Raw genomic sequence first — 67,903 nt, forward strand, 5'->3', positions numbered from 1 at the left:
CTGGGACCAAAGTAACAAAGCCTACCATCAGTAACACACTACACCGCCAGGGACTCAAATCCTGCAGTGCCAGACGTGTCCCCCTGCTTAAGCCAGTACATGTCCAGGCCCGTCTGAAGTTTGCTAGAGTGCATTTGGATGATCCAGAAGAGGACTGGGAGAATGTCATATGGTCAGATGAAACCAAAATAGAACTTTTTGGTAAAAACTCAACTCGTCGTGTTTGGAGGACAAAGAATGCTCACCATACCTACTGTGAAGCATGGGGGTGGAAACATCATGCTTTGGGGCTGTTTTTCTGCAAAGGGACCAGGACGACTGATCCGTGTAAAGGAAAGAATGAATGGGGCCATGTATCGTGAGATTTTGAGTGAAAACCTCCTTCCATCAGCAAGGGCATTGAAGATGAAACGTGGCTGGGTCTTTCAGCATGACAATGATCCCAAACACACCGCCCGGGCAACGAAGGAGTGGCTTCGGAAGAAGCATTTCAAGGTCCTGGAGTGGCCTAGCCAGTCTCCAGATCTCAACCCCATAGACAATCTTTGGAGGGAGTTGAAAGTCCGTGTTGCCCAGCGACAGCCCCAAAACATCACTGCTCTAGAGGAGATCTGCATGGAGGAATGGGCCAAAATACCAGCAACAGTGTGTGAAAACCTTGTGAAGACTTACAGAAAACGTTTGACCTGTGTCATTGCCAACAAAGGGTATATAACAAAGTATTGAGAAACTTTTGTTATTGACCAAAATAAATTCATTAAAAATCCTACAATGTGATTTTCTGGATTTTTTTTTCTCAATTTGTCTGTCATAGTTGACGTGTACCTATGATGAAAATTACAGGCCTTTCTCATCTTTTTAAGTGGGAGAACTTGCACAATTGGTGGCTGACTAAATTCTTTTTTCCCCACTGTATATTTTTGTTCAGTGTACATCTCTGCATTTAGCAAAAGAGTGCCATCTGCGCTGCTATTTAAGTTATCAGTTAATTTGACTATTCTCTCATTGATTTCAATTACTTATTTCATCAATTTGAGTTTGGGTTTTCAATATAGTTGTCTAATGTTGGTGGGGCATATTATTCTGTTTTAATGTTACTCCTGAATCACTATGATAAATATAATAGTTTTTCTTGAGTGTATTTTTAACAGAGCTCAGATTTACTTTAAAGTGTAAAGTGTAGGAATAGGCCTACAGGTGAAATCAGTTATTGATACAGCCATGGATACAGACATGGTGGTGTAGCAGGAAGATCAGAATGCCATAACTTTAGGCGACCATTCTGCGACGTCCCAGGGACGTCCTAACGACTCATTATTGTTTGTAGGGTCTAGCCTACTGTCAAAAGCAGATCTATTGGTTACATACTTATGCTATTGTTGAATTTACAATTTTAGGAGTGATGTCTTATGATAGGTATGTTGCTATATGCCATCCACTGCGGTATCACACGATCATGTCCCTGACAAAAGTAATTTACCTTACAGAACTCAGTGTTTATGTCTCTTTACTTTTTGATATTCCCTCCCATTCTTAATCCAGCAATATATGGGTTAAGTATTCAAGCCATAAGAGTGAAGCTGTTTAAACTTTGTGATGGTAAGAATAGGATACTGTCAATACAGTAGACAAGGCTGTTGATATGATTTCCAATGTACATGAATCTCAAGTTCATGTATCTCATGTATCTGCAATGTTTGTATTGTGCTGAAGTTATAGTATAGATTACACTGGTTGCACATATAATATATACTGAACAAAAATACAAATGCAACATGCAACAATTTCAATGATTTTACTGCGTTACAGTTTATATAAGGAAATCAGTTAATTGAAATTAATTAATTAGGCCCTAATCTGTGGATTTCACATGACTGGGCAGGGGCGCAGCCATGGGTTGGCCTGGGAGGGCATAGGCCCACCCACTTGGGAGCCAGGCCCACCCACTTTGTGATGGTTAGAATAGGATATTGTCAATACAGTAGACAAAGAAATGTGTGCCTAATGACATTCGGCGATTGCCATTGATTAGGCCTACATTAATTGATGCGTCTTGCTGACAAATTGACCTTTTTTGTAGCCACTCTGGTAGCCTACTCTTTCAGCCGAGGCAATTTTACACACATGAACACACACAGAACAGGTAGCTTAAGTTCGATAAAATACACGAGTTGAATCAAAATATGTTTACACCCTAGTTAATGAGTTGTCCATAATTCATAAGTTGAATCCTTGGAGTTTTCACAGATCGTGTGACATAAAACACTACCTTTCTTTCCTTACATTAATTACATTTATAACAGTGTTATTTGTAATTATTAAGCATTTAACAATTTAATTAGAACATTGAACTTAATTACTGCAGTGGGCTAAATCAGGGTCACACAGAGTGTTTCATGGTAGTCTTAAACAAATCTACTTTGAAACAAAAGTATACACCTCACACACATAGTTATGGGCTTGAAATAAAGAAGACACCTGTACCATGTCAGATATATTGTTGAAATGTATTTAAGTTTGAGTTTGCATCCCAATATTACACTTTATATACTGTACATCACAGAAGACTGAAATATATCAAAACTGTTTGGCATAGAAATACCAGATTTTTGTGGTTTGAAAAGAAATTATGTTGATTAATTATGAAATTATGAAAAATATTAATAATATTCCACCCATGAGGCCACTAAAGGGCGATTTGGTCATTTGACTGCAGGAAAGAGCTAGACCCTGTACGATTACTTGATCTTGGAGATCTCGGAAAATGCACTGTAAGTGTGTGTAACTATGTAACATTTCATTATGTTTCGCCGTGAAAATAGTTCTCATTGGCACACAAATCCAAAATAATGTAGGCCTATGCCATTGCAAAATCAAATGCTTCTAAACGAAAGAGTTACATTTACTCTCATTAATGTTGGATGGATTGGATGCGCATTGGTGTCTAGCTGTAGGCTAGTTGTTTATGTCTAGTGATATTGGTGACCATCATCAGCTGATCCAGGAAAGAAAACAAATACTTATAGACAATAATAAAGCTAAATAAATGGTCAACTTTTTCTGGCCACAGATGGCACAGAGAACAACAATACCCGTGCGCACCTGTAAAACAAAGCAATGAGCGCTCTAAACAGATGACTGACAAAAGCATTTGCTGGTAGGGAAGAGTGGGGGAAATTATTTGAATTTGGGCGCTCACTATTAGTAAGGGGACACCGGGGAAAGTAGTTTTCTTTGTCATATTTTGTCTTTTTATCTATTATAGACCCATTCGGGTTAGTGCTAATTTGTAGAGAGGCTCTCTATTTGCCCTCAGAATGCATTTTATCCCCATTCTGAATGTCTAAAGCAGCCTTTAGACATTCAGACTGGGGGGTTCTACTAAGCTATATGGAATTGTTTTAAGAAGGTCATACCAAGGATAATTTTGCTATTTGATTTGGAATTGTAAGACCCCTTGAAGTATAAAAAAATATATATAAAAAAAAGGATTTACTGAAAAATGTGTTTTGGCCTTACTGCTATTAGCCCATACAAACGCATTGTATAACATATTCACTACATGGAACAACAGATAGTCCCCCCCAAATAAAATTGTGTGTAGACCAAACTGTTCGGACGCTACAGACTGAAGTTGGCAGATCGGCTGTATTGACTTCAGACGAGTCCCAAGATGCTTGTGGGGGTCGTAGAGCAAAACCATCGTGTTCGTGAGAGTCTCATCTTTCCATAGAGGGGTCAATAGTTTGAAGTCGAAACCGTTCAGACGCTACAGATGATTTTGTGAGAAGACCGATTTTCGGGATGTCTCATGGTCTGACAAACACAGCTCTAGCTTTGTCTCCTTTAAAAGCGGATGCGGAAGTGCGACATAGGCAGATGCGGTGGATTGACACTCATGCAATGCAAAAGAACAGATATCTGTCACGGATTCAGCCGAGGCTGCCCCAGGCTGCCCCTCCTCCTTGCTCGGGCAGGCTTCGGCGTTCGTCGTCACCTAGCTACTACCGATCCATGTATCTATGTTCGGCTTGTTTTGTCTTAATTGGTCACACCTGTTTTCCATCATGTAGTTATGTCTTCCCTATTTAACCCTCTGTCTCACACTGTGTGTTGTGCGTGTTTGTTCATGTTTTGGTTGTCGTTAGTGTGCGGGTTTGTTCCCTCCCTGCGTGGAGGTTGTTGTTCATTATTTTACCAACGAGTAAAGTACGTCTTTTGATTAGCTCTGTGTCCTGCGCCTGACTTCGCCTACCGCATTGCACTGACGCCTTGACAATATCTCTAGCTTAAACTGACAGATTTATGTGGAGGCGCGGACATCGACCTTAGGTTAAAGTATGGGTTGAAGACATGTACAAATAAAATGTGGAACTCAGTCGGGGTCTCAAATTACTGTTGAGAGTTAGAATTAAGCAATAAGGCACGAGGGGGTGTGGTATATGGCAAATATACCACGGCTAAGGGCTGTTCTTATGCCTGGATACAGTCCTTAGCCATTGTATATTGGCCGTATACCACAAACCCCAGAGGTGCTTTATTGCTATTATAAACTGGTTACCAACGTAATTAGAGCAATACAAATAAATGTTTTGTCATACCCATGGTATACCGTCTGATATACCACGGCTGTCAGCCAGTCAACATTCAGGTCTCAAACCACCCAGTTTATAATATATAATTTATGCCATTTATCCAAAGCAACTTACAGTCATGCGTGCATACATTTTACATATGGGTGGTCCTGGGAATCAAACCGATTACCCTGGCGTTACAAGCACCATGCTCTACCAACTAATCTACAAAGGACCATACAGTTCATGTAGAATAGTAGAATACAATACAAGGTGCAATTACGAAATTGGGTTGTGCATCATCAGTTTTTCTCTTATGTCAGTAACTGAGTCACTCAATTAGCCAGGTCAGCTAACAATTTTTAGATTTTTAAGTTATTTTAGCCAGCAATCTAAACTTGTAGTTATCATGGACGAATACTGACTGGGAAAGCAGGACATGTGCCCAAGGGCCCTGACTTCCAGGGGGCCCACATTGATTTTGTTAGTCACTCTCACTCAGATATCATAATAACATAGCAGTCATGGCAAAATATGTAGAATTGCAGGAAATTAGCTATAAAACTGCAAATATGTATCTCCACCCCATAGCAAAATGGGTAAAATTGCAGGAAATTTGCTTTAAAACTGACATTTTCTTATCTCTGTCCCATGGTAAAATGTGTAGACCTGCAGAAAACTTGCTTTAAAACTGCAGCATTTCTCTCCCCATGGCAAAATGTGTAGAATTGCAGGAAATGTACTTTAAAACTTAAATGTTTCTATCCGCTGTCAATAAAATTGGGGGGGACCCCCAACCAAATCTCACTTAGGACCCCGAAAAGGTGGCATGTTTTCATGAGCTTGGGTCCCAGGAAAACACTGAATTTCTCATCTGGGTCCCAGGCTGAAAATATTTATGAACCCCTGGTCTAAAGAATACATATGTTCTTCTGAAATATGAACACAGAAGTACTCAACATTTTGAACCCTTATTATGGTGGCGATTTGACACAATTACAATCATGGTCTTGAATTGGACTCGCATTTTTCAGGTGTCGGTCTTGACTTGGTCTCGGACCCTTCGCCCCCCCCTCCCGGTCTTGGTCTTCACTCGGTCTCGCCCCCCCTCCGATCTTGGTCTTGAATTGGACTCGATTTGCTCTGGTCTTTAATCAGTCTCACTTTAGGTGGTCTCAAACACAACACTGCTAGTTGATATTGGCCGCTAACATTAGTGACTTTCAGCTACAAATGCAAATGTGTAAAACGCAGTTTATCTCTGTATCTTGCATTTTGAAAATGCATCGCTGTTTATGGCTGTATTGACAGGCTACATTTGCGCAGCAATTGTGCATGCGTCCATGCATGTGCGTGCGTGAGGGGTCACGAGCTTTGAACCACTGCTTTTTGGGGTCGAGGGTCAAAAAGTTTTGGAACCACTGAGCTAGAGAACAGATTGCTGATTTGCTGTACAGCTAAAGGATCGGGTGCGGTGCAAAATGTCAAATTGTAGGGAGAGCGGATTGCCATAAATAAATATCCAGCTCCAAAAATGGTTTGGTGATCAAGAATATTAACTGTTTACTTTGCATGCTCACCAGCAATGGGGCATCAAGCAACAATTCCTAGCATAGGCCTAGCTACTGGTCTTTTGGTATGTCAAAATTGCTTGAAATTGATAATTTACTTATGAGCTTGCATTTGGAATTTGTTGTTAAAATTAATTAATACAATCAAAATGTGTTACTGTCAAAATAATGAAAAGGGATGTCAGTAGTTGAACAAGTCATTGCATGTAGATTTATTTTTGACTTGACTTGAGACTTGACTTGAAAAAACTTGGGACTCGACTTTGATTCTTAGACTTGACTTGCTCTTAGAATGTACAACTTGGACTTGACTCGAGACTCGACCCGTTCTACTTGGGACTCAACTTGAGACTCAGACCTTAATTGTGACTTAAGACTTGCTTGTGACTCGAATAATAGTGACTGGGTCAACATACTGTTGTACATTGCTAGCTCCAGGCAGCATCTGGTTATTTAAAGTAGTTAAACTTACTTGCCGGTTTGCCATTCATCAATGAACAAACATAAAACACAAAGCATGCTCAAACATTGAACAGTTTTTTACATACAGGTTTTTACCTTTTTGCAGAGAACACTTCAAAACGTAACACTTTCTTATGTTGCTTTTACTTAAAATGTAAAATATTTATTAGAAACACAATGTGGATGATGGGTTCACTGTTCTTCAGATCACACACACACCTAGGAATCAGGGCCGGATTAAGACGTCACAGGCCCTGGGGCTTAGTTTTTTTATAGGCTCCCTTCCCCCACACCCCGCCCCTACAAATTGGGAGTTATTGAGAAATGTTTATTTACATTTACATTTACATCATTTAGCAGACGCTCTTATCCAGAGCGACTTACACATTTCTATTGGTTCTAAAGATAGATTAGTCTTCTCTTTTCAGCAGTAGGCATTTGCTTTCCAAACTTTACATTTTTCTCGGGATTGTATTCTGAAATCTGCAAAAGGCAAACTGACAGCTGCAATCAACCATAGAAATATAATCCATAGATGGCAGTTCCCATTCTAGTCAGGACTGGCATCCATTGCTATTGTACCCATGAATTTCACAGTCAAATTGCCAGGGTAAGAGGTTACAAAACCCTTCTATGGATTATATGTCTATGGCCACAACCACAACAAACTGTAGCCTATATCTGGCGTGCAAGCTGCCTAAACTGTGGCCTTCCCAACTGTAGGCATACCGGTAACTGCCAAAATAAAGGAAACATTTGAGTAAACGAGGGATACAAAGAATATGTTATGGTGTGGGGTACATTTTCCCGGCATGGTTTAGGTCTATGCCAAGGTGCATTGAAGCTGTTCTGGCAGCTCATGGTGGCGCAACACCCTTTTAAGACACATTATGTTGGTGTTTCCTTAATTTTGGAAGATTATTTTAAAAAAATTTATAAACTACTGATCATCTGTGCCTAAATAATGCTCTCTGGTGTATTTTGAAAATTGAGAGCAGGCTCTTGTGGTTGGATAAAACATTATTATTATAATTTTAAAAAAGTTATTCTTATTTTTTGGGCCTCTTGGGCCCCCCACGGGTCTGGGCCCAGGGGCTTCAGCCCCGGTAAGCTCCTGCTTTAATCGGGCCCTGCTCGGAATACAAAACCATTTGCAAACATTTGGATAGATAGCATGCATACAAAAATAGCCATGTGTTTCTGATCAATGATTCGCAATTTACAGTACTGGTTTATTATTGCCAGTTCTCATATGTCTGTCTGTCTGTCTCTGTGCACCAGTTTCTGTTTATTATAAGAGAGAGATTCCGCCCTGCAGCCCTTAACTACCTACACTACATTACCAAATGTATGCGGACACCTGCTCGTCAAACATCTCATTCCAAAATCATGGCCATTAATATGGAGTTGGTCCCCCTATAACAGCCTCCACTCTTCTGAGAAGGCCTCTATGGACCTCACTTTGTGCACGGGGGCATTGTCATGCTGAAACAGGAAAGGGCCTTCTCGAAACTGTTGCCACAAAGTTGGAAGCACAGAATCATCTAGAATGTCATTGTATGCTGTAGCGTTAAGATTTCCCTTCACTGGAACTAAGGGGCCTAGCCTGAACAATGAAAAACAGCCCCAGACTATTATTCCTCATCCACCAAACTTTACAGTTGGAACTATGCATTGGGGGCGGTAGCGTTCTCCTGGCATCCGCCAAACCCAGATTCGTCCGTCGGACTGCCAGATGGTGAAGCGTGATTCATCACTCCAGAGAACACATTTCCACTGCTCCAGAGTCCAGTGGCGGCAAGCTTTACACCACTCCAGCCGATACTTGGCATTGCGCATGGTGATCTTAGGCTTGTGTGCGGCTGCTCGGCCATGGAAACCCATTTCATGAAGCTCCCAACAAACAGTTATTGTGCTGACGTTGCATCCAGAGGCAGTTTGGAACTCGGTAGTGAGTGTTGCAACCGAGGACAGTGAGCTTGTTGGCCTACCACTTCGCGGCTGAGCCGTTGTTGCTCCTAGACATTTCAACTTCACAATAACAGCACTTACAGTTGACAGAGGCAGCTCTAGCAGGGCAGAAATTTCACGAATGAACTTGTTGGAAAGGTGGTATCCCATGTGAGAGAGAAAAATTACGTATTTAACTGATTTGTTTAATATTAGTAGTTAACAATTAATTTGCTTAAAGACATTTCTTTAGTGCCAATGCTGTGCTTCTGAGAAAGGATGGTTCATCTCTTCCACATTCACTCCCCGCAGCTGGTCTAGGCGTGTAGTCAAGGACATGGGATAGAGATAAACTTGAGGAACAGATAGACCTGTATTGTTTTAATTTCTCTTTGCTTCTCAGTAACCTGGTAATACGGCATAAGACAAAGAGCCTCTGAGAGTTACCACAGTTCTTCAGTCTATCCAGTTTTTTTACTATCTTCCAAGGGCACAGCTGTGGGGAGATAGAAGAGAATGGAGGCTAGCTTGGTAGAGAAAGGAGTAACAGAACTGCCGTTATCACTTGTTTGTGCCTATAACCTTATACACCCAATACACCTGGCCACAAGAAGAAAACTAGATAGATTATGATGCCCTGATCTGCCAGGGAGGGGTGGAATGCGTGACTAAACCGTTTTGGGATTCTATATAAACCCCTTGCGTCTCTATATCGTTGGGCTCTCAACAAATCACCTACGGGGGGGTTCGTTGACCAGCTTCATTATTGCAATAAATAATTGAAATCAAATAAAGATTGATTGTTTGAAAAAATGACAGTCTCTCTCACTTGATTAGAATTTCCACGACACCTATGACGTTGCCACATTGAAAGTCACTGAGCTCTTCAGTAAGGCCATTCTACTGCCAATGTTTGTCTATGGAGATTGCATGGCTGTTTGCTCGATTTTATACACCTGTCAGCAACGTGTGTGGCTAAAATAGCCAAATCCACTAAGCCAAATCCACTAATTTGTAGGGGTGTCCACATACTTTTGTATATATGGTGTATGTTCACCCTGTCTTGAAGTGTTAATACCTTCAGAATCTCTGAGGCACAACACTGAAGTTGAAATGTAATCTCCTTCCAGTTTGCGCTGACATCCCAGCTAACAACAAATGTTCCCACAACTTTAGAGAACGTTCCCTTAAGAGTCTCATTACGCCATTATCTAACGTTTTCATGTGAATGTTCCAGTGATGTGCAAGGACTGTTTCCAAGAGACCATTAAACACAACTTACCCAGAACGTGGTTACCATGTTCTCAGAATATTCAATATTAATGTTCTAGACACGTTTCATTGGAATGTTGCAAGAATATTCAAGTGTCCATTTTTCTGAGGGTTAGGAGAATATTCCTCAATGTCACACCAAACATACACAGAACATGGTTGCCATGTTCTCAGAATATAAGAATGATCTAGACACGTCCCACAGCCCGGAGCAGGTTAGTTTTGAAGGATTCTTTGCCATAGAAATGTACCTGGCTAAAAGGTGAGCCACTTTTGCGGTACCGGTTATCCCAAGTTAAACTCAGAATTGACCAAAGTAACCTCACTAACTCCTCAAACTAGATTCGTAGTATAGGGCTCTGCTCATGTAAGTTAGCAAACACGTAATGAGATGGTTATCGGCTACATTAACATTGCAGTAGTCATTGGCGGGTTGATTACCTAGAAAGCCATCGAGGCACGGTAAAATAATCACAAACAGAGCTAGATAAAGCCAGAAGAATAATATACTTGTTGAGCATAGCTATAGCCATCAGTCTTGTGTGTTTTCATGGTCATCAGTCACCCACTTCTAAGTTTGTCATGTTACAGGGCTTTTTGTTGCAAGCATGCGCGCGCATCACTCAAACATGACGTTTGCTTGTAAACAAAAAATGGCTCTCTGAACTTAGCTAAGCTGTGGGGGTCACTGGAGAATGTTTGCTCTGCTGATGCTTGTGCAGATTTTTATTCTTTTGGAAATACAGTACATTGGGTTAGCGCCAGCCTAGTGCATCAACTCCCATCAAAACAAAACAAACAGACTGAAAGTAGAGTAGTGAGAATTTTCACATTACAGCGTTCTTCAGTTAAATATGTTTATATGGTCATGTTAATATGACAGTTTTGGTTGCACAAAACAAAAAGTATTGAGACAAGAAAAAGTGGCAAGTGATCCAATACACAGTGCTGCTCGACATAATTAATCTTGGCTCAACAAACATAAGGTCGAATTGGACACATGCATGGTAACATGAGTGGGGAAAGTATTGTGTTCATGTATGTATGATTCAGTAGCTGCAGCTCCAGTAGGCCTAGCTAGGGAAGGGCTGCCTACGGGATATTCATATCATAGGGGTGGCTTTCTAAACCTTAATGAACAGAAAAAACTTTAGCATAGTTTGGTAACAATAATAAGCTCATTAAACTGTGTTGGCCGTCTCCAACGGGACTGTCTGTGTGATCTCTGAACTGTTTGTAAGTTCACCATGATCAGACATCGCTCTCCCCATTGATCTAAATAGGGAACACAAGCTACTTGTTCTGTCCGAAGCTGATTAGAATGTTACACTCAAACCAAGTGCGGCTAAAATAAATTGACCAACAAAGGTACAAATATCCAATGCATTTTTTTAAGAACTTGAACTTGACCGGCTAACTTCAAAACAAGACATCTTAGATATTAACGGAATAACTTATATGCCCTAACCCTCATGAAAACCTTAGATTTTTACAATGAGATGCAACTTCTGCCTGCTTGCTGACGTCAGCCACTAGCTTCTTCCTTGCCACTCCTTCAATGCTGAGCAGCCCCAGGGTTCTCCAGAGTGATTGGCCTGCGAAGCCCCTGCAACCGACCTCAACTGGGGGCGTATTCATTACGCCAATTCTGTTGCAAAACGTTTCTAAAACGGAAACAAACGGAACGAAGCATCAGGGACCTAAATGAATTTGTCCAATATAAACTTTCGTGTTCGTTGCAAAATGCAACTGTTTGCAACTGTTAGGACAAATTATTTCACCCCTGGTAGATTCCAGGCTCTCCATCCATTCTGCTGACTCTCAAGGATGAGGGACTGGTATTTCTTGAGCTTCCGCTCATGTGTCTCCTCTATCCTCCTCCCAGGGCACTGTAAGCTCGATGACGACCTGCACCTGCTTGGTGCTTCTAGACCAGAGAACGATATCTGGTTTGAGGCTTGTGCTGCCTATCTCCTCTGGGAATCTGAGCTGCTTCTTCATCAACCTCCTGATAGGCTGACCGCCATGTTCAAAGATAGATTTATAGAGAATGTTCTGTGCTTTTCAATAGTGTATCAACATAGGGGTTTACCAGTAAGAATAACGTATTAATGCTTACTGCTGATACAGTATAAAGAAACATCCAACATCGAGGGAGAAACTTTTAGAGGAAAATAGTTGTATCTACAATCTGTGTTCCACTCATCAGGAATAGAGCACCAAAGAAAATACTTGAAATGGGGGAATCATCATTCAGGGAGAGTTCATGGGATGGACAAGCCATCGTTTATTATTGAATAAAAAAGTAAATTAGCCACGATACGCCAAACATGTGCGACTTTCATAGATTTCAAATGGCATGATATTCTGTTTAAGTTATACAAAGCATGCTCAAACATTGAACAGTTTATAAATACAGTTATTTACCTTTTTGCAGAGAACACTTCAAAAACTAACACTTTCTTCTGTTGCTTTTACTTAAAATGTTAAATATTTCTTAGAAACACAATGTGGATGATGGGTTCACACCAGCAGTCTCCAGATCTCACACACACATCGGAATACAAAACCATTTACAAACATTTGGATAGATAGCATGCATACAAAAATAGACACGTGTTTCTGATCAATGCTTCACAATTTACAGTACTGGTTTATTATTGCCAGTCCTTGTCTGTCTGTCTGTCTCTGTGCACCAGTTTCTGTTTATTATAAGAGAGAGATTCTGCCCTGCAGCCATTAACTATCTATGTTCACCCAGTTTTGGAGTGTTAATACCTTCAGAAATCTCTGAGGCACAACACTGAAGTTGAAATGGTATCTCCTTACATTTTGTTCTGACATACCAGTTTTACGATATCCAGTTTATGAAATAAATATATATGCTTAACATACTGTACACTCTCCTAACACACATACATACATACAGTGGGGGAAAAAAGTATTTAGTCAGCTACCAATTGTGCAAGTTCTCCCACTTAAAAAGATGAGAGAGGCCTGTCATTTTCATCATAGGTACACGTCAACTATGACAGACAAAATGAGAATTTTTTTCTCCAGAAAATCACATTGTAGGTTTCTTTAGGAATTTATTTGCAAATTATGGTGGAAAATAAGTATTTGGTCAATAACAAAAGTTTCTCAATACTTTGTTATATACCCTTTGTTGGCAATGACACAGGTCAAACGTTTTCTGTAAGTCTTCACAAGGTTTTCACACACTGTTGCTGGTATTTTGGCCCATTCCTCCATGCAGATCTCCTCTAGAGCAGTGATGTTTTGGGGCTGTCGCTGGGCAACACAGACTTTCAACTCCCTCCAAAGATTTTCTATGGGGTTGAGATCTGGAGACTGGCTAGGCCACTCCAGGACCTTGAAATGCTTCTTACGAAGCCACTCCTTCGTTACCCGGGCGGTGTGTTTGGGATCATTGTCAAGCTGAAAGACCCAGCCACGTTTCATCTTCAATGCCCTTGCTGATGGAAGGAGGTTTTCACTCAAAATCTCACGATACATGGCCCCATTCATTCTTTCCTTTACACGGATCAGTCGTCCTGGTCCCTTTGCAGAAAAACAGCCCCAAAGCATGATGTTTCCACCCCCATGCTTCACAGTAGGTATGGTGTTCTTTGGATGCAACTCAGCATTCTTTGTCCTCCAAACACGACGAGTTGAGTTTTTACCAAAAAGTTATATTTTGGTTTCATCTGACCATATGACATTCTCCCAATCCTCTTCTGGATCATCCAAATGCACTCTAGCAAACTTCAGACGGGCCTGGACATGTACTGGCTTAAGCAGGGGGACACGTCTGGCACTGCAGGATTTGAGTCCCTGGCGGTGTAGTGTGTTACTGATGGTAGGCTTTGTTACTTTGGTCCCAGCTCTCTGCAGGTCATTCACTAGGTCCCCCCGTGTGGTTCTGGGATTTTTGCTCACCGTTCTTGTGATCATTTTGACCCCACAGGGTGAGATCTTGCGTGGAGCCCCAGATCGAGGGAGATTATCAGTGGTCTTGTATGTCTTGTATGTATGAAGAAGTTACAGGTCTGTGAGAGCCAGAAATCTTGCTTGTTTGTAGGTGACCAAATACTTATTTTCCACCATAATTTGCAAATAAATTCATAAAAAATCCTACAATGTGATTTTCTGGATTTTTATGATGAAAATTACAGGCCTCTCTCATCTTTGTAAGTGGGAGAACTTGCACAATTGGTGGCTGACTAAATACTTTTTTTCCCCACTGTACTCATTTACCATTCACACATGCATAACATAAACATTGTAGACATCAAAAATACAATTGCTTATTATAGTTCATTTAAGATCAAGACTCATTGTAGTGTTACTGTATACAACCCTGGCATAGTCTTCAGAAAAGACAGTCCTGTAGAGAAGCAGAGGGTTCTAACATGGCCATGCAGGTGAGCAGTGAGTTAAAGGGCGCCCCACTAATTCAGTCTTTCAGATGGGTGGAAATATCCAATATCATCAAACCAGAAATGGCTGTGGATGTCATATGTGCCTTCTAGAAGATTACTCTTAATAAGTCAAACAATACTGTCCTTCACAGACAATGTTCTGAGAAAGAGAGAGATGGAGTGGACAGAAACCCAGAATGAGATGAATGTGCATCCAAGAGCTGCTAAAATAGGTGGAGGGAGATGGGTATAAAGACACATAGTGCAACATTTTCCTCACGCAAAACAGCAATGAACTGTGCAAAAAATACCATAAAACTCAGGCCAGGGTTCAATCAGATCAGCACTAACCGACAAACGCATAGCTTAATATTGCTTTTGTTTAGGCGTGTCGGAGGTGTAACTGCGTTAGACGAAATCCCATGCAGCCGTGTTACAAGTTCGAACACTGGAATGTGTGATATAATCTACACCTCGATTAGGCTGATAGAAATCCTTATTATTTAGTTAAATGATTTTCAATTTGAGTGTCATTATTTCTGTATAGCCTACACTTTCTCCTTCTGAACTTCTAATGCAGGTGGGACATAAGGACGGGTGTGGTTTTCGTGACAATTACCATAAGAGCAGTAATGATTGATGCCAGGTGCGTGTAATAATGGTTGCCAGGACCGGTGGTTAGTAAACCGGCGACATCGAATGCCGGAGAGGGGGACCAGGAGTAGACGTGACACACCGCCTAAACAAAGGCAATATTAAGCTATGCTTTTGTCGGTTAACGCGGGTTAATGCTGATCTGATTGAATCCTGGCCTCACTATATTCTCCAGTGCAATTTATGTTGTAACTTTCCTTTAAAAATGTCATTGAGAAAAACACTATTATTGAACCAGAGTTTAAGTACTGTAATTACACGATGTAACTTGGATAATGTGTCATCCCATCTATTTAATATTTTATGGTTATTTTGCTCATTGAACAAACTATTTTGCATGAGGAAAGGTCCTTAGAGGTAGATGTGGGTGTGCAGAGAGAGAGAGTGAGATTGAGTGAAAGAGAGAGAGGGGGGGGGGGTAACCCTGGTTGTTGTGGCTGTCTTCCAGGGATGACGGAATGGCTGGGGTAGGGCAGTAAGGGCACGTCCCTTGGCAGGATGAATGGGGTGACTATGATGTCCATGGTCTGTTCCACACAGGCTATCCTAAAAAACCCAACGACGGGTCAGAGTCCTGAAGAGGGACATTCTGTCAGGGGGAAAGAAGAGTATGATTTAAGATGTGATACACTGTATACACTACATAAACAGTTCACACACTGTACACACACTATATTCTATAGTCCCTGTAATCTATCAATCAAATGTATTTTATAAACAGGGGTGCACATAACTGGTACGCAGGTACGCAAGCGCGACAAAAATCAGGAATGCGTAATGCCACTTGTGTTACTACGCGCCTTTGCGTACTTGACCGATCTTCTCATCTAACCTTACACATGACATGTTGCTTGTCAACTACTGTCAGGGATGTCCAAAAAGCAACAGACATTAAGCAGCTTCTTTTCGCCACCTACAAAGAAACGCCAACTGGAGCCAGAGCCGAAGAAAATACTTTTTTCGGAAAAGTGGCTCCAAGATTTGCAGTGGCTTGAAGCTAACGATGAGCGCACTGAAATGTGGTGCAAGATTTTCCTCTCAAATCCACATCTAGCAGACAAAACAGGAGCATTTTATAAAGGCTCAAAGAATTTCAACCATCCTTTATTTGACAAACATGAAAAGAGCAAGGAGCACACGAATGTGGCGCAAGCCATTGCTAAACAAGCTAGCCGAGAAGAAATGTCCAGTCGCCCACTTGCCAGATGGCGAGACAAGCTAAATGAAGAACAGCGGCAAGCTCTGTTTAATATTTTTCTCCTCGCCTTCCATAAAGCTAAACACGCACGTCCCATGTCTTCCTATTCTGAGGATGTTCCTTTACTGAAGCGGTTAGGAGTAAATGTCGGAGGTGCATATCATTCACGTGAAGGGGGCACACGGATCATGCAGAGCATCGCTCACACCATCAGCGGGGAGTTACGAGCCCCGTTGCAGTCTGCTGAATTTTGGGGGCTGCTTTTTGATGGATCTGAGGACATCACAAAAACTGAGCAGGAAATCGTTTACATTGTGTCCGTGTCCAGCAACGGAGAATTTACTTCAGACTTTATTGGACTGATTGAATTGGGTGCTGACCGAACCGCGCAGGCCATAACAGACAGACTTGTGAGACTTTCCCAGGACACAGGCTTGGATGACTGGACAACAAAGTTGGTCGCTGTGTGCACAGACGGGGCTGCTGTCAACGTAGGTATCTACAACGGCGTTGTGCCAAAACTCCGGCAACTTGCTGCGGTTGGAGACTCCCTTGTGCACATCCTGTGCACCTCACACACACTGGAGAATTGCGCGAAATCAGCTGATCGCAACGTTCCTTACTGTGAGACATTTAATCGCTCTGTGGTCAAGCTGCTGCAGTTTTATTTACAAAAAGGTGGAGCAAAAAACTGCTGCACTGAATAAGCTATGTGAAGAAAATGGGATCTCCTTTGTGAAACTGGGTAAGTTTCATAATATCAGATGGTCTGCATGGAGGCATGAAACACTGTTAAAAATATCAAGACTATTGCCAGCCATTAAAATGCAACTGGTTACAAGTGATAACAATGACTTGCAGCATATCTGCACAGAGCGTTTTCAGTGCTTTCTGTCAAACATGCTTGACATTTGCAACATTTTGAAGACCACATCCATTAAGTTTCAGAAGGAAAAGCTGACCATTGGAGAATGTAAGGATGAACTCATGGTGGCCATTGGACAGTTCACACTTCTGCTTGATGGTGAAAGCCACAGGGCACACACTGTTTCCAATGCTGATGCTGACAGAGACAAGACACACTTACTCAGGGGGTTAATTGAAGAGTTTGAAATCAGATATGACTCCCTCAAGTCATGTGATCATTTCTTAGTATTTGATCCTTCAACATGGCCTCAGGAAATGCAAGACCTCCACAGATTTGGAAACACAACAGTTTGCAACATTCTCAAGAAATATGAGGCCACCTTGCAACTTGACAAAGATACCACTGTGACAGAATGGATGCGCTTAAAGCAGGCAGGAAAACGCCTGGGAGCCTCTTCTGTGTATGACTTGGTCCAAATAGTAAATACAAGTAACCCAGATGCTTACTCCAACATCAACAAGGTGGTTAAGCTGTCTCTTACACTGCCTTTAAGCAGTGCAGCTTGTGAGAGGGGATTCTCACATCTCAACATTATAAAAACCAAGTACAGATCTTGTCTGTCACATGCTCGTCTCTCAGCCCTGATGCACATTCACCTGTCAAAGCAGACCACAGAGACATTTGACCCAAAGCCTGCTGTTGACTTGTGGATGGAGACAGCTAATCGGAGGCTCAACCAAGGACAGGGAGGTGCATCTGCAGCATCTTCATCATCTACCATGCAGGAAGCTGAAGCAGAGGACAGTGGGGGCGACACTGAAGAGGACAGTGAGGAAGACTGCACTTATTAAGACCACGCTACATATGGGGTGAGTACCAGACACCATCTGCTGGTACTCACCTGAGTAACTCACTGAAAAAGTTATGTGCACCCCTGTTTATAAAGACCTTTTTACACCAGCAGATGTCACAAAGTGCTTTAACAGTAACCCAGCCTAAAACCCCCAAACAGCAAGCAATGCAGATTTAGAAGAATGGTGGCTAGGAAAAACTCCCTAGAAAGGCAGGAATCTAGGAAGAAACATAGAGAGGAACCAGGCTCTAAGGGGTGGCCAGTCCTCTTCTGGCTGTGCAGGATGGAGATTATAAGAGTACATGGCAAATAAGGCCAGCTCGGTCTTCAAGATTTTCAAATGTTTATAGATGACCAGCACGGTCAAATAATAATCACAGGGGCTATAGAGGGTGTAATGTGTCAGCACCACAGGAGTAAATGTCAGTTGGCTTTTCATAGCCAAGCATTCCAGACAGCAGGTGCAGTAGAGAGAGAGAGAGATAGAGAGAGGGAGATGGGGAGCGAGAAAGAGAGAGAGAGGGTCATACCTTGAGCGCACTCTGTATGATGTGGAGACGGTGCAGCTTTTCGCTGAGCAGTGGGTCATTGACGCGGCGGACGAAGGAGCGTTTGTACTCCAGGCGGGCGGAGGGCTGGTGGTCTCCCATTGAGGACAGGTTGGCCCTCTCCAGGGCCCGGTACAGGTCCCCCAGAGAGTCAGCCTGGGGACGGCCCTCCCTCTCACAGCCTGAGGACAAGCAGAGTCACAATACGTGGCATTCACCGGCTGGCACCACATACAACAACAACAGCAATATGCATGTGCATAAAGATCTCTCACTCCTGGAAGTTCAGCACAGTACTGCATTTCCTCATAGGCAGGCAGAGCACACACAGTAAGCTGCTACTGTGGAATGTCCCATGCTATCCTTTACATATACTGCCCTCTTATGGTGCTATTGTCACATAGCTCTTTGTATGAAAAATGTATGCACTCACTAACTGTAAGTCGCTCTGGATAAGAGCGTCTGCTAAATGACTAAAATGTAAAAAGTAAATTTTATCTGGCAAGCTACACTACAAGGCCAAAAGTATGTGGACACCCCTTTCAAATGAGTGGATTTGGCTATTTTAGCCACACCCGTTGCTGACAGTTGTATAACATCGAGCACACCGCCATGCAATCTCCATAGACAAACATTGGTAGTAGAATGGCCCGTACTGAAGAGCTCAGTGACTTTCGACGTGGCACCGTCCCAACAAGTCAGTTCATCAAATTTTCTAGAGCTGCCCCTGTCAACTGTAAGTGCTGTTATTGTGAAGTGGAAACGTCTAGGAGCAACAACGGCTCAGCCTCAAATTGGTAGGCCACATAAGCTCACAGAACAGGACTGCCGAGTGCTGAAGTGCGTAGCACGTAAAAATCGTCTGTCGTCGGTTGCAACACTCACTACCGAGTTCCAAACTGCCTCTGGAAGCAACGTCAGCACAATAACTGTTCGTTGGGAGCTTCATGAAATGGGTTTCCATGGCCGAGCAGCCGCACACAAGCCTAAGATCACCACGCGCAATGCCAAGCGTCGGCTGGAGTGGTGTAAAGCGCCGCCATTGGACTCTGGAGCAGTGGAAACGCGTTCTTTGGAGTGATGAATCACGCTTCACCATTTGGCAGTCCGACGGACAAATCTGGTTTTGGCGGATGCCAGGAGAACGCTACCTGCCCCAATGCAGTGCCAACTGTAAAGATTGGTGGAGGAGGAATTATGGTCTGGGGCTGTTTCTCATGGTTCGGGCTAGGCCCCTTAGTTCCAGTGAAGGGAAATCTTAACGCTACAGCATACAATGACATTCTAGACTATTCTGTGCTTCCAACTTTGTGGCAACAGTTTAGGGAAGGCCCTTTTCTGTTTCAGCATGACAATGCCCCCGTGCACAAAGCGAGGTCCATACAGAAATAGTTTGTCGAGATCGATGTGGAAGAACTTGACTGGCCTGCACAGCCCCCTGATCTCAACCCCATCGAACACCTTTGGGATGAACTGGAACGCTGACTGCGGGCCTAATCACCCAACATCAGTGCCTGACCTCATTGTTGTGGCTGAATGGAAGCAAGTCCCCGCAGCAATGTTCCAACATCTAGTGGAAAGCCTTCCCAGAAGAGTGGGGGCTGTTATAGCAGCAAATGGGGGACCAACTCCATATTAATGCCCATGATTCTGGAATGAGTTGTTCGACGAGCAGACTTTTGGCCATGTAGTGTATGTTGACTCAAACAGTCCCAGAGGTTTTGTGTCTGCTGGTTGTCATACTATGTTGTGCATTTGCAATACTTGTTGTGTGTTTCAGGGGTCAATTGTGAAGCTGTGGGGCTTGTGCCTCTTGAAGTGTATCATGCAGTGTTTGCTGTGTGTTTTTGTGTTAGAGTCTATAGAGGGAGCAGTAGAGACAGTGAGTAATAGAGCGGCAGAGAAATTAGGACAGGAAAAAAGGCCCCTTGGGCATGTTTCTTTGTCCTCTTCAAAATTCAACGTTAACATGGGCTGAAAGGATTCTTCCTCGCCCCACCGCCCCAAACACTGCGGTGGGGCACAGTGACATCTCTATCATGGCCGTGTGTGTGTGTGTGTGTGTGTGTGTGTGTGTGTGTCTGCGTGTGTGTGTCTGGGTGTCTGCGTGTGCGTAAGACATCGAGGAGGGAGTCGGGCTGCCAGGATGAATTAGTGTCAATTAGGACACTAAGATTTCACCTCACTTTAGAATAGTGTCCTGGAGATCTGTAGGGATGGGGGATGGGTCTAAATCTCAGACAATCAGCGTCCGTGACACAGACTGCGTCTGAACAATGCCTATAATTAGCAACATTACTCACCACTGGTTACCAGGTTATAACCCTATAAGTACTAATTTCCCTTTAAGTATATAAAACTATTTTTACCCATCAAGTTATCCTAGAATGTAACAGGGAGAGTAGGGTTAAGATTGTTGTCACAACTCTTTCTTCTCTGTCTCATGGTGTCATGTCTCTCCATCTCATGGTGTCATGGCTGTCATGACTTTGTCCGGTGTCTCAGTCATGTCTCACTAATGTCTCACCTGTGTCTCTGGCCAGCTGGTAGTGGTGGTGGTCTCTGTGGTCAGAGGTGCTGGCCGAGGCTGAGAGGATGGCATGGAGCCCACTGTCTCGGGGCAGGGTGAAGCTACGGGGTTTCCCCCCAGCCTCTACTGGGACACTGGGGCTGAGTTGCAAGGGCAGTGGGCCATAGTGTTCCTGCAGCAGGCTGCGCTGGGCAGGGAGGGTTGACTGGCGGCGGTACTCCACAGACAGACCTCCTCCTCCAGGGGAGCGCAGCAGGGCCTCCTCCAGGGGCAGGGGCAGTGTCTGCAGGTAGTGGAGCCCCGTGCTGCCCAGGGGCGTCTCAATCAGGTCCTGCCACGAACGCCGTTGGCTGGAGGACTTCTGGCCAGGCGAGACGCCGCCTCCGCTGCTGCTGCCCTCCTGTGGCTCGGGGTGGAACTCCTCATGAGATGAGCGTGACTGGAAGGTCTCAGAGGAGGAAAGGCGGCCGTGTTTGGGCTCCTGGTACGGACTCATTTGGGACACCTACAGAGAGCCAGACAGAGAGGTGTCATGGCATTGTAACGGTAATTAATGTAAATACCAGAATTATAAATTTAAAAAAGGGAAGAGACTCAGCTAGAGAGGTATATAATGGTATTGTAACAATAATGTAAATAACAGGAGGCTTAGAAAAGAGGGAAGAGTCCATATTAAAACTATGCAAATAGTTGTCTAACTTTTCACAGAAAGAGTGACTTACTGAGGGGGGCCTGGGGTAGGTGTCATAGGGGGGAGGAGGGCTGTCCTGTTTGGGCACGGTGGAAGGCATCTCCATGTCCTCATGGTCACTTTCACTCCAGTAGTCTGGTCGTGATGATAAGGATGAAGCAGAAAAGAGGACACGTCACCATCAGAAAGAGACAATGTGTTATTTTTTCTAAAGTAGACCTAGGGCAAACGAAGCAGCTCTTGTCCTCTATTACTGTCAACTATATTAATGTGTATTAATGTATTCTCACCCTGGTCCTGTCGGATCCTCTCCTGCTCCGAGTAACCTGCCACTGCCATGGTCAGACGACTCAGCCACCTGTGTGGGAACAACACTAATGAAACGTGGCAGCCACACCCCATTCCAGATCTCACACACCACACACCATTCTGTTATCCCCTGCTGTTTTTGCATCTCACATCAGCTCACCTGGTCATCTGCCTAGCACAATTTGTCAAAACGTTTCAGGTTTCTGTCAGTCTGTCTCACCTCCTTGTCTTTGCCTGTCTCCCCCTCTGTGTCAGCTACAGTAATCATGTCTGACAGTGACTCTCACCTGTTCATGTCATCCGCATTGTCCGCTGCAAAGTAGAAACTTTTGATCTTTGGATGGCAGGCCTTGAAAGCACTGGAACACAGAAACATGCGGTCAAGGACAGATTATACCATACAGTAAGTAGTGCTGAGCGGTTAGTGCTTTTTGAGGTCGGTTAGGTTCGGTTTCGATTATGAAAAAATAATTACGGTTTTCGGTTTCGATCATTTAAAAAAACATTAAATACATTATGAAATAAAGCTTTTTAATGGAAATTCCAAAGCCAAAAATAGTGAGCATTCAATTGCCAAAACATTAAAAATATTCCATTGTCTCTGCCAGGTCCACATTGGGTAGATATCAATAGAAAAACAGGAAATTACTATGAAATAATAAAATATTTCAGTTATATGTATTACATCTCTGCTCAGGCACTAGCCGCCAAACCTAACGTTATCTACAGTTGAAGTCGGAAGTTTACATACACTTAGGTTGGAGTCATTAAACTATTTTTTCAACCACTCCACTGTCACGCCCTGGCTCTGGGGACGCTTGTATGTTGAGCCAGGGTGTGAGTTTTCTTTGTTTGTTCTAGTTTTGTATTTCTATGTTGGCCAGGGTGGCTCCCAATCGGAGACGGCTGTAGCTCGTTGTCTCTGATTGGGAGCCATACTTAGGTAGCCGTTTGGCATTGTTTTATGTGGGATCTTGTTCCAGTGTAGGTTTGTGTTTGAACCGAGGACGTCACGTATCGATTTGTTCGGGTGATTATTCTAATAAATAAAAGTATGTTCGCCTTCCACGCTGCGCCTTGGTCCTCTGTATCCGACGATCGTGACATCCACAAATTTCTTGTTAACAAACTATGGTTTTGACAAGTCGGTTAGGACATCTACTTTGTGCATGACACAAGTAATTTTTCCAACAATTGTTTACATACAGATTATTTCACTTATAATTCACTGTATCACAATTCCAGTGGGTCAGAAGTTTACATACACTAAGTTGACTATGCCTTTAAACAGCTTGGAAAATTCCAGAAAATGATGTCATAGCTTTAGAAGCTTCTGATAGGCTAATTGACATAATTTGAGTCAATTGGAAGTGTACCTGTGGATGTATTTCAGTGCCTCTTTGCTTGACATCATGGGAAAATCAAAAGAAATCAGCCAAGACCTCCACAAGTCTGGTTCATCCTTGGGAGCAATTTCCAAACACCTGAAGGTACCACGTTCATCTGTACAAACAATAGTACGCAAGTATAAACACCATGGGATCACGCAGCTGTCATACCGCTCAGGAAGGAGACGCGTTCTGTCTCCTAGGGATGAACGTACTTTGGTGCGAAAAGTGCAAATCAATCCCAGAACAACAGCAAAGGACCTTGTGAAGATGCTGGAGGAAACAGGTACAAAAGTATCTATATCCACAGTAAAACAAGTCCTATATCGACATAACCTGAAAGGCCGCTCAGCAAGGAAGAAGCCACTGCTCCAAAACCGCCATAAAAAAGCCAGACTACGGTTTGCAACTGCACATGGAAACAAAGATCGTACTTTTTGGAGAAATGTCCTCTGGTCTGAAGAAACAAAAATAGAACTGTTTGGCCATAATGACTTATGTTTGGAGGAAAAAGAGGGCTGCTTGCAAGCTGAAGAACACCATCCCAACCGTGAAGCACGGGAGTGGCAGCATCATGCTGTGGGGGTGCTTTGCTGCAGGAAGGACTGGTGCACTTCACCAAATACATGGCATCATGAGGAAGGAAAATTATGTGGATATATTGAAGTAACATCTCAAGACATCAGTCAGGAAGTTAAAGCTTGGTCGCAAATGGGTCTTCCAAATGGACAATGACCCCAAGCACACTTCCAAAGTTGTGGCAAAATGGCTTAAGGACAACAAAGTCAAGGTATTGGAGTGGCCATCACAAAGCCCTGACCTCAATCCTATAGAACATTTATGGGCAGAACTGAAAAAGTGTGTGCGAGCAAGGAGGCCTACAAACCTGACTCAGTTACACCAGCTCTGTCAGGAGCAATGGGCCAAAATTCACCCAACTTATTGTGGGAAGCTTGTGGACGGCTACCCGAAACATTTGACCCAAGTTAAACAATTTAAAGGCAATGCTACCAAATACTAATTGAGTGTATGTAAACTTCTGACCCACTGGGAATATGATGAAAGAAATAAAAGCTGAAAGAAATCATTCTCTCTACTATTATTCTGACATTTCACATTCTTAAAATAAAGTGGTGATCCTAACTGACCTAAGACAGGACATTTTTACTAGGATTAAATGTCAGGAATTGTGAAAAACTGAGTTTAAATGTATTTGGCTAAGGTGTATGTAAACTTCCGACTTCAACTGTATGTGCTCCCCATACCGTACTGTCTTTAGTCATCCTATTTAGCTAGCCTGCCTAAGTAGCCTATGCTGCAGAGCTGTCTGACGAAATAATTGTACTTGTTCTTCATTGTGTTGTGTACATTCCTCTCTCATGTGGTCTGTGTGTATCTAACCCAGGGTTACCAGGTCAAGCTAAAATGTCAAGCCCAAAAACCACTCAAAACATCTATACAATAAACCCTTTTTTCATAACGTTATCGAGCCAGTTAAGAAGGAATTTCATAGTAACTTGTAATGACGTTAGAAGCAAAATTCAGGTTTCCTCAAAATAATAGCTATTGCAAGCTATGACATGACGTAATAAAGGAGTTTGAATATGTGCTATTATAAACTGGTTACCAAGGTAATTAGAACAGTAAAAAGTCATGTTTTGTCATATCCGTGGTATACACTACCGGTCAAAAGTTTTAGAACACCTACTCATCACAGAGTTCAAGTAACAGACACATCTCAACATCAGCTGTTCAGAGGAGACTGCGTGAATCAGGCCTTCATGGTCGAATTGCTGCAAAGAAACCACTACTAAAGGACACCAATAAGAAGAAGAGACTTGCTTGGACCAAGAAACACAAGCAATGGACATTAGACCGGTGGAAATCTGTCCTTTGGTCTGATGAGTCCAAATTTGAGATTTTTGGTTCCAACCGCTGTGTCTTTGTGAGACGCAGAGTAGGTGAACGGATGATCTCTGCATGTGTGGTTCCCACCGTGAAGCATGGAAGAGGAGGTGTGATGGTGTGGGGGTGCTTTGCTGGTGACACTGTCTGCGATTTATTTAGAATTCAAGGCACACTTAACCAGCATGACTACCACAGCATTCTGCAGCGATACGCCATCCCATCTGGTTTGCACTTAGTGGGACTATCATTTGTTTTTCAACAGGACAATGACCCAACACACCTCCAGGCTGTGTAAGGGCTATTTGACCAAGAAGGAGAGTGATGGAGTGCTGCATCAGATGACCTGGCCTCCACAATCATCCAACCTCAACCCAATTGAGATGGTTTGGGATGAGTTGAACTGCAGAGTGAAGGAAAAGCAGCCAACAGTGCTCAGCATATGTAGGAACTCCTTCAAGACTGTTGGAAAAGCATTCCAGGTGAAGCTGGTTGAGAGAATGCCAAGAGTGTGCAAAGCTGTCATCAAAGCTATGGGTGGCTATTTGAAGAATCTCAAATATAAAATATATTTTGATTTGTTTAACACTTTTTTGGTTACTACATGTTTCCATATGTGTTATTTCATAGTTTTGATGTCTTCACTATTACTCTACAATGTAGAAAATAGTAAAAATAAAGAAAACCCTTGAATGAGTAGGTGTGTCCAAACTATTGACTGGTACTGTATATTTTTAAAGAGAAATAGCCCAAAAACCCGCAACCCGCGGCCAATACATTTTCATCCATGACATTGTTATCAAAGTAGCCCAATTTTACTGGAAACCCGCGAACATGGCAACACTGATCTAACCTAACGTAGCAGGCGTAAAAGAGTATCCGTCCAGAGATCTGTATATAATGGTGAGATGCTCTTGTCTCCGTCCTAACCATGGGAGTCGTTGTCCCAAAGGCAGGAAGGCAGGCGACACATTTAAATCCAAAATAAGCCCATAGAAACGCATTGGGCTTATTTTGGACAGATTTTGATCCATCTCCGTCCGAAATGGAAAAAGCAGGCGCAATGGATTATAGTTAATTACAAAGTTTCTGGGCTGAACTAGGTTGAATATTTGCTTAATGAAAACTACAACTCCCTTTAGCCCAGCGTCCCACATAGATCTTTACTTGATTTTTGTCGTGAATGATTTCTCTCTAGAGAAAGTGCGTTGAAAAAAACAAAACAAAATGGAATTCAAGTAATTGAACCGACGTCGGTGAATTAGCTGTTTAATAACCACACAAAAAAACGAAATGTCGATTAATCGCTCAGCACTAACTGTAAGTATTCTGGGGCACAAACACAGGTTGCATATACTGTACATATTTTGTATTTAAAGACAGACACTCACACTCCATTCTCAATAGATTCAAACAAACACATGCCGAGGTTCACACAGACAAACAGACCACAAGACTCACACATTCATGTATTGTATACAAACACAAATACATGTACTCACTACTTCCTACGGCACTCAGATGCACGATCAATCTTGAATTCTGGGAGACTAACAAAGCCCTCTGCCTTTTCATCCTGAGGGAGTAAAAAACATAATATCATATATTGTTCTGACACATACTTTTCTGAGTTCCAAAAAATATAGCGGGATGGTTCACATTTTCACAAGATAATCAAGAGAGGATGCAGAGAGGAACTCATGGTACAACAAATCAGCAAGTCTGTCAATGTCACTCACACACTCACCTCCTCATTCATGTACCAGTATAGGCAGATATCTTTCAGGATGAACCAGTATTTCTTCCACTTCTGGGAGAAGTAGCTTTTAGCATCCTTCTTTTTCCACAGCCAGCCCTCACAGTCCCCCCGCCCCAGGTCCTTACATGAGATACGCCTCTTACTGATGGAGGACAAAGAGTCACCTACTGCAGGGAGGAGAGGGGTATCAATGAAACGACTGTATTGGGTGGTTTGCATCAGCATACATTTATGTATGTAGTGTATATTTGAAACTGTACATGGGTTGTGGACTGTAGGTTTTTAATAACTCACCTTTACTCTTCTTCCTAGACCTTGAGCGCAGTGAGGATCGTTCAAACATCTACAAAATAACACACAGGAAAATGAGAGATCAATCCACATTGATCTGTCTCCACTGTGCTCAGTCCTCTAAATATCTGATCATAATCACAACAAAAAACACGTCAGTGTTGTCTCAGGGGCCTGGGAACAATGGGACATACATGGTAGAGGGAGGCGGAGTCGGAGCCGGACGTGGAGACTTCCATCTGGAGGGCTGGGAGGAGGGCGTAGTGGGCGGGGCTGCCTTTGTCACTCTTCTTCCTGCTGCGTCCTGTCAGGTACTCCTCTGGCATGGCCTTGTCCTCACTCTGACTCACATAACGCAGCAGGGAGTTCTCTACGGGAGCAGGGGAGGCCAGCAGTTAGATCACTTTGTCTAACGCCATTTGATTATATAGGCCTACTATGTGTACATAATTTGTATCTACTGAATACTCATTGTGCTGTCACTTTGTTACAACAAATTTTAAACAACAGCGAAAAACAAGCCAAAGGCCAATTCTAGAGATTGTGTAATGATTGCTTGGATGGAAATACACAGTTGTGTGACTTGTGGGCTTTGTCATGTCATTAGGGCCTTGAGGCTAGAGCAAGGCCCATTGATGAACGTCCTCCATCTGACTCTTATAGGCTAGTTTTGTGAGTCATGTCATTGGGCAGTGTAATTTATGTTTTGTGTAATCCTGTGGTGTGTCCAGGCATTCGGCTTTAGGGCTCTGAGGTTTTACTCTGTCTTGTCATTCAGACAAATAACGAGGCTTCACTCAAACCCCATTATTGTACTGAACCAACAGAGACTGTCATTATTCTGATATTTGCATGGTATTTTCCTAGAAAATATAAAAAAAATGTTGCCTTCAGGCAATATGTATTGATACTGCCTCTTGCCAAATATGCAGATAAATATAGCACCCTCACTGATGCTGAAAAGCCCACAGGAACAATAGACTGACTGCCACCACCCCCTTGGGAATAAAAAACACAACATCACAGTGGCTGCCTCTCAGACTGAACCAAGGCCATTCGCTCTCTTCCTACTCTGTTTGCCACTAGGCCTGGCAGCAACCAATCAAACCAAGCAAATCTTGGGAAGATCCTGGTTACAGTTGCCAAGGCAACGACATACCTTCAAGACCCAAAAGCAAAGAGAGAGAGGCAGAGAGAGGCAGAGAGAGGCAGAGAGAGAAAGGGGTGAGATTGAAAGAGAGAGAGAGAGCAGGAGGGACTAACAAAGATACACAGAAAGAAGGGTCAGATAAAGAGGGACAGATAAAGAGGAGGATAGCTAATTCAGCATCATATCTATCATGCACTGAGCCCTGCCTGGCATGGCTGCTCAGCTTCCCAGTCCCTTGGCTAAGACATCTGAGATGGGGAGGCAGAAAACCCAATTATGAGAGATATCCACCCACTCATCTCTGCTGCTATATCTCTCTCTTTCTGTCTCCCCTCTCTTTTTATCTCACCCTTTCTCTCCATCCCGGCCTCCCACTCACCTCTCCTGCTCTCTCTCTTCAGCTTGGCCGGGTCTTCATAGTCTTCCACCCAGTTATATTCCACTGGCATGGAGATGGGCCTAAGCCTGCCTGGAGCACACAGCACAGATAACACACAACATTACAGACCTATCCAGAAAAATCTAAGAGCTACAAACAGCCTATATTAACACCACAGTGACACAAACACTAACATCACAAACACAGCAGGCATTGCATACAGATGTAGGATCTTAATTTGAGCCAGTTTGCTACAGCAGAAAAATTATCCTGTAGCAACAGGAAATGTGAATTATTATGTCTATTATAATTTATGGACATTTTTGTAGGGGTTGATGCATTATTTGTTAGGGCAAATCAACTCTGAAATTTCAAACTTTTGAAGCATTTTTTAAACCGAAATACATTACAAGTTTGCATTTCCTGCTTTGCAGGAACATTCTCAGTAACAAAAGAGTGATCAAATCTGTAGGAATTGCACCACAGGCATCCCTCATACAAACCAGCCTTGGACTGGGTCATAACTAACTGTAAGTCGCTCTGGATAAGAGCGTCTGCTAAATGACTAAAATGTAAATGTATAACATTTGTGGGGGATAGACATCCCACATACAAACAGGCTTGGACTGGGTCGGACCATACAGTATATGGGGGACTGACATCCCTCATACAAATATGCAGGCTTGGACTGGGTCATACCATAAGTGGGGGTGCTGTCCCTGCGGACAGGTGGAAGTCCGTGGTTCTGGTCATACTCGTAGCAGTACAGAACGGCATCCTCCTCCACCAGAGGGAAACGTCGGCGACACTCCTGGTCCAGGAAGGAGTTGGGGGACTCAGAGCCCTTGGCCACCGGGATGTCAGCTTGGAAGTCGTCGTCACCTGATAGATTTCCCTTGTCGTCTCTGCAGCACAGATCAGGGAGAGAGTCTGTTCGCCTATGGAGCATCGACTGCATGGGTAAACTTCAACAAAGTCACATACTACAAGGCACATAAATCACCCCGCAAAAGGGAACAAACTGATTAAATTCACACAGTGAAGTAATTACACAGGTAAACCACTATAATATTTCACTGCAGATAATAACATAAAACTTACTCAAAGTACAACATACAGTATGACTACACTGTGTAATCCCTAAGGAAAGGCATACAGATGTCACAGTGAGGCAGCTTGTGTGTGTACCTGGGGGTGTATGGTTCCTCAGGGGGCGGGGGGATGAAGAGGTCCTGCAGGGCACAGCTGTCCCTCCTGGACGGGGTGCTCAGGGTACTGGTGGGTGTGGCCACACTGCTGCTGGGGCTCTGAGGGATGATGGGCTGTGAGGAGAGAGAGAGAAAGAGGGGGGAGAGAGATGTGTAGTTTCATAATAGACGATGATCAATCAAACCATTAAAGCTTCAATATGTGGGAAATGCTAGTCTTGTTTCTCGATTGGAGAATGTCTAGAGGCAGGTTTAGGGAATGGAAAATTGATTTGAACCTTTGCATTTGATGAATTATAAATTCAAAGCATAAGTCAATAACTGAATCTGGATATATGATGAAACGAGGAGGAGGATGGTAGGGAGAGGAGAAGAGAGATTGCAGAATAGAGGTAAAGGAGAAGAGGGAGGAGAGGAGCGGGGGGATCAGGAGGCGGCAGAGCTCTGATGCACTCCAGTTGGTCAAGGCCCCAGGGGGAGGGAGGGAAACAGCACTTAGACCAGTGTGGGACTCAGAGGGGGGCAGGGATATAGTCACATACAACACCCATATTAAATAATTGTTTGGGGCAAAATATGACAGACAGACACACACAGACAGACACATTCACAAAAAGTCCCTGCTTTAACAAAACCCACAAACATTTAATGCACTCTCCTGCTTGCATACTCACCATGCACAATCAGTCACATACTGTGCACATACAAAAGTTCACATACCCTCTCAGTCATTAACCCACTGATAAGATAGTGGTATACAGTACATAAATCACATCTCACTAACACACATGGCTCTATTTTAACAAACCTAACGCAATTGTAAATCTTATCGCTGGTGGTAGCGCTATAGGTCCTGGGTGTGTCAGAAATATTTTTGCTATTTTCACGGCGGGAATTATGAACTCAATAGCTGGCGGTGGCTTGAAAGGGCTGGGTTTTGATGAATAAACAAGTTGTAGGTGTGACGAGGGCTTGGCCACTCACTGGTCAATCAATGTGTTCCATGGCTTAATAATACTGCATGAGGTTGTCTCAAGTTGTGTAGGTTATTGACAGTCTTTGAGTTGCTTGGGGCATGGAATATTCTCATCCCAGTCCATTGTCGAATGATACCAACTACGGTTTATTAAATAGCATAAGCTAAAGTATTGAGTACAGTGCCTTGCAAAAGTATTCATCCCCCTTGCCGTTTTTCCTATTTTGTTGCATTACAACCTGTAATTTAAATGGTTTTTATTTGGATTTCATGTAATGGACATACACAAAATAGTCCAAATTGGTGAAGTGAAATGAAAAAAATAACTTATTTCAAAAAATTCTAAAAAATAAATAACGGCAAAGTGGTGCGTGCATATGTATTCACCCCCTTTGCTATGAAGCCCCTAAATAAGATCTGGTGCAACCAATTACCTTCAGAAGTCACATAATTAGTTAAATAAAGTTAACCTGTGTGCAATCTAAGTGTCACATTATCTGTCACATGATCTCAGTATATATACATGTCACAGTTCCCTCAGCCAGAACCCAAAAGCAGACCAGGACAAGGAGAGTTGAACGAAGGTGAGGGTTTATTAGATACGACAAAAGGTGCAGAATAATCCAGGGACAGAGCGGGCGGCGTGGTTGAGTAGTTGGGGGTGCAGTACTGGGTCCAGTGATGGCTCGGCAGCCGCCGACCATCAGGCAGAGGTGGGGTGAAGGTTCCGGACGTGTGACTGCAGGTGGAACAAAAACGGAGGTAAGAACACAAAAACTCAACAAAGAACAAAATAACAAAACTCACGCTAGAAAGCTCTACACTGATACACAGAACACCTACTGTTCATGGCTAACGATCCGGCAGGAACTGGATGTTTGGCCAGAGCCTAAAAAGGGTGATGATGAGGGCCAGGTGTGCAGATTGCTGACGGGATGCAGGTGCGGAAAACCAGAGAGCTCCCCGGAGCGTTCCCGAACCCTCGGGAAACTGGAGACTACGAACACAAAACACTAGTCCACAGACAGGACCCGACTCAGACTGCCGGGATCGTTACAGTACCCCCCCCTCCGACGAACGCCACCGGGCGGACTCCCCGGAGCGCCAGGATGGAGGCGGTAAAAGTCCCTGATGAGGTCAGCATCTAGGACCTGTCGCCGCGGAATCCAGCTCCTCTCTTCAGGACCATACCCCTCCCAGTCCACGAGATACTGGAAACCCCGGCCCCGCCGTCTGGAATCCATGATGCGACGCACCGTGTAGGCAGGACCACCTCCGATCATCCGAGGAGGAGGAGGAGGAGGCGGAGGAGGCAACAGAGGACTGAGGAAGACAGGCTTGAGGCAGGAGACATGAAAGGTGGGATGGACTCTGAGCGTCCTCGGTAGTTTGAGTCGAACTGCCACCGGATTGATCACCTTCTCCACCACAAACGGACCAATGAACTTCGGTAACAACTTCCTAGACTCAGTCCGTAACGGAAGATCCCGTGTGGCCAACCAAACCCTATCTCCGATGGTATAGGTGGGAGCGGGGATCCGGCGACGATTCGCCTGGAGCTGATACCGATCCGAACCTCTAAGGAGTGCCTTTCTGGCCCGATGCCAGGTCCGGTGGCAACGACGAATATGAGCCTGAACAGAAGGCACTGATAGCTCCTTCTCCTGAGAAGGGAACAGGGGAGGTTGGTAGCCATACAGGCACTGGAAGGGAGACATCCCAGTGGCAGATGTAGGGAGAGTATTGTGGGCATACTCAACCCAAGGCAACTGAGAGGCCCAGGAGGTGGGGTTAGAAGAGACCAGACAGCGTAGCGTGGATTCCATCTTCTGGTTGGCTCTCTCCGCCTGACCATTGGATTGGGGGTGAAAACCAGATGTGAGACTGACTGTAGCTCCAATGGCCAAACAGAAGGACTTCCAGACAGCAGAGGTAAACTGAGGGCCACGGTCGGAAACGATATCACTGGGCAAACCGTGGACCCTGAAAACCTCCCTAACCAGGATCTCGGACGTCTCCGAGGCAGAGGGAAGCTTGGCAATAGGCACAAAGTGGGCGAACTTGCTGAATCTGTCCACGATAGTCAGAACGACCGTGTTCCCCTCAGAAGCGGGCAACCCAGTGACGAAGTCCAGGGCCAGATGCGACCATGGACGCCGGGGAATAGGAAGGGGGTGAAGTAGTCCAGAGCTGGGCCGATTGGTACTCTTATTCTGCGCACACACTGGACAGGCAGCAACAAAACCCCGAGTATCCTCGGCCATGGCAGGCCACCAAAAACGTCTGCGAAGAAACGCCATAGTCCGAGCCACGCCGGGGTGACAAGCCATCTTGCTGGCGTGGGACCATTTGAGGACAGCAGGACGAACCGACTCAGGCACAAACAACCGACCGGGTGGACCGTTACCGGGACCGGGCTGAGTCCGAAGGGCCGCCAGCACCTCCTCCTCAATCTTCCACATCACTGCTCCCACGACGCAGTTCCGGGGGAGAATAGTCTCGGTCTTGGACCCACTCTCCTCCGTCTTGGAGAACATCCGGGACAAGGCGTCCGCCTTGCCGTTCTTAGATCCCGGTCGGAACGTCAGGGCAAACTTGAATCGTCCGAAAAACAACGCCCACCTGGCCTGACGGGAGTTGAGACGTTTAGCCGATTGCACGTAAGCAAGGTTCTTGTGGTCAGTCCAGACAATAAACGGTTGCTCCGCCCCCTCCAACCAGTGGCGCCACTCCTCCAAGGCAAGTTTCACCGCGAGAAGCTCCCGGTTACCCACATCGTAATTCCTCTCTGCAGGCGAAAGGCGACGAGAGTAGTAGGCGCAGGGATGGAGTTTACTGTCCGTGGAGCATCGCTGCGACAGGATAGCGCCAACTCCCACATCAGACGCGGTCCACTTCAACGACGAACTGACGGGCCGTGTCCGGTTGAGAGAGAATCGGTGCGTTGGTGAATCGCCTCTTCAAATCCAGAAACGCTCGATCCGCCTCCGGATTCCACTTGAAGGTCCTGATACTGGAAGTCAAGGCAGTTAATGGAGCGGCCACACGGCTGTAATCCCGGATGAATCTGCGGTAGAAATTCGCAAACCCCAAAAATCTCTGGAGTTGCAATCTCGTACCGGGCTGGACCCATTCCAGAACCGCTCTAACCTTCTCCTGATCCATCCTAATCTCACCCCTGGAGATGATGTACCCGAGAAAGGATGTAGTGTGGGCGTGAAACTCGCACTTCTCGGCCTTCACGAACAGGCGATTCTCCAACAATCGCTGCAGAACCTGCCGGACATGCTGGACGTGGTCGGAAGGTTCCTTCGAGAAGATCAGAATGTCATCCAGGTAAACAAACACGAAGAGACCGATCATATCTCTCAGGACGCCGTTCACCATACTCTGGAATACCGCTGGAGCATTGGTCAGTCCAAACGGCATCACCTGATACTCGAGTGACCCATCGGTGTATTGAAACCCGTCAACCACTCGTCCCCCTCTCTGATCCGGACCAGGTGATACGCATTGCGAGGTCTAGCTTGGTGAACACTGTAGCACCCTGTAAGGAGTCGAAGGCAGAACTCATCAAGGGCAGGGGATACTTGTTCTTGACCGTGATGTCATTCAACCCCCGATAATCAATACACGGTCGAAGAGAGCCATCCTTCTTTCCCACAAAGAAGAATCCTGCCCCAGGGGTGATGACGAGGGACGAACGAGACCAGCAGCTAGGGACTCCTTGATGTAGGTCTCCAACGCCTCACGTTCAGGTCGGGAGATACTGTATAACCTTCCCTTGGGGTAGACAGCTCCAGGAACCAGGTTGATGGCACAATCATATGGTCGGTGGGGAGGAAGTGACAGAGCCTTCTGCTTACTGAAAACTTCCCCCAAATCGTGATATGTCTCGGGAACCAGGGACAAATCTGGGGGTTTAGCCTCAATCACCTGACTGGGAACCGAATGGGGGCAGGCAGTCTTGAGACAGTTAGCATGACAATCAAGGCTCCAACTCGTTACCTTGCCCGTCACCCAATCGAACGTGGGATTGTGTTCCTTCAGCCAGGGGTATCCAAGAACCAGAGGAACATGGGAAGACGGCAGAATGAAAAAATGAAATCATCTCAGAATGATTCCCCGACAACCGCATCTTAACCGGTTCAGTCCTCATCGTGATACGTGCCAGACTACTGCCGTTCAGAGTGGTCGCTTCAATGGCTTCCGGCAATTGCTCCTTGGAAAGCCCCAGCTGTTCCACCAACTCGGCATCAAGAAAGCTTCCATCGGCACCTGAATCGATAAAAGCGTTAAGCGCTAAGCTCTGATTCCTGTTCACAAGGGTAGCCGGGAAGCGGGGTCTGACAGAGGTACTGAGAGGTTGAAACTGGCTCGCTAAAAGTCCTCCCAACTTTAGCGAGCCGGGCAGTTTGACGACCGCCGGGAACAAGTGGAGATGTAATGTCCCGAGCGACCACAGTAGAGGCAGCAGTTGGTCTTACGTCTATGTTGACGCTCCTCCTTGGTTAACCCGTGCCGCCCCACTTGCATGGGTTCAGAATCGGGAGAGAGGTCCTCTCCACTAATCCTTAGTGGTGGAGAATGATCGACGTGTTCTGGTCCACCACCCGACCCGACTGGGAACTGAGAAGCTGATCGATTGGACGGACCCCATTGCTTCTCCCTCCTTCGCTCTCGGACTCGATTATCCACCCGAATAGACAAGGCTACCAAGCTGTCCAGGTCACTAGGCTCCGGATAGGAGATCAACTCATCCTTGAGCTGCTCCGACAGGCCCTGGTAAAAGGCCGCTTGCAAAGACTCCTCGTTCCACCCACTCTCCACAGCCAACGTCTTGAACTCGATCACGAAGTCGGCCACGCTGCGAGTTCCTTGGTGAAGAGAAAACAGACGCCTAGCTGCGTCCCTCCCTCGGACGGAATGGTCGAAGAGCTTCCTCATCTCGGCCGTGAACCCCTGGTATGAAGCCATGCAGGGATCCTGTCGTTCCCAAACGGCTGAAGCCCACTCCAGCGCTCGACCACGCAGCAACTCAATCAAAAAGGCTATCCTAGCCTTGTCAGTGGCATAAGAGTAGGGCTGTAGATCGAACACTAATCCACACTGCATAAGGAAGGAACGGCATCTTCCCAGCTCCCCCTCATATTTCTCCGCGCCGGAACCTTGGGCTCACGGAGGGACACAACTTCAGAAGCGGCAGGCGAGATGGGTGAAACCGGTAGTGAGTCCTCCACCGGACACTGGTGTTGGTTCTGGACCTCCGTCAGGCCGGTAGACAGGTTCCGAACTGACAACGCGATCTCCTGTAGTACCATGCTATGATGGCCCAACATCTTCTCCTGCTGGGTAATGGCATGGCGAACAGAGTCCAGGTCCGCTGGGTTCATATTTGGCCGGATCGTTCTGTCACAGTTCCCTCAGCCAGAACCCAAAAGCAGACCAGGACAAGGAGAGTTGAACGAAGGTGAGGGTTTATTAGATACGACAAAAGGTGCAGAATAATCCAGGGACAGAGCGGGCGGCGTGGTTGAGTAGTTGGGGGTGCAGTACTGGGTCCAGTGATGGCTCGGCAGCCGCCGACCATCAGGCAGAGGTGGGGTGAAGGTTCCGGACGTGTGACTGCAGGTGGAACAAAAACGGAGGTAAGAACACAAAAACTCAACAAAGAACAAAATAACAAAACTCACGCTAGAAAGCTCTACACTGATACACAGAACACCTACTGTTCATGGCTAACGATCCGGCAGGAACTGGATGTTTGGCCAGAGCCTAAAAAGGGTGATGATGAGGGCCAGGTGTGCAGATTGCTGACGGGATGCAGGTGCGGAAAACCAGAGAGCTCCCCGGAGCGTTCCCGAACCCTCGGGAAACTGGAGACTACGAACACAAAACACTAGTCCACAGACAGGACCCGACTCAGACTGCCGGGATCGTTACAATACACCTGTTCTGAAAGGCCCCAGAGTCTGCAACACCACTAAACAAGGGGCACCACCAAGCAAGCGGCACCATGAAGACCAAGGAGCTCTCCAAACAGGTCAGGGACAAAGTTGTGGAGAAGTACAGATGAGGGTTGGGTTATAAAAAAATATCTGAAACTTTGAACATCCCACGGAGCACCATTAAATCCATTATTAAAAAATGGAAAGAATATGGCACCACAACAAACCTGCCAACAGAGGGCCGCCCACCAAAACACACGGACCAGGCAAGGAGGGCATTAATCAGAGAGGCAACAAAGAGACCAAAGATAACCCTGAAGGAGCTGCAAAGCTCCACAGTGGAGATTGGAGTATCTCTCCATAGGACCACTTTAAGCCGTACACTCCACAGAGCTGGGCGTTACGGAAGAGTGGCCAGAAAAAAGCCATTGCTTAAAGAAAAAAATAAGCAAACACCTTTGGTGTTCGCCAAAAGGCATGTGGGAGACTCCCCAAACATATGGAAGAAGGTACTCTGGTCAGATGAGACTAAAATTGAGCTTTTTGGCCATCAAGGAAAACGCTATGTCTGACGCAAACCCAACACCTCTCATCACCCCAAGAACACCATCCCCACAGTGAAGCATGGTGGTGGCAGCATCATGCTGTGGGGATGTTTTTTATAGGCAGAGACTGGGAAACTGGTCAGAATTGAAGGAATGATGGATGGCGCTAAATACAGGGAAATTCTTGAGGGAAACCTGTTTCAGTCTTCCAGAGATTTGAGACTGGGACAGAGGTTCACCTTCCAGCAGGACAATGACCCTAAGCATACTGCTATAGCAACACTTGAGTGGTTTAAGGGGAAACATTTAAATGTCTTGGAATGGCCTAATCAAAGCCCAGACCTCAATCCAATTGAGAATCTGTGGTATGACTTAAAGATTGCTGTACACCAGCGGAACCCATCCAACTTGAAGGAGCTGGAGCAGTTTTGTTTTGAAGAATGGGCAAAAATCCCAGTGGCTAGATGTGCCAAGCTTATAGAGACGTACCCCAAGAGACTTGCAGCTGTAGTTGCTGCAAAAGGTGGCTCTACAAAGTATTGACTTTGGGGGGGTGAATAGTTATGCCCACTCAAGTTCTGTTTTTTTGTCTTATTTCTTGTTTGTTTCATAATAACAAAAATATTTTGCATCTTCAAAGTGGTAGGCATGTTGTGTAAATCAAATGATACAAATCCCCCCAAAATTAATTTTAATTCCAGGTTGTAAGGCAACAAAATAGGAAAAATGCCAATGGGGGTGAATACTTTCGCAAGCCACTGTAATAGCAAGAGTAAAAAAAACATCCAGTGTTCCAGTGCTCAATATGTTTGGAGTGTTGGCAGTCAACATTGTTGTAATTGCCTCAAATATTTACACGCCTCAAATATTGTCACCCCTCCCAGCTCAGCGCAAGTGAGCTGATGTTAGACAGGTAAATTGACGAACCTGGCACAAGGGTTTAAAATACCAAAGCGCCAGTTTTTACATACCGAAATTCTCAACTAACATGTGTTTGACACTTGAACCGCATTAGTGCCAGCTGAAAATAGAGTCCTCAGGCTGTGTCTGAAATGCCACCCTATTCCATATACAGTGGGGAAAAAAGTATTAAGTCAGCCACCAATTGTGCACTTTCTTCTGTTGCTTTTACTTAAAATGTTAAATATTTCTTAGAAACACAATGTGGATGATGGGTTCACACCAGCAGTCTCCAGATCTCACACACACATCGGAATACAAAACCATTTACAAACATTTGGATAGATAGCATGCATACAAAAATAGACACGTGTTTCTGATCAATGCTTCACAATTTACAGTACTGGTTAATTATTGCCAGTCCTTGCCTGTCTGTCTGTCTCTGTGCACCAGTTTCTTTTTATTATAAGAGAGAGATTCTGCCCTGCAGCCATTAACTATCTATGTTCACCCAGTTTTGGAGTGTTTATACGTTCAGAAATCTCTGAGGCACAACACTGAAGTTGAAATGGTATCTCCTTACATTTTGTTCTGACATACCAGTTTTACGATATCCAGTTTATGAAATAAATATATATGCTTAACATACTGTACACTCTCCTAACACACATACATACATACAGTGGGGGAAAATAGTATTTAGTCAGCTACCAATTGTGCAAGTTCTCCCACTTAAAAAGATGAGAGAGGCCTGTAATTTTCATCATAGGTACACGTCAACTATGACAGACAAAATGAGATTTTTTTTAACTTTAACAATAAAATGGTCTGACGGGGATGTGTACATACTCGGTATACATATCCCGAAAGAAAGAAATGATCTCACTACAATACATTTTAATAGAAAGTTAGCAAAAATAGATAAGATATTGCTACCATGGAAAGGAAAATACCTGTCTATTTGTAGAAAAATCACCCTGAGTTATATCCCAGTTTACCTATTTGCTTATGGCCCTGCCTACACCTAACGACTCGTTTTTTAAATGATATGAGCAAAAAATATTCAATTTTATTTTGAACGGCAAGCCAGACAAAATTAAATGGGCCTATTTACAGCGCCTTCGGAAAGTATTCAGACCCCCTGACTTTTTCCACATTTTGTTACGTTTTAGCCTTAATCTAAAATTGATTAAATAAATACAAAATCCTTAGAAATCTACACACAATATCCTATAATGACAAAGTGAAAATAGGTTTTTAGAAATGTTTGCAAATGTATATATTTTTTAAAGCAGAAATACCTTATTTACATACACTACCAGTCAAAAGTTTTAGAACACCTACTCATTCAAGGGTTTTTCTTTATTTTCTACATTGTAGAATAATAGTGAAGACATCACAACTATGATATAACACATATGGAATCATGTAGTAACCAAAAAAGTGTTAAAAAAATCAAAATATATTTTATATTTGAGATTCTTCAAATAGACACTCTTTGCTTGATGACAGCTTTGCACACTCATGGCATTCTCTCAACCAGCTTCCCCTGGAATGCTTTTCCAACAGTCTTGAAGTCTTGATTTGTTTAACACTTTTTTGGTTACTACATGATTCCATATGTGTTATTTCACAGTTTTGATGTGTTCACTATTATTCTACAATGTAGAAAATAGGAAAAATAAAGAAAAACCCTTGAATGAGTAGGTGTTCTAAAACTTTTGACTGGTAGGGTAAGTATTCAGACCCTTTGCTATGACACTCGAAATTGAGCTCAGGTGCATCTTGGTTTCCATTGATCATCCTTGAGATGTTTCTAAAACTTGATTGGAGTCCACCTGTGGTAAATTCAATTGATTGGACATGATTTGGAAAGGCACACACCTGTCTATATAAGGTCCCACAGTTGACAGTGCATGCCAAAGCAAAAACCAAGCCATAAGGTCGAAGGAATTGTCCTTAGAGCTCAGAGACAGGTTTGTGTCGAGGCACAGATCTGGAGAAGGGTACCAAAAAATGTCTGCAGCATTGAAGGTTCACAAAAACACAGTCGCCTATATCATTCTTAAATAGAAGAAGTTTAAACCACCAAAACTCTTCCTAGAGCAGGCAGCCCGGCCAAACTGAGCAATCGGGGGAGAAAAGTATTGGTCATGGAGGTGACCAAGAACCCAATGGTCACTCTGACAAAGCTCCAGAGTTCCTCTGTGGAGATGGGAGCACCTTCCAAAAGGACAACCATCTCTGCAGCACTCCACCAATCAGGCCTGTAATGGTAGAGTGGCCAGACGGAAGCCAATCCTCAGTAAAAGGCACATGACAGCCCACTTGGAGTTTGCCAAAAGGCACCTAAACGACTCAGACCATGAGAAACAAGATTCTCTGGTCTGATGAAACCAAGATTGAACTCTTTTGCCTAAATGCCAAGCGTCACGTCTGGAGGAAACCTGGCACCATCCCTACGGTGAAGCATGGTGGGGGCAGCATCATGCTGTTGGGATGTTTTTCAGCGGCAGGGACTGGGAGACTAGTCAGGATCGAGGGAAAGATGAACGGAGCAAAGTACAGAGAGATCTTTGATGAAAACCTGCTCCCGAGTGCTCAGGACCTCAGACTGGGACGAAGGTTCACCTTCCAACAGGACAACAACCCTAAGCACACAGCCAAGACAACGCAGGAGTGGCTTCGGGACAAGTCTCTGAATGTCCTTGAGTGGACCAGCCAGAGCCCGGACAAAGGTGTTTCAACAAAGTACTGAGTAAAGGGTCTGAATACTTATGTAAATATGAGTAAAGGGGTCTGAATACTTTCCGAATGCACTGTACAAATATTTATTTAATATTTTACCCAAAAATATATGGGGGATTGGAAATTATGCAGACAATTACATTGATAGAAGCCACAATCTATCTGCAATATTAAAGCTGATCTACCCCCTAAAAAAGAAATACATAAATAAAGGAACCACTATAAAGGGAATCGTGTGTGATTTCACATTCAGCCAAACGTACACCCGTTCATCAGTTGTGTGGAGGTTGAAAGTGAAAGTGTTGTCATACTTGCAGGGCTAAGGGTTTCCATCTCATGTTCTTCAGTAGTGCTGGGGTGGATGTGAGTGTGCTCTGTGGGCGCTTCTTCAGAGTCAGTGTAACACCCCCGGGGTCCCCACGCAAAGAATTCACCAGGTTCTTCAACTGCCAGCCCACCTAGCGCCAAAAGCCAACAAACACACACACACATACAATGAAAAACACATAGGGCAAAATTTCGCACGAGCATAGTAGTAGTCATAGGGTAGTCCTATACCAGTATGTAAACGTAAGATAAAGGGGATGGACAGGGAGATATATTTTTTTTTTAACAAAATTCATTACCTTCACCAGAGCTCGCTCTCAGCCAGAGAAGGTTAGCATTTTAAAAATGTTTTCTGTAGGCTGGATGAGCTCTTAATGACGTGTTGTTGTGCTGTTTGTATTGTAAATTGTGTAATGGTGTAGGGCGTTCACTCACTACTGTACAATGTAGAGAAAAACGTAGCAATTCAAGAGGGTGCTACAAAATTCATGTCAAAATGTAGTTTTCTTTACCCTATGTCACTATAAATTACATAGAATGAACCATTAGATTGTTCTCTACAATATTATAACCTTTATATACTTGTACTTGACAGTGTTGATGAAATAAGAATGTTAATTTGCTGTGACCGTTGCTAGTTTAGACTGCGACGCTCTTGGTTATATCTCTTCCATATTTGGCGTTGTGAGGTGGTACCATTTGGAGGTGTTTCCGCTGGTTGGATCAATCAAAATCAACTTGATAACTTCGTCATTTTCACCTCCAGATCCTTGGCTTTCAATGCCTATAATGGCAATCAATCTACGTTGAGCGGGGGCGTTTCTATGGAGATTTAAAGGGAAAGACTCAGAAATACACAATGAAAACAGGAACGCGGAGTGTGGATATTGAAATTCAATCTCTTTGCTTTGTAAATAAATATATATTTAGTCCCTATTTAGTTTTGTAGTCAGCAGATTTCATTTAGAAAAAGCCCATGTTTTCACTCACTAACCTGCAGACACTAGTTAGCTTGTCAGTTGACATTCAAAGTTAGCGCCGTTCTGCCGCGGAGAAGCGCCACAGACTTCTATTGAGCAGTGACCACTTTTTTATCATACCTGTGATGACATTCCATTCACTCTAAACATGCTAAATTCTCAGAGTAAATCGTCTGTAACGTTTGAACCATATATGGTAAATACATGGGGTTTGGACTATTGTTTTTCTGACGGAATTCTCTATTGAATGGACATATTTGTATAAACCTTGAATGAATGAATCCTTTCATGGGTGAACACCCTAAATGTTGTATTGACCACTACTGCTTTCTTGGCCAGGTCGCCCTTGCAAAAAAATACCCTGTGACTCAATGGGTTTCTTCCCGGTTAAATAAAGGTTAAAAAAAGGTATGAAAAGAGAGAGAGACGCACCACTGTCTGATGATTGACCTGGATGACTTCATCGCCTGCATGAATTTTCTTACAGCGGTCAGCCAGAGACTGATGGAGAGGAAGAGACACATAACACAGCTATAAAAACACTGATGGGCCTGATGCTGTTCACTGTCATTAAGGAGATTCACTGTGACACAGCCTTGAGTGACACTTCTCCCTCTCTATCATAGGAGAGTGATCTACGTGCCAAAGTCCTTCATAGCTCTGACTGAGCATGTTAAAGATCAATACTCACTCCCTCTGTAGTTCCAGTGATGACATGCAAGCCATCATATGTCGATTTGATATACATGCCCTATAGAGAGACAGAGAGAGGTAGCTTAGAGCCATAGCCTGAGAATAGTTTGCACATCCATATACAGTACATTACAACAACAATCACATAAATGCATACAGTACAAAGTGACATAAAACACATCCATATTGTACATATTCAATCGGACACTGTCACTCGTAGAGAGGCAAACAGACAAACATACTTAAATGTTCAAGCCTTCCCTCAGAGGGGCTGTAAGTGCATAACAAATGGACACACAGAAACGCATGCGTGTGCACACACACACACACACATTCAGTGCATCTCAGAGTGAGAAGAGAGTAAGAGGTTTATTTTTGTCCCACTCTGCCCACTCCTCTGTTCAGGTTCTATTGACCGTTCTGTATGTGAAAAGCTCTGTTGCCCTCTGTGTGCTCTGTGACCCTCTGTGTGCTCTGTGCATTTGTGTATGTGTGGGGGTGGAAGTTTATAGCCCCAAGTAGGACAGTCATATCTAAGTGCAAGTTAGAGCAAACATGCAGGTTTTAGATAACGGCTTATGTCCACATACTGTACAGGAGAAAGCTACTAAGTAAACACATAGTAGTTACTTTCTGAAATCTATCACCCAGAAGAGTGATCTATTACCCAGAAGGAGTGCATGTTTTGTTGTTGTTGTTGTTGTGTTAGAGAGAGAAAGAGCGAAGGTAAGTAAAAGGCACAAGACCTTCTAGTCTGTACATCTGAGTATCTGGGGAGTCTTACCAGTCCCTCAGTGGACTTGATATTGGCCAGCTGAACCACCTCCAAATGGGCTGACTGGGACACCATCGGGTCAGAGGACAGCGAGATGATGTGATCACACACTCCAGATAGAGTCTTGCACTGTAGAAGGGAAGGATGGAGAGTAGGGAGAGAGCGAAAACAGTGATTTTAGGGATGAGTCGCCAGACTGAGTTATGGGGACTCTAATTCTGTTTGGATGCATTGAAGGGAATGGAAATAAGTGGGCCCACTCACCACATGCAGAATCTTATTTTCTGTCTCATACACAGAACAGTCCTGCCAAACAGAGGGAGATGGAGAGGCAGAGGTTACCACAGGACAATGTGTCAGATAAGTGATCATTATTCCAGTTATAACAAGGTGGCTATATGTAAAGAACAGAGAGGTTCAGCACTGATGCCCCCCCTCCCACACAGACACACACACAAACACACACAAACAGTCCGCCATGCGTCACTCTGCCTTGTCGGGGGCATGCGTCCCTCTCTCCGCTCCTTCTCTCTCGCTACAGACGATATCTCCTTGCCATCAGATAGACTCTACAGACAGCCACACACGGATGAAACCTCTGCTGCGCTACCTGCTGCTCTTTTGGAACACCTCTGCAGCCTTGGACCAGGCCCTCTCGTATGTGCCTGGCTGTCTGAACACGCAATCGTGGCGGTAGAGCCTGTCCCCGTGCCAATCCCTCCAGGACCAGGGCTGAACTAACCCTCCCTCCCTGCAGCCCTCCCTCTAGTGAAGACGGATGCCTCTACACAGTCACAGCCTTCCCCTATTTATATCTATTGGAACAGTTCAGTTCTGCTCCCGCAGTAGGAATTAGAGCAACACAGAGAAACACATCCACATCCTCCCAGCGTGCACACATACTGTATGGTAGGCAGGCAGGCTGTCATGCTCTTTACAAAGGGAAAGGCTACATTTGAGTAGCCTGAGGCTGTCTTTGCTCAGTGAGCATGATGACACATACAGTTATTTCCAATACCAGAGCAGAGAACACAGGTCCTGTGTAAACTAACTAAATTTAAAAAGGCCTTTGAGACATTTTCGTTAATAATCCAGTTTTGGGAAAAACAAACAGTGGTTAACGCTAGCTAGTGGTACAGCTGTATATGTGACTGTGTTTGATGGCTTGCTTACCTGCTGTACAATCGTGGTGAGCTCTAGACACAACTGAATCACATTGTTTCTTGTCATGGAGTAGTCTGCCACTGCTGCGAACGGAGACCTGAAAAAGAAGTAGCACCTGGAATTAACCATTAGATCATTCTTCATTCTAATCCCTTTGACTGGACAATACATGTGGGTGAGTATGATGTTTGTATCTGGTGTCATATTATATACAGTGGGGGAAAAAAGTATTTAGTCAGCCACCAATTGTGCAAGTTCTCCCACTTAAAAAGATGAGAGAGGCCTGTAATTTTCATCATAGGTACACGTCAACTATGACAGACAAAATGAGATTGAAATGAAAAAAAATCCAGAAAATCACATTGTAGGATTTTTTATGAATTTATTTGCAAATTATGGTGGAAAATAAGTATTTGGTCAATAACAAAAGTTTCTCAATACTTTGTTATATACCCTTTGTTGGCAATGACACAGGTCAAACGTTTTCTGTAAGTCTTCACAAGGTTTTCACACACTGTTGCTGGTATTTTGGCCCATTCCTCCATGCAGATCTCCTCTAGAGCAGTGATGTTTTGGGGCTGTCGCTGGGCAACACAGACTTTCAACTCCCTCCAAAGATTTTCTATGGGGTTGAGATCTGGAGACTGGCTAGGCCACTCCAGGACCTTGAAATGCTTCTTATGAAGCCACTCCTTCGTTGCCCGGGCGGTGTGTTTGGGATCATTGTCATGCTGAAAGACCCAGCCACGTTTCATCTTCAATGCCCTTGCTGATGGAAGGAGGTTTTCACTCAAAATCTCACGATACATGGCCCCATTCATTCTTTCCTTTACACGGATCAGTCGTCCTGGTCCCTTTGCAGAAAAACAGCCCCAAAGCATGATGTTTCCACCCCCATGCTTCACAGTAGGTATGGTGTTCTTTGGATGCAACTCAGCATTCTTTGTCCTCCAAACACGACGAGTTGAGTTTTTACCAAAAAAGTTCTATTTTGGTTTAATCTGACCATATGACATTCTCCCAATCCTCTTCTGGATCATCCAAATGCACTCTAGCAAACTTCAGACGGGCCTGGACATGTACTGGCTTAAGCAGGGGGGACACGTCTGGCACTGCAGGATTTGAGTCCCTGGCGGCGTAGTGTGTTACTGATGGTAGGCTTTGTTACTTTGGTCCCAGCTCTCTGCAGGTCATTCACTAGGTCCCCCCGTGTGGTTCTGGGATTTTTGCTCACCGTTCTTGTGATCATTTTGACCCCACGGGGTGAGATCTTGCGTGGAGCCCCAGATCGAGGGGAGATTATCAGTGGTCTTGTATGTCTTCCATTTCCTAATAATTGCTCCCACAGTTGATTTCTTCAAACCAAGCTGCTTACCTGTTGCAGATTCAGTCTTCCCAGCCTGGTGCAGGTCTACAATTTTGTTTCTGGTGTCCTTTGACAGCTCTTTGGTCTTGGCCATAGTGGAGTTTGGAGTGTGACTGTTTGAGGCTGTGGACAGGTATATTTTATACTGATAACAAGTTCAAACAGGTGCCATTAATACAGGTAACGAGTGGAGGACAGAGGAGCCTCTTAAAGAAGAAGTTACAGGTGACCAAATACTTATTTTCCACCATAATTTGCAAATAAATTCATTAAAAATCCTACAATGTGATTTTCTGGATTTTTTTCTTCTCAATTTGTCTGTCATAGTTGACGTGTACCTATGATGAAAATTACAGGCCTCTCTCATCTTTTTAAGTGGGAGAACTTGCACAATTGGTGGCTGACTAAATACTTTTTTCCCCCACTGTATGACAATGACAGTTATCTATGAAGCTGGTATTGTTCAGTTCTTAAATTAGAGTGCAGGTCTAGGGAATCAAACTAATAATTCAGCCTTTATTCAGGTTTGTTTACTGCATATGGTACTCTTAATACATCCACCCACACGCCGGTCCACACACACACACAAACACGAACACACACACACAGACACACAGACACACACTGTCTGGCAGCAACTCACAGAGGACCTGAGGAGGATTAACAGCAGCTCTTAACAGTGCTCTCATGGCCAACCTCTCAAAAACAACCCTTACATAAAGGCTTTACTCATCATTTGTTTGTCAGCTGATTGCTCATGGAGATTATGTAAGGACATCAACTTTTGAGTGGTCGAAAACAGACCCTGTCTGTCTGCTACCCAGTGAACCATCTCTGACCCTTGACCTCTGAATTAATTATGGGTAAATGTTTATATGACACCCTATAGGCCTGGACAAAAGTAGTGCATTACATTGGGAACTGTGTGATTGAAAAACAACCTATGAGAGTAGTCTGTGTATGATAGTGTGTCTCTGAGTATGTACAGTGTGTACAGATGCGGTCAAATATATTATTGCACTTTACGGTGAAGTGCAATGGAGCAGAATGTTCTGTTTTCTCTTTTCAAAACTGGTTGAATGGCTATTTTACTCTGTAGGCACCTGAAACTTACCACAGGTGAGATAAATTACACAGTAAAGAGAATCACTTGCCTCCAACCACATTCATTTGAATAATTTACTTGTTTTACTTTGAAGTGAAAAGTTCTGTATGTGATTACGTGTGTGTGTATGTGTACTGTAGCTCTTTGCAAATCTCACCTATCCAGCCAGGCCAGCAGGCTCTTGGCTGCAGCGATGAGGTCCACCACAGAGGTGAGGAAGTCATTGGGCAGCTTGTGGGTGGCGCGGCCATCATAGTGACCACTGCGACGCCTCCCTGTGATGAAGTTCTGCAGGTTCTTGGCTGAGGCATTCAGCTTGTGGGATAGAGTCTTCAGATTCTCTGTCTCCAGACCGTAGTTCTGAGAGAGAGAGAGAGAGAGAGAGAGAGAGAGAGAGAGAGAGAGAGAGAGAGAGAGAGAGAGAGAGAGAGAGAGGATTTGGTTTGGTTTTGGTCGACTCTTGTTGTCATTATAATTTATTACCGGAATGTTATTGCTGTTGTACAGTATTTGTGATTTTGTATGATTTCTGTTGTTTTATGTTTCTACAGAACCCTCCTGAAGAGGAGATGATGCGTCTCAAGGGGTTTTAACCTGTCGATATCAATTCAAAACAAAATACAGAAACTTCAGAGCCAATATTATACACAATCACAGGACTATAGTGTGTGAAGAACAAAGTGCACACTAACCAGTAAGTCACATCCTGTACATGTGAAGGCAACTAAAGGAGAAAATTCAAGGTTACTAACTTTCCCAAAAGCTGTAAATATACTGTAAGATAATGTTGTTTAGATAATCAAGTCAACAGTAATAATAAAAACGCTCCCTATACTCCCTTTCACGTAAACACTCTTCACCCTCGTTCAAAGGAAGGGAATGTGGCATGAACACACAATTCACTGTAACATGTTTCTTTCCATACAGGCAGAGAAAGTACAGGGATTAAAAGTGTGGTAAATAGAAAGCCAGTCATACTAACGGGCTCACAGGGAGTCCAGCCCGCCTGCTTATGCCTGTCTCACTGTGTGACAAACGTGAGGATCGAACAGAACCAGTGACCCATCAGACCCGCCTCCCACTCCACCTCCAGCTGTCACCTCGCATGTGTGGGGAAACCAGAACACTCATTACCCGCTACCCACAATGCCCCACTGCACGTGGGGGCCTGTGGACGTCTGTCATGAGAGGGTTTCTTGGAGGGGGGCTTTCCGATGAGTAATCGTATTTAATACAGCAGTGCCTGACTGACTGACTTAACCAAATCCCAGTTACATAAGGGGCTTTGGGAGTGAAGGCGAGCTTACCCGTACAGCTAGGGAGGATGAGTGGGCTTCAGATAACATTTGTGACCTCTGTCTGCTGACTCTCTATCCCCTCCTCTCTCTCTCTCTCCCCTCCTCTCTCTCTCTCTCCCCTCCTCTCTCTATCTATTCCCTCCTCTCTCTCTCTCTCTCTCTCTCTCTCTCTCTCTCTCTCTCTCTCTCTCTCTCTCTCTCCCCTCCTCTCTCTATCTATTCCCTCCTCTCTCTCTCTCTCTCTCTCTCTCTCTCTCTCTCTCTCTCTCTCTCTCTCTCTCTCTCTCTCTCTCTCTCTCCCCTCCTCTCTCTCGCTATCCCCTCACCTCTCTCTCTCTATCCCCTCCTCTCTCTCTCCCCTCCTCTCTCTCTATCACCTCCTCTCTCTATTCCCTCCTCTCGCTCTCTATCCCCTCCTCTCTATATCTATTCCCTCCTCTCTCTCTCTCTATCCCTTCCTCTTTCTCTTTATCCCTCCTCTCTCTCTCTCTCTCTCTCTCTCTCTCTCTCTCAAATAAACAGTTTTATTTGTCACATGCTTCGTAAACAACAGGTGTAGACTTGCAGAGAAATAATAAAAAATAGAAAAAGTATAACACAAGGAATAAATACACAATGAGTAACGATAACTTAATAATAATTTTAAAAAAAACTTGGCTATATACACAGGGTACCAGTACCGAGTCGATGTGCAGGGGTAGGAGGTTATTGAGGTAGATACAGTTGAAGTCGGAAGTTTACATACACCTTAGCCAAATACATTTAAACTCAGTTTTTCACAATTCCTGACATTTAATCCTAGTAATAATTCCCTGTCTTAGGTCAGTTAGGATCATCACTTTATTTTAAGAATGTGAAATGTCAGAATCAAAGTAGAGAATTATTTCTTTCAGCTTTTATTTCTTTCATCACATTCCCAGTGGGTCAGAAGTTTACATACACTCAATTAGTATTTGGTAGCATTGCCTTTAAATTGTTTATCTTGGGTCAAATGTTTCGGGTAGCCGTCCACAAGCTTCCCACAATAAGTTGGGTGAATTTTGGCCCATTCCTCCTGACAGAGCTGGTGAAAGTAAGTTTTGTAGGTCTCTTTGCTCGCACACGCTTTTTCAGTTCTGCCCACAAATGTTCTATAGGATTGAGGTCAGGGCTTTGTGATGGCCACTCCAATACCTTGACTTTGTTGTCCTTAAGCCATTTTGCCACCACTTTGGAAGTATGCTTGGGGTCATTGTCCATTTGGAAGACCAATTTGCGACCAAGCTTTAACTTCCTGACTGATGTCTTGAGATGTTTGCTCAATGTATCCACATAATTTTCCTTCCTCATGATGCCATCTATTTTGTGAAGTGCACCAGTCGCTCATGCAGCAAAGCACCCCCACAGCATGATGCTGCCACCACCGTGCTTCACGGTTGGGATGGTGTTCTTCGGCTTGCAAGCTACCCCCTTTTTCCTCCAAAAAGTACGATCTTTGTCCCCATGTGCAATTGCAAACCGTATTCTGGCTTTTTTATGGCGGTTTTGGAGCAGTGGCTTCTTCCTTGCTGAGCGTCCTTTCATGTTATGTCGATATAGGACTCGTTTTACTGTGGATATAGATACTTTTGTACCTGTTTCCTCCAGCATCTTCACAAGGTCCTTTGCTGTTGTTCTGGGATTGATTTGCACCTTTCGCACTAAAGTATGTTCATCTCCATGGTACCATGGTGTTTATACTTGCATACTATTGTTTGTATAGATGAACGTGATACCTTCAGGCATTTGGAAATTGCTCCCAAGGATGAACCAGACTTGTGGAGGTCTACAAATTTTTTTCTGAGGTCTTAGCTGATTTCTTTTGATTTTCCCATGATGTCAAGCAAAGAGGCACTGAGTTTGAAGGTAGGCCTTGAAATACATCCACAGGTACACCTCCAATTGACTGAAATTATGTAAATTAGCCTATCAGAAGCTTCTAAAGCCATGATATCATTTTCTGGAATTTTCCAAGCTGTTTAATGGCACAGTCAACTTAGTGTATGTAAACTTCTGTCCCACTGGAATTGTGATACAGTGAATTATAAGTGAAATAATCTGTCTGTAAACAATTGTTGGAAATATTACTTGTGTCATGCACAAAGTAGATGTCCTAACCGACTTGCCAAAGCTATAGTTTGTTAACAGGAAATTTGTGGAGTGGTTGAAAAATGAGTTTTAATGACTCCAACCTAAGTGTATGTAAACTTCCAACTTCAACTGTAGGTAGAGATAAAGTGGCTAAGCAACAATATATACACTGAGTATCCCAAACATTAGGAACACCTTCCTAATATTGAATTAAACCCCTCTCTTTTGCCCTCAGAAAAGCCTCAATTTGTCGGGGCATGGACTCTACAAGGTGTCGAAAGTGTTCCACAGGGATGCTGGCCCATGTTGACTCCAATGCTTCCCACAGATGTGTCCAGTTGGCTGGATGTCCTTTGGGTGGTGGACCATTCTTGATACACACAGGAAATTGTTGAGTGTGAAAAACCCAGCAGCGTTGCAATTCTTGACACAAACCGGTTCGCCTGGCACCTATGACCATACCCCGTTCAAAGGCACTTAAATGTTTTGTCTTGCCCATTCTCCCTCTGAATGGCACACATACACAATCCATGTCTCTAGGCTTAAAAATCCTTCTTTAACCTGTCTCCTCCCCTTCATCTACACTGATTGAAGTGTATTTAACAAGTGACATCAGTATGGGATCATAGCTTTCACCTGGATTCACCTGGTCAGTCTATGTCATGGAAAGAGCAGTCTATGTCATGTTCTTAAAGTTTTGTACACTCAGTGTATAATAAACAGTAGCAGCAGCGTATGTGATGAGTCAGAAGAGTTTGTGCAAAAAGGGTCAATGCAGATAGCCTGGGTAACTATTTGTTAACTATTTAACTAACTATTTAGCAGTCTTATGGCTTGGGGGTAGAAGCTGTTCAGGGTCCTGTTGGTTCCAGACTTGGTGCATCGGTACCGCTTGCCATGCGGTAGCAGAGAGAACAGTCTATGAGACAGCCTACAGGGAGGTCAGACACCTGGCAGTGTGGTGCCAGGACAACAACCTCTCCCTCAATGTCAGCAAGAAAAAGGAGCTGATAGTGGACTACAGGAAACGGAGGGCCGAACATGCCCCCATCCACATTGACGGGGCTGTAGTGGAGCAGGTCGGGAGCTTCAAGTTCCTCAGTGTCCACATCACTAAGGAACTATCATTGTCCACATTTACCAACACAGTCGTGAAGAGGGCATGACAACGCCTCTTCCCCTCAGGAGGCTGAAAAGATTCAGCATGGGCCCTCAGATCCTCAAAAACGTATACAGCTGCACCATTGAGAGCATCTTGACTGGCTGCATCACCGCTTGGTATGGCAACTGCTTGGCATCCGACCGCAAGGCGCTACAGAGGGTAGTGCGTACGGCTCAGTACATCACTAGGGCCGAGCTCCCTGTCATCCAGGACCTCTGTACCAGGCGGTGTCAGAGGAAGGCCCTAAAAATTGTCAAAGACTTCAGCCACCCAAGTCATAGACTGTTCTCTCTGCTACCGCTCAGCAAGCGGTACCAATGCACCAAGTCTGGAACCAACTTGACCCTGAACAGCTTCTACCCCCAAGCCATTAGACTGCTAAACAGTGAGTTAAATAGTTATCCCACCTCACTCGTTTCCCTTTATTCCCATCAATCTCACCCACTCAATCTCTACTCGCATCCTCTCTCTTCTCTCTCATCCTCCATCTCCCCCTCTTTCTCTCCATCTATTATTTTCTGTTGGTCATCGTTCTTTATCATCCATGTGTCACACCCACCCAGACCACCCTAGAAACTGGTGTGATTGTGTTGTGTGTGTGTGGGGTGGTGTGATTGTGTCTGTACAGTATGTGTGGGGTGGCAGAGAGAATGGGAAATTAGTCCAGGGGATTATCAGAGATGATTAATGTTTCTTTTCAGTGAGTGACTATCCCTCCAGCACACAGATGGAACAAGGGAAATTAACTGACAAACAGGGCAATTACCTGATCTATCACAACACTGACAGCCTAAAACAGATGTTGGCCAACCGTGAGTATGTCATCAACTAATTATCAATAATCATAAAGAAAATGCAACCTAAAGGGAATATAGAATGATAGAATGTCCTAAAATGGACACAGACGTCAGACAAACAAAACATACAAGATAGAACAAGAGTCTGAAATGCTGTCAGTGCAGAAATGCTTTAACATATCCCAGCACTTCACTCCTAAACTGTAAAGACTCTTACAGTTAAGCACTACCCCCGCCAGCTGCCTGTCTGACCTCTAAAAAGGGGTCTTCACTATGGCCAAAAAAGAAGGGGTTTGTTTCCCGGACACAGATTAAGCCTAGACCTAGACTATTTGAGTTAGTCTCTGGATGGTTCTCTGACTTCCTGACTTGATTCACACTCTTTGGTGGGTTCATCGATCCTCAATGATTCTCAACTCCTAATCTTGAGCAAATTACACTCATTAGAGCCAATTACACTCACTGGAGTATTTTTTTATTTTTTACATTTTCAGTCATTTAGCAGACGCTCTTATCCAGAGCGACTTACAGTTAGTGAGTGCATACATTTTCATACTGTATCTGTATCTGACATAGACTTTGAAAAAGCACCTGCGAATAGGCTACCAGTGTGGCAAGTGCCACTGGTTGGTGGTAAGCTTTCTTGACTTGGTAATTCATTTTTGCAAAAACATGGCTAACCTTTGTTTAACCAGTTAAACAGCTGTTCTTTTAGTGCAAATGTGTTTGGAGTTAACTTTCTTGCTAATTGGCAGTTAAGAGTTTACACTTCATCCTCCAATTATTTACATTTACATTTTAGTCATTTAGCAGACGCTCTTATCCAGAGCGACTTACAGGAGCAATTAGGGTTAAGTGCCTTGCTTAAGGGCACATTGACAGATTTTTCACCTAGTCGGCTCGGGGATTAGAACCAGCGACCTTTCGGTTACTGGCACAACGCTCTTACCCACTAAGCTACCTGCCGCAAATTATAATGTGGGGAGGTCAAAATAGTGAAAAACGATCTACCATATCTATTCATTTAAAAATATATGTTGATTATTTCGCCTTGCCACTTTCATTCACCTGATGATAAGACAAGACGTGAAAGAAAAGGTTTGGTAACATATGATGGGGTCCCTGGGTTGCCGGTTTGCCTGGGAGGGGGTCCCTGGGCAAGAAAAGGTTGAAGACCCCTGCTCTAGAGGGGAATGAAATGGCTGAGTGAAAGGGATGGAGGACTCACCAGGGCACAGAGTAGGTCCACAGCCTCCAGGATGAGCTCCTGGTGTCCGATGCGGGACACTCCCAGGTCCTCCAGCTCCTGGTGGGTGATACGAAGCAGCTGGTCTCCCCCCACCTTCTCCCTCTCAAACGTCTTAATGTACTGCAGCAGACAGTCATCCAGCCCTGGAGGGAGTGGAGGAGATGACGCGGTGAAAACTCTCATTACAAAGGGATATATTCAGGTAAACAGATTTGTATTGGCTTACTCCTCTCTGCTGCTGTCTGCTACTACTTTATACACATGTATTGATTTATGTTTCATTGAGAAATAGCATATACAGCATATTATTTTGAGAGACAACATAATTTCATTTAAGTAACAATAATCTTTGTATCAACTCCATCCATCCAGATTATTACGAAGGCCGATGCAGGCAGTGTGTTTCAGATGTAAGCTCCAACAACCTCAGTCCCTCACAGGCATCAGTATAAATATTGTGTGTGAAGATGTTATGTTATCTAGGCAGGGCTGTGTGAAGAAACTCCCTCTTATCAGTTCAGCTCTGCAGTCCTGAGGGATCTACAGTGACTCTATCACTCCATCTTGTCTCTCCCCCCCACCCCCCTCTCTACCCCCCCTCTCTCTATCTCTGACTGTGTGTGTGTGTTAGCATGTGTGTGTCTGTGTGTGAGTATGAGTGTGTTTGTGTCTGCGTCACTCATTTCTGGGCTTTGAAACTGCATCCTGTGAGTTTGTGCCAGTGCTTGGTTTAATGAAAATGGACAAACAGAGATCTCAGAGATGAACACATGTGGCACAGAGCTGAACATAGTGCCATTCTGGGCACCGCTGAACAGACATAAACACACAGCCTCACCAAGCTTTAATCACCCACGTAATGCAGACCTCCACACATGTCCAACAAATTACAGTGGTACGTACAACCTACAAACAACCAACATATGCATAACCCCTACGCATACCATTCCTCCTATTATTAACAGAACCCACACACAGAACTACACAAAAAGTATCATATCTTTATAAAGACCATGACACATTCAAACACTCTCACATTTACTGCACACTTACAGCCCACTCATAACCAACAGTTGACACAGGTCTTTCATGAGTAAACATTTAGCTCCACACTAAACCCACTTGACACACAGTACCATCCTTCCATCCTTCCCTCCCTCCCTGGTGGAGGAACAGAGGAGCTGTTCAAACTGATCCTCCTATCCCACTGGCATACAAACACAGAGATAGCACCATCTCTGTCATTATCTCTGAAAGCTTTCATTCACAGCTGTACAAACGCCTGTCTAAATGTGGACTAAACACTCACACAGAATCACACAATCTCTCCACCACTGACACACACTGCTGTCTCACACACACACACACACACAATACACACACACACATCATGGATCTCATCTCAAGGACTGTTGTCTCAAATAGGGGCAGACCTACTTGGCAGAGCCTGATGTTGTCACGGAAACGCCCCCGCTCTTCATGGATGGTGACATTATCCTCACATTGGCTAAGATACTGATACACATATGAACACACACACATGTAAACACACATATACATCTTGACATACAACACACACTCAGAGAGGGCGGTGGAGAGAAAGCAGAACCAGTCAGGTTGTCTGTGTTTTGGTCCAGAGCACAACAGCTCAATTTTCCTCATCTCTCTCATTCTCAGTGTTTCTCAATCTCTCCCTCATCCACTCTCCCACACTCTTTCTCTCCTTTCTCCTCCCACGGTCAGCCTCCCACAAAGAAGGCTGTGGAGTCCTCATCTCCTCCTTTTGATTCAGTCTCAGTATGTTCTCGGGCCTGGACCTAATGAAGCATTCGGCTCAAGATCAGCTGGCAGAGAAATTATGGAGAAGCAACAAGAGGAGAGTTCTATGGCTTTGCATACAATTTAAGGGCTTAACAAATCAGCCTCTTTACCCAGTTAATCAAGACCCATTTGTCAATGAAGAAATCCCCATGTTGCTATAGAAACCATGCAGTGGGGTTTGGAGTAGAGTGGCTCCTGCAAGACAACAAGACAACAATACTGTAACTAAACATGTAAGTGAAAAGGTAGAGAGAAAGAAAAGACCCCTCTAATGTCTTCCCACCAAAACAAGCAGGGACATTGTCTAAAGTATGAATGCTCTGCCTCTCCAGATAACAGAGCTATCTCCCTACATAAATTTGTATTTGTCCTTTAAAACAGCTATATTACACCTCAATTCAGAGATGGGCTTTGTCATTCTAAATGGGCAGAGCAACCCTTCTATAACAAACTAGCCTAGCTTTACCCCACTTTGCATAGAGCCTTCCCCCCACTTTGCAGAGAAATCCCCCCTTAATCAACTGGCCTGGCCTCCCTAAACAAACAGAGCTATTCTTTGTGATGAGACCAATGGATGAGACAGACAGTCACCCTGACTGGGAAGAGCACACAGAGAGACACAGAAAGAGATGAGATGAGAGATCTGATTAAGAGACTATTAATCTGCTAGTAATTGAGGCTGCGGTGAGTAAGTTGTGTTTAGTGCTGTGATACATGATTGTGTTGGCTTTGTAGGGGAGGGTGCACTATGCTAATCTACATCATTTATCATTGTCAAGAGACATGGGCAGGGTGCCAGCCAGTCAGATCAAAACACACGCACACACACAGTTTAAGACGATAAACACACTTTAACCAGAGAATCATGCTGTAAATTTGCACACACATATACTATAGTCTATACATACACTCACATACCCAACATATGGCACATAATAATATTCAAACATCAAATGCATGCAATGCTATGCAACACAAGTGAGGAAATTGGTCTAATTTTCGACATGATTTTGCTAGGGCAGTGCATTACAGCTTAGCTAGCTTGACAATCATCTCAGTAATTGCCTTTAGCACAAATGTATGGCAGGTGTTTTGTTTGAAATTAACAAATGTAAGATTAAAAATATATATTTTCATAAAACCCTTAGCTTGAACATTAACCAAGTATTTGCAGCTGTTTAAACCAGGGGGGTTGGAACCGGTTCAGGGAACAGAAGCCAAAACTGGAAAATAACAAACATTTTCAAGGAACAGAAACGGAATCTGGAACAAAAGTTATCCATACTGTTCCAGAACAGAACCGTTATTTTAAAAGCATAGGAACCGGTTAATAACATTATTTTACATTCCAGGCATTTTTCAGTCGCATCTTGTGCCATAGGCTACACTTGTCTGTCCATCACGCATGTAAACAACTAGCTTGCCTGTTCTATCCGTACTGGTTGGTGAAGTAATTTAATGAGCTAAATGTAAAATATATATATATTTCACAGGTTAAAAAAGGAACAGAAAATAATGATATAAACTGTCACTTTTTGGGGGGTTAGAACCGGATCAGAACTTTATTTTGCTGTTCGGAACAGTGGAACGAAATAAAAACAATAGTGGTTCTGTTCAGAACGTTCCAACCCCTGGTTTAAACTGCAATATATGTGTAAATAAATTATATTGTCATAATGCACAGTTCACCCTTCATTTAAAAGACCATCTATCGTAAGTGGAGGGGTTTCTCTGTGGAGAGGTCTTTGTCGGCGCTGAGAGAGTAGAGCTTGGACACAGGAAGCGCCAGGAGTATGCAGAGAGTGCCATTATGGGAAGTTCACTGGGTGCTCCTATTTGGCCTCAGGTGACATCACTGAGCCCTATGCTAATGATGGAACCTCTGAATAGTAATGATGAGGTGGAGATGCTGTGGGCACTTGCGACGGGGAGTTTAAGAATGGATCCGAGACAAGATCACACAAACTCCATTTCCTTTCCTTTGTGACTGTGGCATCTTCCTCCATCCCTCACTTTACATCACCATTACTAGGCTCTGGGCCTAGAACTTGTCTCAGCTCCACTCATCCGATGTTTCTTCCAGTCCTTATCTCCTCTCCATCTCTTCCAATATACAATCTCTTTCTCTTCTCTTCATCAGCTCCGAATCTCATCATCATTATCTTCTGCCATTCCCTCTTACTCTTCCATTACATCCCTCTAATCCTACTATTCCACTTGTCTTTCCAAGCAAAAGCACACACACCTATCCACATACACACACACACACACTGACGCCTTGACTACTACAGTGCCTTGCAAAGCCAGCTGAGCTGCTGTGTATGTTTGGAGCATGTCTGAATCTTTGAGTTTTGAGTCAGTGGAGGCGTGAATAAGTAAATGAACACGTTGGTTGGATCATCACTGTGAGGTTATAATCCTCCACATTTGTACTCTGCTCAGCAGAGACAAACAACACATTACACAGTAATAACGACATATATGAACACAGACGTACACAGGCATGTGATACACACAAAACACATGACAGTAACACACAATTCATGTAAACAATAAACATAGAATGAACAGAAAACATATCCTCTCTCAAATTAATATGCATGCCTCCCCCCACCCCCATGAATATGCATGCCTTTTGGCCTACATTATCTAAACAAGTCTGAGAAGTGTATCAACTGTTACCGCTCCACTTCATTCTAAACTGGAGTCAGTAGTTCATACAATTCATAATGGAAGAAGAACAACGTCTATTTGAGGTGGTGTATGTGTGTGTGTCAGGAAGCCTAGTGTGTGTGTTAAAGACAGTCTTATCAACTGCAGTTACAGCAAGCCACAGTGGCTCAACAGCACATAGGGCACTACCACCATCTGGTTAAGCATCTCTCCAAAGTAACATGGGCCTACCGCCAGCCTTGATCCATGGCCTCACACACACTACATCTCTCATATGAATCACCCGAAGTAGCTTATCTTCTTCATCCAAGATATAGCTATTACTGCATTATTACCACCACCTGTGTTGCAGATCTGAAATAGTATTTTTGGATGTAGTTAATAAATAATTGATATATTTAGTATTTGCACTAGATCCACTCCAGAGTGATGATGTAATAGCTATTAGTAATATATTCTCTAGAGTCCATCTTTGACTTTCCCTTAGATGGGTGGGACTCAGAGAATCAACAACTATCTCAGCTCCACATCCATGGAAATTAAATAAGGTATTTTAAGATATATTAGTGTCTCTCTTATATACATTTGAGTTTGTTCCATTAATTATATTCTGCATAATCGGAAACATCAAATGCTTCATTTCAAATAGCTACAGTTTTTACTATAACTACTTTTTTCATTTCAGTGTCATTTATCCCAATGCCTTCATTTCAGTAGATAATTTATCCTATAATGGCAATATTCAGACCGATCTGAAATGCCACTTCAAAGGCAAATACTGCCTCCATACAGAACTCTTTCAAATACCACTAAACCAACTCATCCACCAGTGCTTTGAGATTTCAGCCCACATTTCTATTTAAATTTGAATTACATTAGTGATATTGAGAGCCCACATAGTAAAGAATAGAATAGAATATAAATCTGTTGCCATAATAATTGAATACATTATACTGAGGTCCAGCAGGTGTTTTTGTTTCACCCAATCGCCAGTGATGGCTCTAGCCTCGCACTGTTCATTGATCGGAGTTGGGCGCATTTGGTGCCGTTATACTTGAGTCCAGAGAATATATATTTCCCAGCATTTTGTGTGCAGGTTGATAGGCAACACCTAATGCACATCTTGAAACCGTGGCGTACCTTTCATCCAGTCCACCACTTGACTCGAACTCCACTTGCTTACAGGCTCCATGACCAGAGCCATTGTAGAAGTTTTTCAGGTCTCGCCTGACAAAAGAAACGCTCCAACAAGCCCAAAATTCACAAATGTTTGGTTCTGTAATCCGTTTTCCTGTTTTATAACAACGACGAGGGAGGTCCAACGGATCCGAGACTACGTTATTTTCTGAGTGGCTTGATTCGAGTCCGATAGATTTCTACACATTCGTCTGCGGTTGGTGCTTGTTCTATTGTGCGCTCGAATATCTCCCTTGTTTGTCATTAATGCCAGGCTGCTGCACGATTCTGGTCGCACCGTCCGCGACCCTCTCACCAATTCATCTCATACTATCCTAAAGAGAAGGCATTTACTGGCGTCTGTGGGTTTATTTCCCAGTCGCAAAGTGCCGTCCACGCATTCTCCTTCTAGACTGCTACCACCCCATCTGTGAGTCACACTCGCCGCTTGCAGGCGTCCCCCCCCCCCTCATCAGACGCACGTTCACTGTATCTCCCTCCTCTTTCTCTCCCTCTCGCCCATGTTTCCCTCGCGTCTTGGTCGTTGCTCACGCCTACATCATACAAGCAAGCTCAGCCTAGTGGAAACGACGGTCGTAACTGAGGCGAGGATACTGAAATATCTCATTCTCTTATTCTAATCCTCTGGAAAGCAACATTATGAAAGGGAAGAACGAGACTATTGCAAAAAAATATATATATATATATATTTGAAATAACAGATAATCCATTTAATAGCTCAAGATTTATAATACTTTGGAATACTTGCACCTCTATACATTATGAGTTTTTATTGAAGGGTTCTGATAAAGGCCTATTCATTATTAAAGGGGCAATCTGCAGTTGCTGCTACATTCATTTTTGGATTTGTGTAGGGTATGGGTTACCCTATTATAAGATCATTATGAAAGTATGGGCGTTTATTCTAATTGATTATTAAAATAAACTAATTGTCCTTGCTTAAAGGGATAATCTGTAATTGATACATTCATTTTTAGACTTTAAATGAATTAGATGTTGGAACATTGCTGCGGGGACTTGCTTCCATTCAACCACAAGAGCATGAGAGAGGTTGGGCACTGATTACATTTACATTTACATCATTTAGCAGACGCTCTTGGTGCATTCACCTTATAGCCAGTGGGATAACCACTTTACAAAGTTTATTTTTTTGGGGGGGGGAGGGGTTGGGGTAAGGGAGGGGTAGAAGGATTACTTTATCCTATCCCAGGTATTCCTTAAAGAGGTGGGGTTTCAAATGTCTCCGGAAGGTGGTGAGTGACTCCGCTGTCCTGGCGTCGTGAGGGAGCTTGTTCCACCATTGGGGTGCCAGAGCAGCGAACAGTTTTGACTGGGCTGAGCGGGGAACTATGCTTCCGCAGAGGAAGGGAGCCAGCAGGCCAGAGGTGGATGAACGCAAAGCCCTCGTTTGGGTGTAGGGACTGATCAGAGCCTGAAGGTACGGAGGTGCCGTTCCCCTCACAGCTCCATAGGCAAGCACCATGGTCTTGTAACAGATGCGAGCTTCAACTGGAAGCCAGTGGAGTGTGCGGAGGAGGGGGGTGACGTGAGAGAACTTGGGAAGGTTGAACACCAGACGGGCTGCGGCATTCTGGATGAGTTGTAGGGGTTTAATGGCACAGGCAGGGAGCCCAGCCAACAGCGAGTTGCAGTAATCCAGACGGGAGATGACAAGTGCCTGGATTAGGACCTGTGCCGCTTCTTGTGTAAGGCAGGGTCGTACTCTCCGAATGTTGTAGAGCATGAACCTACAGGATCGGGTCACCGCCTTGATGTTAGCGGAGAACGACAGGGTGTTGTCCAGGGTCACGCCAAGGCTCTTCGCACTCTGGGAGGAGGACACAACGGAGTTGTCAACCGTGATGGCGAGATCATGGAACAGGCAGTCCTTCCCCGGGAGGGAGCAGAATGTGGCAAAGAGCTTCCTAGGGTTAGAGGCAGATGCTTGGAATTTAGCGTGGTAGAAAGTGGCCTTAGCAGCAGAAACAGATGAAGAAAATGTAGAGAGGAGGGAGTGAAAAGATGCCAGGTCCGCAGGGAGTCTAGTTTTCTTCCATTTCCGCTCAGCTGCCCGGAGCTCTGTTCTGTGAGCTCGCAATGAGTCATCAAGCCACGGAGCTGGAGGGGAGGACCGAGCCGGCCGGGAGGATAGGGGACATAGAGAGTCAAAGGATGCAGAAAGGGAGGAGAGGAGGGTTGAGGAGGCAGAATCAGGAGATTAGAGGGAGAAGGATTGAGCAGAGGGAAGATATGATAGGATAGAAGAGGAGAGAGCAGGGGAGAGAGAGAGCGAAGGTTGCGACGGCGCATTACCATCTGTGTAGGGGCAGAGTGAGTAGTGTTGGAGGAGAGCGAGAGAGAAAAGGATACAAAGTAGTGGTCGGAGACATGGAGGGGAGTTGCAGTGAGATTAGTAGAAGAACAGCATCTAGTAAAGATGAGGTCAAGCGTATTGCCTGCCTTGTGAGTAGGGGGGACGGTGAGAGGGTGAGGTCAAAAGAGGAGAGGAGTGGAAAGAAGGAGGCAGAGAGAAATGAGTCAAATGTAGACGTAGGGAGGTTGAAATCCCCCAGAACTGTGAGGGGTGAGCCATCCTCAGGAAAGGAACTTATCAAGGCGTCAAGCTCATTGATGAACTCTCCAAGGGAACCTGGAGGGCGATAGATGACAAGGATATTAAGCTTAAATGGGCTAGTGACTGTGACAGCATGGAATTCAAATGAGGAGATAGACAGATGGGTTAGGGGAAAAATTGAGAATGTCCACTTGGGAGAGATGAGGATTCCTGTGCCACCACCCCGCTGACCAGATGCTCTCGGGGTATGCGAGAACACATGGTCAGACGAGGAGAGAGCAGTAGGAGTAGCAGTGTTTTCAGTGGTAATCCATGTTTCCGTCAGCGCCAAGAAGTCGAGGGACTGGAGGGTAGCATAGGCTGGGATGAAGTCTGCCTTGTTGGCAGCAGAACGGCAGTTCCAGAGGCTGCCTGAGACCTGGAACTCCAGGTGGGTGGTGCGTGCAGGGACCACCAGGTTAGAGAGGCAGCAGCCACGCGGTGTGAGGCGTTTGTGTAGCCTGTGCGGAGAGGAGAGAACAGGGATAGGCAGAGGCATAGTTGACAGGCTGCAGCAAATGGCTACAATAATGCAGAGGAGATCGGAATGAAATGAACTAAACATCTGGGAAAGGAGAGCAGGGGCCTCCCCTCAGCACAACTCCCAAATATAACTCTCCCAACTTCCACCTCAGAAACTATAATTGTTGTAAACTACAGCGGTTCAATGTTTCTAGGAATAGACTAACTCAGTTTATTCAGCTAGCTAACTAGGTGCAGTATTATTCCGTGAAAATCGTCCGGGCATCAAGTCATATGACGCCACAGCCAGCTAGCATGCCGGACTCCAGCAACACGGTTTAGCGCCAATACTCTGCCACAACAAACCACCAGTGTATCAACACGCAAGCAGATCGTTCGTGTCCGTGTCTAACGTTGTGGGTTAGTCCCGACAGCTTGAGCGAGTCCGTCGTCAACTTATTCAGCCAGTTAGTTAGCTAGAATAGTTAGCAAACTAGCTAGCCATTGCTTTCAGACAAAGAACCCCTCTTTTCACGGCACGAACACACAGAGAGAGCCAAACTAATGTTAACTAGTCACCCATGTCCCAAATTCCTTGAACGACTCGGGCTATCAATATGTAAAAAACTAAACACAAATGTAGGTTATGACTTACCCCTAGCAGCTACTGTTAGCTAGCCAAGTGCAAAGCTAGCCACTGAATTGACTCAGCCAGTTCGCGTCTGTTCGCACGGTCGTTCCAGCTATTGTTTACTAGTAGCTATCCAGGTAGCAACAAGCTAGCTAATATTTCAAGCACAGTAGCCACTTGCTACCTAACGTTAACGGTTCAGACAATGAGGTTAGGAAACAGCTGAATGGTAGGCAATTATTGTATGTAATTATTGTAGGCAGCCAGCTGGCGTAATTACAGGCACTCTCAGGCGTGAAATAACTATACCGTTGCTAATAGCTACTCGCCAGCTAGTCCCGGTGGTGGGTTAGCTAGCTAGCTTCGTGCTACGCTGGGCTACGCTGGGCACAGCCGAATACAATACTAACCTACAATAATTACATACAACAACCCACAATAACTACCTACAATACCTAACTACACTGATGTTGGGCGATTAGGCCCGGCTCGCAGTCGATGTTCCAATTCATCCCAAAGGTGTTCAATGGGGTTGAGGTCAGGGGTCTGTGCAGGCCAGTCAAGTTCTTCCACACCGATCTTGACAAACCATTTCTGTATGGACCTCGCTTTGTGCATGTGGGCATTACAGCATTGTCATGCTGAAACAGGAAAGGGCCTTTCCCAAACTGTTGCCACAAAGTTGGAAACAAAGAATCATCTAGAATGTCATTGTGTGCTGTAGCGTTAAGATTTCCCTTCACTGGAACTAAGGGGCCGAGCCCGAACCATGAAAAACAGCCCCAGACCATTATTTGACCTCCACCAAACTTTACAGTTGGCACTATGCATTCGGGCAGGTAGCATTCTCCTGGCATCCGCCAAACCCAGATTTGTCATTTGGACTGCCAGATGGTGAAGCGTGATTCATCACTCCAGAGAATGCATTTCCACTGCTCCAGAGTCCAATGGCAGTGAGCTTTACACCACTCCAGCCGACGCTTGACATTGCGCATGGTGATTTTAGGCTTGTGTGAGGCTGCTCGGCCATGGAAACCTATTTCATTAAGCTCCCGACAAACAGTTCTTGTGCTGACGTTGCTTCCGGAGGCAGTTTGGAACTCGGCGGTGAGTGTTGCAACCGAGGACAGATTAGTTTTACGTGTTACGCGCTTCAGCACTCGCTGGTCCCATTCTGTGAGCTTGTGTGGCCAACCACTTCGTGGCTGAGCCGTTGTTGCTCCTAGACGTTTCAACTTCACAATAACAGCACTTACAGTTGACTGGGGCAGCTCTAGCAGGGCAGATATTTGACGAACTGACTTGTTGGAAAGGTGGCATCCTATGACGATGCTACGTTGAAAGTCACTGAGCTCTTCAGTAAGACCATTCTACTGCCAATTTTTGTCTATGGAGATTGCATGGCTGTGTGCTCGATTTTATACACCTGTCAGCAACGGGTGTGGCTGAAATAGCCAAATCCACTAATTTAATGGGGTGTCCACATACTTGTGTATATATAGTGTATATAGTACACCCATTAATTATTGAACAATATAACTTGTAGATGCTCGTGAGCTAAGATCATCTGTTGTACCCCATCAGAGCCTGGGTCTTGCAAGGCATACCCAGTTCGCTGAGAATTGAGAGCGCTGGGGGCTGACACATCACATAGATTACACTCCCTATTTAACATATTCACCAACAGACTCAAGACTCAGTCGAGACTACAATGAATCTCTTTGACATAACAAAGACATCCCACTCACTCAGGTGGAAGCTATAGAAGACTGCCATGAATGCATCCCACTACCACAATATGAATAGGCATAGCTTAGTGGGCTGTAGGTAGTTTAGTGGTTAAGAGCGTAGTGCCAATAACCGAAAGGTCGCTGGTTCTAATCCCCGAGCCGACTAGGTGAAAAATCTGTCGATGTGCCCTTGAGCAAGGCACTTAACCCTAATTGCTCCTGTAAGTCGCTCTGGATAAGAGTGTCTGCTAAATGACTAAGAATTGTACAATAGGTTGACATGCTACCTCATGAAGGAGGCCTATTGAAACAACAAACTCAGATTACTTTGAAGTGGTTTTGCTTTACTGGTCGTTTTGGCATCATGTGCATACTGTATGTGGCTTTCATGGCCTTGACAAGATGTGATGTAAAACACCTCTGCACTGAACAATTCTAAATCATATAAATTCCTTAATTAATAATCTAGTCTAAAGCAGGGACATAGCCACTTCAGAATCCTCAGTATTGGTAGTTAGGATGTTGTGAGGAAGTTTCTACTCAGAGAGCTGAGCCTCACTCACAGCCTTGGCCTGCACACTAGCCCCGAATGCACAATACCTCTGTCAGAGAACCTATAGAGCATAGAGAGAGAGACTATGGAGCGTAGAGAGAGACGTGTTATCAGAACAAAGAGCAACTATTTTCCCATGACCCCTGACCTGGGCACTTTATCACAGGCTGTTCATGCTTTGCTCAATCTGTTTTTCAGTATATGCTCTGGTCTGGTTAAATTTGAGGGAAAATTATACACTATCATGTTATTCATGTAACGTCCAGAATCATGGCACAACAAAGAGTCAGCCGCTAGGTTTCTAAAATGCCTAGAAGTCTAATTCTCAGTGATATCAATCAAGATGTATATAAATTAAAGTTGTGTTTGAAGTCTGAGGATATACAGCAAGCAAGAGACAAGATAAGACATAATATATTAAATAGGCCTTTCTCAGAACGAGCTGTTAACCAAGTCTTGCTATATTAAATCAAAGCATCTTGGCTTGTTCTTTGTTTGATTTATGTAGGTTTAGCGATGGTTCCTGTTCCTCTGCCCCACCCCTATGGGTATGTGAACACATTTGCTCTGTGTGGGGGTATCGTTGTCAGCATCTCTGACAAATTTAAACCAAAGAATGTAATCTGCATTGCAATGCGGGCATGTGAAATACCATAGCCTTACAGCTGTTCAGTCCATTTTCTCCTTGCAAGTTATGAATGGATAGGCTTTTATGTCGCTATGATTTTCCCCATTATCTGTGAATAATTTATATCCTTGGGGAAGGAAGCTCTCTCCTCTCTCCTGCTATTATTACTCTGCCCTCGTAGACTCGTACCTGTCCCTGTGCTCTGAGTGTGTGTGAGCAGAAATGGGTCGGAGTCTACATCCAAAAGTCTGTTAGGTTTCTTTGAATGATTTGTGAACTAAGTTGTAATTCATAATTTTACTGGTATTTTGGGAAATACTGTATGTCCAAAAATAGTTGTATACAATATTATACGGCAGATGAAGAGCCACTTTCAAAACACATTAGGCTAATTGACCATCAATTGACTTTGGCTGCATTTAGACAGGCAGCCCAATTCTGATATTTTTTCCACTAAATATTATTTTGACCAACATCAGATCTTTTCACATCAGATCTTTTTCAGATCTGATTGGTCAAAAGAGCAGAATTGGGATGCCTGTCTAAACGCAGCCTTTGAGTCATAGAGAAATTAGTGAGCACATTTTTCACAGTAGGTTAAATCTTTGTTTCAGTTAATCAAGCACAACAGTTAATTTTCAGCTGAGAGATGTGTAGTCCTCATATAGTCCTCATAATGAAAACAGTTATTAGGTTAGCATTGTATATAATTTTAATAAGCCCACATCCATGACTACTTACATGTATGAATCCATTTTAAATGTTTGAAGATTAAATATTGCAATTAAGGATCAAACATCAGAAATCAGTGATTCAGACAGCTTTTTGGGCACATTTTTGTAAATATTTTAACATATATATATATCTGGCACACCTGGCTCATTTGGTTGTGTATTCTACATCACTACGAACATTTCAATATATTATTGGGCATACTACAATTATATTTCATACAGGTATGGTCATGCGGAATTGATCCAATAAGACCCCATTGAGTTGTTTGGAGGCCATATGGGAAAAAGGCTTCTGTGGGGTTAATAGGTGAATGCTGTGATGGCCCTGTGTCTACAAATCCATGTTCTAGCTGAGTGTGTGCAATTTGGTGCCTCTATCACCAAAGTTACAATCCAAAAACATAGTTGCCCCACTACATGGAATTCTATGGCTAAGGTTCCAACATTCTAATGTCAATGATACAATATGGGCGATTTTGTAACAATAGTTAGTGCTTTTAAAGTTGGTTATATTATATATAATTTGAAAGGTAATTTCATGTTGTCAAACAAAGTTTAAAATGTATTAGGGTTCCCTTTTTAAAAGCAATTTATAAAGGTAATTCTCATACCCTAGAGGTCAAAGGTCATACAGTGCCTTTGGAAAGTATTCAGACCCATTACTTTTTCCACATTTTGTTAGGTTACAGCCTTATTCTAAAATTGATTCAATTAATTTTTCCCCTCATCAATCTACA

The 67,903-nt window shown here is 44.1% G+C and overlaps 1 protein-coding gene across 6 annotated transcripts; it reads right to left on the reverse strand.

Moving 5' to 3' along the window:
- Positions 1 to 14,737: 14,737 nt before the first annotated feature.
- On the reverse strand, positions 14,738 to 60,246 carry LOC121580016 (connector enhancer of kinase suppressor of ras 2-like). Of its 6 annotated transcripts, none has more exons than XM_041895100.2 (22): positions 59,758 to 60,246; positions 54,103 to 54,266; positions 47,666 to 47,868; positions 45,047 to 45,134; positions 44,138 to 44,179; positions 43,883 to 44,002; positions 43,097 to 43,156; positions 42,838 to 42,906; positions 41,410 to 41,556; positions 29,962 to 30,095; positions 29,473 to 29,678; positions 28,774 to 28,863; positions 27,439 to 27,614; positions 27,248 to 27,296; positions 26,942 to 27,117; positions 26,697 to 26,770; positions 22,189 to 22,260; positions 21,883 to 21,950; positions 21,624 to 21,727; positions 20,899 to 21,406; positions 18,354 to 18,553; positions 14,738 to 15,493 (listed from the first exon to the last, which is right to left on the reverse strand). In XM_041895100.2, the coding sequence occupies exons 1-22, from the start codon at positions 59,819 to 59,821 to the stop codon at positions 15,446 to 15,448; spliced, it is 2,862 nt and encodes a 953-aa protein (XP_041751034.1). In that variant the 5' UTR covers positions 59,822 to 60,246; the 3' UTR covers positions 14,738 to 15,445. The 6 variants fall into 6 exon arrangements, with proteins under 6 accessions (XP_041751034.1, XP_045080248.1, XP_045080245.1 ...); XM_045224313.1 differs by having other exon boundaries at positions 26,942 to 27,120; XM_045224310.1 differs by having other exon boundaries at positions 26,942 to 27,120; positions 29,473 to 29,711.
- Positions 60,247 to 67,903: the final 7,657 nt, after the last annotated feature.

The sequence above is a fragment of the Coregonus clupeaformis genome, chromosome 13 (genome assembly GCF_020615455.1).
Source record: "Coregonus clupeaformis isolate EN_2021a chromosome 13, ASM2061545v1, whole genome shotgun sequence".
Taxonomy (NCBI): domain Eukaryota; kingdom Metazoa; phylum Chordata; class Actinopteri; order Salmoniformes; family Salmonidae; genus Coregonus; species Coregonus clupeaformis.

Bases quoted from the DNA above. Each gene is read 5' to 3' on its own strand.
- LOC121580016 (XM_045224309.1), bottom strand. From the start codon at position 59,821: ATGGCTCTGGTCATGGAGCCTGTAAGCAAGTGGAGTTCGAGTCAAGTG. The intron at 28,864-29,472 runs GTATGACCCAGT...TGTGTGCTCCAG, and splicing joins GGACAGCACCCCCACTTATG to GCAGGCTTAGGCCCATCTCC. The intron at 26,771-26,941 runs GTGAGTGTGTGA...TTACTCCCTCAG, and splicing joins ACTGGTACATGAATGAGGAG to GATGAAAAGGCAGAGGGCTT.